General features: G+C 44.0%; 1 protein-coding gene and 1 pseudogene across 2 annotated transcripts; both read left to right on the forward strand.

Moving 5' to 3' along the window:
* Positions 1-5,550: 5,550 nt before the first annotated feature.
* Apob (apolipoprotein B) lies at positions 5,551-45,148 on the forward strand. The gene is made up of 29 exons (NM_019287.2): positions 5,551-5,752; positions 6,092-6,130; positions 7,134-7,249; positions 8,374-8,519; positions 10,531-10,684; positions 11,358-11,513; positions 13,420-13,544; positions 14,225-14,310; positions 15,964-16,183; positions 16,936-17,163; positions 17,396-17,516; positions 17,623-17,769; positions 18,621-18,832; positions 19,062-19,299; positions 19,754-19,930; positions 21,234-21,425; positions 23,138-23,305; positions 23,770-23,981; positions 26,703-26,885; positions 27,478-27,599; positions 29,226-29,436; positions 29,971-30,146; positions 30,271-30,458; positions 31,285-31,430; positions 33,030-33,403; positions 33,920-41,386; positions 41,906-42,020; positions 42,123-42,306; positions 43,178-45,148. Exons 1-29 carry the CDS (start codon positions 5,671-5,673, stop codon positions 44,711-44,713), a joined length of 13,521 nt encoding a protein of 4,506 aa, NP_062160.2. The 5' UTR covers positions 5,551-5,670; the 3' UTR covers positions 44,714-45,148.
* Positions 45,149-52,264: 7,116 nt separating this feature from the next.
* Ccnf-ps2 (cyclin F, pseudogene 2) lies at positions 52,265-56,087 on the forward strand (annotated as a pseudogene). Its single transcript, XR_015622912.1, has one exon. The product of XR_015622912.1 is annotated as a cyclin F, pseudogene 2 (transcript).
* The last annotated feature ends 16,002 nt before the right edge of the window (positions 56,088-72,089 follow it).

Consider the following 72,089-nt stretch of genomic DNA (forward strand, 5'->3'; position numbering starts at 1 on the left):
GAGCCTCCAGCCCAGGGCTCCTGGCCTTCTGTGTGATATACAGTTTTAAAGCCATACACGCCACACTCACTGTTAAGTACATTATGTTCTGTTATAGTAACCTGCAATGAAAGTGATGACTTTAATTAGTCTGGCAGACCTGGCCCTGGCCCAAGCCTGGCATTTTGTGCTCCCTCCACATTCCAGATATCACCTTCCTCAAGGACCCCAATGTGCTGGCAACATCCCAGACTATTGATCCCTTTGAACACATTCCTAACCTGCTGCCATCTTCAGTAACACCACTCACCCAATGACCCGAATCTGGCCCAGTACTCAAGACCCAGCTCAATTTTATCCATTCTGGTCCTGTAGGCTACACTCGTCCTCTTCAGTTCAGTTGTGTTAACACCACACTGTACAAGTTTGGCCTAGACTCAAGATTTTGAGCTTCTCACCTGCAAGCCATCATGGAACAGTGTTTGCGGAAGGGGTTGTTCCCAAAAACCTGACAGAGACTCAGAGGTCATATGAACTAGGCTTACTTGTGTCTCTAACCATCTCTCCCTAGCACAGATCTTACCATTCTGAGCACAGTGCCTTTCTGGCCTTAGTCTTATGAAAATAGAAAGTCATCTCTTTTAATAAAGATGGAGTGATGTAGTTGATTCAGTGCATGTGTGCATGCGCACCCACACACACACATATACACACACAGACAAAAATATTTTTTAAATTATTAATAAAAAGCAATTAACAACACCAAAGTGAATGAGGTCAAGACAGGGATGAAACTTAAATCCAAACTTGAAGAAATTACAGAGGCTATGATTGATGTGTTCTGTTGTCTTATTCCTGGAAAAGCTTGTCTGCTCCTCCCTCAGAAATCTGCTAACCTCTACCTTGTAGGCAGCATGAGTACGATCATCTCAGAATTAGAGAGCCTCTCAGAAACCCATCATGTTCAGGATCCTGAATCCTCAGCCTGAGCTCCTAACCATGACAAAGTTTAGAAACAATATGATCTACGTGTTTATTTCTTAATTCCCCAACTTCCTATGCATTCACAACAGTCAGTTTTAGAAAGAATGGGCTTTGGGGATCATCTTTCCGTCACAGAAAGAAACTGACACCAGTCTCAAAGGCTGCCCCACAATCCATGCTTGCAATTCTTCTTCTCTCAAAGCTTCAAGTTCATCCCACACATCCTAAATCCAGACACAAAACACATGTTGAAGGGTACTTACGAAAACATGCAGAAAAAAACACCTCTCTTAAGGACTGTGGGACATGCAACAACGGTGTTTATCCCTTAGCCATGCTCTTCCTCATCTGGCACAAAGTGCTTGTGGAAGCCAAGGAAAGGATATATAATGTGTGCACCACAGTCCTTGCCTGCCAAGCTTATTTCTCCAGTAAGTAAGATTATATGCAAACAAGTGAAAAAAAATTAAAGAATGTCACAGGCTAAAATACAATTAATCTTGTCAGCACTGGGCCCTATTTATCACATGTGTGTGAAGATCCTTCATGACCCATGTTCCATACTGAAACTGACTGGGAAGAAATTAGGGCTGGAAGCCATGAAATCTACCTGGAATGGTCCCAAGGAAAGACTCCTTTCAGGAACCAGGAAACAGGAAGTGGAAGGATGGTTTAAAGTCAAGATAGAGATAATCCCTACCCAGGGGAGCTCTCTGCACACTGACTCTTGCTGTCCTCTGACCCTTCTCCTTAGTAAAAAACTGCCAGCTGACATTCTGACCTTATCTCTTGGGTAGCAGAATAACAGAATTAAAATGTTTGGTTTGGCTTCCTCGTGGGAGATTAATAATCATTCACCTGTAGAGTCTCCATTTGGCTGACACTGCTCTCCATTAGAGCCTTCCCCCCTGAATCATTCACCAAATGCTCCCCTTTTATCTTGACACGCATGGGTATGTGAGCGTGTGTCTGTTCCTATGCATATATCTCTGTGTGTTGTGTGTGTCACGCATGCTTTGTTATTAGCATGTTCTGAATTGCTGGGCATGGTTCCATCTACAATCTCTATAATTCTTGAAACTTACTTCCTAGCTTCCAGGCATCATTTGCAATTATAATGCTGTCATGAGCAGAAAAAGAGATGGCCTAATTAATCATTGTCCGCGCCAGTCCCTATTTACCACAGGAGTTTTGCTATTGTTTTTGTAACAGCCTGGCTGGGAATAATTTATATCAAAATGTATTTCTTCATTTTATATCACTGAAAATGTTTACTTAGCATCATGGTCACTGTACATAAATTCCCTGGAAGCAATGGGGTATAACTAAATGGCATAGATTCATTTATTATATTCTAGTAAATTACGCCTGAGCAGCTACTCCAGCACCCACACCCCACTGTGTTCAGCATAGCAGGCTGTGGGGGCCTGAAAAGCCTCTGTGATCCCCTGAACATGGTCACCCACAAAAGAAATCAGAATGAAGAGTCTGCTCCAGGGTTTATAACTGTACTATTTAATGTGATCCGGTTCCATGAAATTCCATTGGTCATATGGCTCTCTAATAAAAACTCCAGAGCCCTGTGATTATTCGATTGGTTGTCCAACCAACAGGACTTTGATAAGTCATAGGGACTAGCCGAGATTAGTCTGTGTATGGCGACAGTGACAGCTACCAGCCAGCTTGCTTTAGCAGGTCCTCCATTTTCTTCCAGAAGAGTAGTGATACTAAGCACTCAGAAATCTGAGATGCCAAATGGAGAATGAGTTAGGAACACAGTCCCTCACAGATGCCCTCCCCCACATACCCTTTTCCCTTGGCCTTGAGCCGCCATCTGTGTTCTGTAAACCTCTGCTCCTATCTTGTGATTATGAGTTCAGACAGGTACCCAACAAACATGCACCCACTGTAACATACACATAAGGGGTGGTAACCACTATCCTTTACCAAATGCCTTTTATTTCCCAGACATCTTGTTAGATGGTTTATGTTTCATATCATCTCCCTTAATTTTCAATGAAATTCCTAAAATATAGATACTATTAATCCTGCGACCTCACAGAGACCTAGAAGGCTGATGTCTTACAAACCTCCTGTGAAAGCTGCTCCTCCTGAGCCAAATATCCACAGAGCATGTGGCCTCTCTAGGGACCATGATTTTCTCTGCTCAATGAGTGGCTTATACTCCGGGGTCTCTTGGCTCTTCATTCTATTTGAAGTCTCTCTGCAAACCGACCTTTGAAATTTCCAAGTTGTTCAGTGCAGTGAACTGAGAAGAGCTCTGCTTAAGAGAGATGGATGAAGGCCGGAGTGGTGGTCACGAATACCTCCAGATGGCTTTTAGCCAACCATCTAGGCAGATTTTGTAATTTAAGGAAAGTCGACATGTGGCCCTTTCAGCATTTCTGAGTGTCCTCTGTCAGCTAAGCGCTGTGACATTTGCTGTGTGGTGCCTGTGCACTGGACCCTATCCACAGATAAGAACAGAGGCTGAGCCCCAGCCTAGGGGACACTCTCTAAAGACCACCAAGAGAAGAGAGAAAAAGCTGAACTCGGTATTTCGGAGGCTCGGGCTTTTTCCTGTAGAGATGGTAATGAGCATCCAAGCATCTCAGCATCTTCTCCAAATTCAGATTATTGAATCCATCCTTCATACCCAGTTCGTAGAAATCACATCCCCCATTGATGCTGACAATAGGGCATGGGCTTCCTCTGTCAGCAACAGAGAGAGTCTGGACTTTGTTCATTTACTATAACCCTTCTCCTTCTCATTTCTCGATTTCTAACTATTCTTGCCCAGTTCCCCTGGAGCAAAAATGTGTGGGAGAAGCAGAACCATTTCCCCAAACTAAAGTGTTAGCCCCATGCTCAGAAAAATGAGACTTCAGAGTAAAAACTTTACCTATCCTTTGGTGCTATGGGTCTTGGCTTGCCTTCAGGTGAGACCTCTAAAATGACCACCTTTGGACATAGATGTGCACAGCCCAAAGCAGCAAACCACTAAAGGGAGTTTAGCCACCCATGGGGACTCTGTGGCTACAGACATCTCAGTGAGGACAGATAGGAAGAGTCAGGTGCAGAGAATGACTAAACGTGATGGTGAGTCTCTTCTGAGAAAATGGGAGGGTGTGTATGCTCATGGGGTGGGGAGGGGCTGTGCATGCTCAGTTATGAGTCCATAGCTGACATTCTAGAACCATCAGTCAGACTCATCAGAACATTTGAACGATTCTACAAGAAGCTTGTCACATATGGCCATATCATGAATTAAGTACAACTGGTACACTGTGGGTTCTGGACACAGAGTGCTTGCCCTGTGACCAAGAGGACTTGAGCACAGCACTCTCTGCATGAAGATAGAGACAGCATAGCATACTCTTGGAGCCGCAGGGCTGAGGACTTGCACACAGAATCCAGAGACTTGCTGCAGCTAGTTCTAGTCAAACTAGTCGGCAAGTTCCAGGCTCAGTGGGAGACCCTGTCTCAAAAGCTGAGGTGGAGTGATCTTGAAAAACACTCAAAGTTGGCCCACGGCCTCTGTTTGCATGTAGACATAGGTTGGTCCACATCTACATGTGCATGCCTATGAACCCATACACACACACACACACACACACACACACACACACACACACACACACACACAGGAGAGAGAGAGAGAGAGAGAGAGAGAGAGAGAGAGAGAGAGAGAGAGAGAGAGAGAGAGCGCTGACATACTGTACTGGCTTTTGTCCCTTGACTATGACCTATTTCTACTCCTTCCCAAATACCTCTCCACGGCTCCAAACACCCACACAGATTAATGTTTGCCACACCCTACCTTAACTGCTTGCCTACAGCTTCCTCTCTGTGTGGCTGATTACCCCACCACTAGATTGGAGGTGCTTAGACCACACAGGCCAACTCGGGCATTCATTCACCTTTCCAGACCATCATAGCTCCACCCCACCAGTTTCCTTCCATGACTGACACTGCCCACAGTGGACCCTGGGAGCTGGTCTCCTCTGGGGCCCCCTCTTCACTAGTTTTCTGGCAGACTTGAACACCAAACCCAGCACTCACCAGACTTCCCAGGTTGCCTCTCCCCCTTTCTCTTCCCTCCTCACAGCCACCTGTACTGATTAAATTAGTCAGGACCAGACTTGGTTTATTCAAAAACCAAAGTCCACCAAAATGGAAAGGAACTTAGGAAGAAGAACCTTCCACCAGTACGTTAAGAACAATTTTCTAAAGGGCTCCAGAGTCACAGCAGGAGCAGGGTACAGACTACGAAATGGTCCCTAGGTTTGTGGTCTCCTAAAGAGAGCCAGGGCAGGCTTACAGGATATTAAGTCTACTATCCTGTGCCCCCCCCCCCCGAGACCCCCTGAGAAAAAAACAAAACAAGCTCCTGAAAAAGCCCCAGGTGGCGGTGGCTGAAGCAGCAGTGAGACCCCCATCAGATCCCGTCTTATCCACCTAGAAACAAGCTTGTATGGAAAAGCAAACAGCCCCGGGCCGTGCCCTTTGGACCTTTGGCAATTCTCCTTAAGCCAGCGCCTCCTATAAATGGAGCACTTTTCAAGTGGCCAGGCATTCTCAGTGCCTGCTGTAGATCAAGTCCCTCCCTGAGTGCAGCCTCGGACGATCCGGCAGAGCCAGCAGCGGGGCTAGGCCCGTGCCGTGGCCAGGCCACAGCCAAGAAGCCACCCTACCCATCCATCGGCCATGGGCCCACAGAGGCCTGCCCTGCGGGCACCGCTACTGCTGCTGTTCCTGCTTCTGTTCTTGGACACCAGCGTCTGGGCTCGTAAGTTAGGGTGAAAACCTGGGGGAAATCCGGCGTGGGGACAGAGAGTTAGGTTGTGCTTCAGACCACCAGATACATCAGGGAGTAGAAACTGGTGGCGGCTGACTGTTAGGTAGCCTGGGCAGGTGAGAGGGAAGGCAACCGTAGGGGTCCTAGGGAATGGGGTGATGAGAACTAGCGCTAGCTCCTCCAGGCTCCGGGTGAGGGCACTAGATGGGAGAGTTAGAAAGAAGGCTTTGAATAGTCCTAAAATAATTAAGGTTGTGAGGGGCTCTCCTGTCAGCCCTGGGGACCCACTGGAAAACACAAGAAAACCAAGGTTCTCCTTTTCTCTTACAGAAGATGAAGTCCTAGAAAACTTCATCTTGAACTGTCCAAGTAAGTCATTTCTTCACTGGCCACCTTGGTCACCCCCCACCCTGACTCTCCTCTCCATCCGCTCTCCTCTGCACCTTTTCCTAAGGACTCTCCTTCCCCGTAGTATCCACATGCTCAGATTAGAGGACACTGCTCAGATCCCTGCTAGCAAAGGTTTGGAGCCTGTGCGCACCCAGTCTCCTCCAGCAAAAAAATCTCTGCTCTTTGTTTTCTTGTCTGTTCCAAGACTTTATCCCGAGGTAGGGTAGCGATGAGACTGTGGGCACAGCCGAGAGACATTACTGTCCTGTTTATCACTGACTAATCATTGATTCAGAGTATGTGAGGATGAAGAAATGCCGACTTTAACCTTTGCGCAGAACTCCAGACCCCTCCACCCCTTCCTATCTATTGGACTCTAGGGGTCAGAGGATCAGGCTTTGCCGCAATACCCAGCCTCCTCCCGGCAGCTCTAAGGTTGGCCTCTCCTCTGATGGGGCAGCATCTCCATCTGGTGGTCATATTGCAGTACTACATCCGAGTTCCTAACCAGCTATTTTTCACACAACTACCATAGACTATGGAATCTTCCAGAAGTTTCTTCTTAGGGAGGGGGGTGTCTGAAAGTCAACCAGATACCCTTAACAACTAACTTTGTCTCAGGTACTTCATAGGCTCTAAATAGTCAAACTAAAAAACACAGCTCTGTCCCTTTGATAACTTAATTTTTCAAAGGGCCTTCCCATGGATTTTTGCAGCTCCATAAATCGATGCTTGGCCCTCCATTTCGTGTACTCTAGAGGATCTACTTAAGGAATCCCCAACGATTTAAACACCAGACTCAGCCAAAACAGTGCCGATGTTAAATCTATAAAAGATGAATTACGCGTAGCGCGAAGTCAAGCACAAGTAACTTGTGCTCAGCGACCTTTATCACCTGTGCCACCGTCCCACTCTGCCCAGCAGCAGCTGCCTTGGAGAGGTGGTCCATCTTCAGGGCTGACTTATTTTCTCTTCACTTTAGAAGATGCAACTCGATTCAAGCACCTCCGGAAGTACGTGTACAGCTATGAGGCTGAAAGTTCCAGCGGTGTCCGGGGCACTGCTGACTCCAGAAGCGCCACCAAGATTAACTGCAAGGTACGGAGGGCAAGGGTTGGAGGAACCGGCACCCGAAGCCAGCCTTGTTCCACCAGGGGCCCCTCATAAAACCTTCTAGCCATTCCCAGCACATGCTGGAACCTCTGCTTACAATAAGACACCTGAATGAGAAGACTTCCACAGGAAAAACATTTCCAGCCAAGTTTGTCCTCCTGTTAGCTTCCAAAGAATGATTGGAGGGTATGGTCTAGGTGGCCAGCAGGATTGGCCTGTAGAGATCATCTCTGATCATGAGAGAAATCCAGTGAGTACAGAAAAGAGGGTGGTCCTCTCGGAGAATGCTAGGCATGCAGCCCTTAAGGTGTCAACCATAATGAGAAAATCTTGTTTGTTCAAATGATACGCTACTTCTCAAGAGACTTGTTAGACTCTTGCCTATTCTCATGAAGCACAGCCAACGACTGCTGTTGAGGTCTGTGTGAGGGAGAGAAGTCCATTTTGCTAAATTACCCACTTCCCTCTTGGGCCATAGTGTCGATCTGTACAGTTGAACGCAGTGGGCCTTAGCCACCTCTGTCCGTTTAAGTTGAGTCAATGCAACTCTTAGGCTCACCGGCCATATTTCAATGTAGCCAACCTCCACCGGTGGCTCACGCTGCTGTATTAGGTCAGGCAGCACAAACATGGAGCTTCTCTGTCACGTTCTCTAAGTGGTTCCGGAAAACAGTCAAGGGTCCATTTCGATTCCGCCCACATGTGAAGCTTTCACGGTTTGGGGAAACAATGTCAGGAACACATTCGCTTTCCCTGCTTGCTACTTATTTTTGTTTGTATCATTTTGTTTTCTTAAGTCTTGCTCCACTCTGCATTTCCGCTAAGCAACCACTCTGAATTCTTCACATGTACAGTGAGTTAATTTAAAACCGACACAAGGACATTCTCCTTTCCGCACATAGGGACAGACATAAGAAACAACATAGGGAGAAGGACGCTAAACTGAGGCATATGGATGCATGCGATGTGTTTGGAGCATGCGGTTCTGGACAGTCCATGGCCAGGTTCCCAAATACTTTTCCCTCGATGTCCTGGTTGGAAACTGGGCTGCAGGGATAGCTCCTATTCTGGATGGAGAACCTCAGGGTATGATTACTTTCTGTTTTCAGGTGGAGCTGGAGGTCCCCCAAGTCTGCACTCTCATCATGAGGACCAGCCAGTGTACCCTTAAAGAGGTGTATGGCTTCAACCCTGAGGGCAAAGCCTTGATGAAGAAAACCAAGAACTCTGAAGAGTTTGCATCTGCCATGTCCAGGTAAGGACAGGTTTATGTCTTTAAGCGTCCGATCTTAGTGAAGGTTACATGAGTTGACCGCGGCACGAGCACATATGCACGGGTCCGAGGAGACGTGAGTGTGTGCACACATGTCAGGCGTGCCTTTGAGTGCTAACATTGGCATTCAGTGCCTACCACAGATCAGGATACTGTGAAGTTCTCACATCTATCTAAAAGAGGGAAGTATTATTGACTCTCCTCTACTTAAGTTCCCTTGATTATCATTTAAATTGTTCTTCTAACAGATCTCATGGTTGAAGCACTTTTGAGACTATAAAGCTGAGATGGTTTGTTCAAACAAGCGAGATCTTGTTTATAGAATCGACCGAGGATGATGCCTGGGGGGTCTTCAGGGTGGATCAGCAGCAGTTGCTGCTCTGAGGTCATAAATGCTGCGTGGACCCCTGCGTGTTTCTGAGGTTGTGGCCTCTGTTCAAAACAGGATAAAGGACAAGCGGGACCTTAGCAGTCCCCTGCCCATGACTGCTATGCGGCCACTGTGCACTGGAGATCAGTGCTGCCATTGATAGCTGACGTCTCTCCCAACACATCAGTGACGGTGCAGTACAATCTTCAACACCACCCTTGCCTCACACCACTTAGTTTACGAAGCCTTGAGTGTGTGGGATACAGGCAGATGCAGGGATGTTAACATGGTAGCAGGGGATACCTTCACTTGCCTACTTTCAGATTTGCTAAATGTCAAAACCTAGTCCCTTCCCTGAGAAATAGGCAAAAATGTTCCCGTCCTCCATCGAAACACCTGACTTGATTAGAGACATAGATGAGAGGAGAAAGCTGTGGTGGCAGGAGAGAGTGGCAGTTATTCACCATAGTCCTTTCTCAGCTACAAACACAAGAGACTCCTCCTCTTGACCACAAGGACTTGCCAGGCTTACACTGCTGTGTCTAGAATATTCTAAAAGGTTCAGAGCTATGGGAGATGGACCTGATCTTCTTCCCCTGTGAACTTAACCAGAGCGGGTGCAAACAGGCCCTTGGCAGCTCAAGCAATCCCCAAGGGGAAGGCAGCCCCTAAGATCAAAGGTAACCCGAACCTCCATCTTGGCCTCAGACTGAGTCACAAAGTGAGCGGACGTCTGACCACTGTATGGAGAGAAGCTCAGGTTCACTGGTAGTGGAGAAATGTAAATAATTTGTTACAAGAGGATTTCTCGCTCCACACCCATTGAGCTACAAAAGTTGAGATGGTACTCGTTGCTATGGGGAAACAGAGTGTACTCTCATACACTAGTGGTAGGAATGAAAGTCACGGGGCAATACTGAGTCCAGCTGATAATATTTATACTTTGACATAACAGTTCTCATCTCTGGAACTCTGGCCCATCTAAATAAAAGCAGTCATGCATGAAATAGATGCACATGGGTGTTTATTTCAATAGCATCTGCATGACCACAGAAGAAATCCAAGAAGAGAGAATGTCAATGCTCTCAAATGGCACAATGTTTAAGGAACCATGTATAACCAAAGAACAAAATCCTGTATAAATTTCAGTAAAGACTCTCATGGAGCTACACCACGTGACTCAGATGTTCCCAGAGTATAATTAAACAAAATAAAGATGAGGAAAGTACACATAGTGCAATGCCATTTCTGTGATCTGTGGCAAAATCCCTGTGTTTGCAGCCTCCTGAGTCTGTATGGATTCATATGAAGAGGGGCTGACATTGAAGGATACAGGAGATGTCCACAGAAGGAGAGAGACTGGAGGAAGACATGGGGAACAGAGATGGGGGTGGGGGATGAGCCAAGTCAAAAATTTAAAAAAAAAAAGCAAGGAAAAGAAAAAGAAAAAGACGGAGCCTCATTTGAAGACTTTGGGGGAATGTATGGGGAAAAAGAACATAGGTATAAAGAAAACCCATGCAAAGAACATCTGAGGAGCTTCCCATGACTCTGGCTCCCTCTGTGGGCTCACAGTGGAAGAATGGCCTTTCTGTGAACATGTGACTCCTCTCTCCTGGACAGGTACGAGCTCAAGCTGGCCTTTCCTGAAGGGAAACGAGTTGCTCTTTACCCTGACCTGGGTGAACCTAACTATATCCTGAACATCAAGAGGGGCATCATCTCTGCTCTTCTGGTTCCCCCAGAGACAGAAGAGGACAAACAAGTTTTGTTCCAGGTAAGAATCTTAGAAATTGATGACAGTGGCCTTTTCAACATCCTCTTCACATGTCAGAGGCCAGCCTCACCTTAGATAAAGTCTGTTGATGAGATGTATAGCAGTTACCTGGGGGAACCCTAAATTGGTATGACTACCAGGGATCATAGTTCCCCCTGTCCCCAGAGCTAACGGATAGACTATGTTCAACAATTTGATGGTGTTTGGTCTAATTTTAAGACTTTTCCTGTGACTTTTAACTACTCCACTTGCTACAGTTTGGGATTTTTTTCCTGTGCCCATATCATAACATAGGAAAACCTTGTGTATTGTAGACACTAGAAAAATTAGAATATATTGTATTTCAAGTCAACCTCAGGGAGCATTCAATGTACTTCAAGCACAAGAACATTTCTGAGCTCTGGCTGTGCTCTAAACTCTATTCCACTATGCTTGGACAATAGAGAGACTCATCCTGCCTGGCCCTCCCCTTAGAACCAACCCTCATGGGTCTGCTCCCCCAATACCAGCTAGCCTAGCACAGCAATGATACCCTCTGCCTGGGAGCAAAGAAAATTCCCTCCATCCATATCCCTCCTGCCTCTATACCCAGATGTCTTTCTGAGTCCCTCTCAAGCACCTGGTGGTGTTTTCCCACACTAAGTGTACCTGACCAAATCTTGGGCTCCCACAGGATACAGTCTATGGAAACTGCTCAACTCAGGTTACAGTGAATTCAAGAAAGGGGACCGTGGCGACAGAAATGTCCACAGAGAGAAACCTGCAGCATTGTGATGGCTTCCAGCCCATCAGCACAAGTGTCAGCCCTCTGGCTCTCATCAAAGGCCTGGTGAGTCTCACACCACATCATCATATACACCAATAGCCTTCTCAGGAAAGTTCTGGAATGTTCTAGCTAGTAGGAGTCTCAGAGAAGAGTCTGCCCAGCTTTATCCATTATTTTGACTTCATGAGATCCTGAAAATCAGAAATGAGAAGGACTGACAAGGCTGAAAGGCTATTAGAAATTATCCCTGGACTGGTTTTGGGTTCTGGACTCCTACCGCAGAGCTTGGTCTTTCCTGCTCTCTTTCTATGACAGCATCAACCATTCTCCTGTGTAAACGTGAGATGGTATACCTGTCACTTCTCTTCCCTCATGGTTCTGTCACTTAAGACAAGAGTTGGTTGTCCTGAGACAATGGCCTCTACAGAACTTATGAGGCCTCTGTTCTTTCATTTCCTTCAGGCCATGAAGTGACATGAATGTGTCTGAGCTTCCTGTTCTTTCATCCCAAGTAGAGCTAAGCCCTCTAGGTCCTGCCTAAGCCCCTATTTCACAGCTCCCATGTGCTGCCACACAGGGTCCTACAGTACAATGTTCCCAGAGTTTGCCCAAACCCTGTAACACATCCCAGGACAGGAGTCACAGGTTGTTGTTGTAAAAATATATAAATAGAAAAATATAGTTGTCTTTTACCCCGCTGGGTCTGTACCGCGGTGCCCCAAGATATCTGCTAGATATCTTGGCGGAAACACAGCCCAGCCACACACTTTCCTACACTCGAACCCTCACATAAAAGAACACACAACACAATAATCTTAGATCCAATTGGTAAGATATATTTGCCCACTTAAACATACAAAGCCCGGTACCATCCATCCCTTGAGAACATTAATAACAACCTGTAAATACGCAGAGCAGAATCTTAACATCACCTGCCATCTTGTCCTGCCACGGCCTCTCCCCTCTCTCCTCTCCTCTTCTCTCTCCCCTAGTCTCTTCCTCTTCCTTCAAACTTCTCTCCCACCCATCCTTCCTTCTCCTCCAATGACAGGCCTCCTTCTATCCTGTACCTGCCCCTCACCAGTACTTTACAAATTCAATGGAGGTGGCTCTGGTGAAGTCACCTGAGTTCTGAGTCCTTGACTAGGCAGCTGTCCTCGGGGCAGTGGAATTAGCATCAAAATACAGTAACTTCAGAGCAAACCACAACAACTGGTTGTCTCAGTTAACATGAACTATTGAACAATTCCTGCCGTGCTTGCCAGTCTTACTGGACTTTGTCTTTAAAGCTAGAAAGAGGTGGTCTGGTGAGCATGAGGACCAGAGTTAGACAAGACCAATGCACTGGCTTGGCATCTTTTTTTAGAATCTGCTCTATATTCATCCTTACTGAGGAGAAGGTAGACAGGAGAAGTAGAACTGACGAGAGAGGAAGACAGAGAAGGGAGGAAGAAAGAAAAGAGGGAATTAGATGAACCATGGGCAGCCTCCCCTCAAAGTGCTTCCAGAATAACGTAGCAACAAAGTTTGTACATCTACCAGAAAGGGACATACTATGTAGTTGGTAAAAGCTGCAAAAAAGCAGCCCTAGGCGTGACTAGGAAAGATCAAGCAACTACCATTCACCTATTGCACTAGGCAGAGTCATAGAAGATGTGGAAGAAAGCTGAAAAACTAAAAGGCTTGTATAAATGGAAGCTGTGAGGTGTAGATGTGCATGGGAGATAATGCAGGATGCAAGGTACACATTATACACGATGGACACTCCACTGAAACGGAGTTACATCCTTGAGTGTGCATCTTATATCCCCTTAGTTAATGTCAATTGTTGAGTTCTCTTCCTTTCACTGAGTTCACTAGTGCTGCAGACTTCTATCCTCACTTCCTTGAAGACAATGCCTTATGGCAAAAGAGTCAGCTTGAAATCCCAGGGACTGATCAAAATGCTTTCCTCTGATCCTGTGCACAGGTCCGCCCCTTGTCAACTCTAATCAGCAGCAGCCAATCTTGCCAGTACACTCTGGAGCCCAAGAGGAAGCATGTGTCTGAAGCCATCTGTAATGAACAGCATCTTTTCCTGCCTTTCTCCTACAAGTAGGTCACGTGCTGCTCCCAATACTCACCATTTAATGGGATTGTGAAACTGTACACCTCCTGAGTGTCCAGTTCCAGACTAGGATGGCCTTAGAGGAGGCTGGGGAAGGTACAAGGCAGTGGATATCATCTCTGTCCTGCTTTTAAGATCACAGGGGATTTGCCAGAAAGGTCTCAAGCATGTGGAACAATTTGAGACCAACAAAAGGTATCGAAGACTCAGACTTTAAGGGCTTATAGAATCAGAAAAAAAATGTATGAATTGTTTACTGCATGATGCCCTAGTTAAAAAGAGCTTTATGAAAGATTTGGGCTTTTCCAACAGATTTATATATCCAAATCCATGTTAAAAACTGACATTCAATTAACACACATTAGGTAATTGCTATGTCCTTGAGACTGTGCTGTGAGAGCTACAAAAGAGTTTTGAGGCTGGGCTACAGTCCCAACCCTCTGGAACTTCTAAATTAGTGTAAAGTAAAATAAAGGGTAATTAGTGTGAGCAGGAAGTAAATAGAGGGCACCACCCATTGGAGGGTCAAGATGTATGGATTTCAACATCCTTCGAAAGGTGGGCAGAATGGGGATAGAAGAATAGATGGAGACCTTTCAACTTTAAAAGAATAGCATATTCCCGAGAACTGGCCACCCATGATGCAATGTGCTTCCTGTGTTACTAGGAATAAGTATGGAATCATGACCCATGTTACACAGAAACTGAGTCTTGAAGATACACCTAAGATCAACAGTCGCTTCTTCAGAGGAGGTAAGACTTTATGTCCCATGGCTACCATGAAATCTACCCACAGGGTGTCATTCATGGCTCAGCTCTTCCCTGTTAAATGCCTGCAGTCTGTTAAGTGATGTGGACTCTGGTGGTCTGCTGGTGGAACTACCACTATAGAGAGAGCATGTCAGAGGGTGCTAAGGGATTGCGGAACAAAGAGAAGGGAGACAATATCCAACTGTCTGGTATTTTACGAGTAAGAAACTGAAAGACTGAGTTGAATGTGATCACTCTGGTAACTCTGTCAACACCATACATCTGTAAGGCTCAGATCCATTCCAGATGATGTGAAGCCAGCAGAAAAGGAACTTCAGAGTCAGGCCAGTCAGTAATCTAAGGAATTGATCTTTAGAGCTAAACTTTAGAGAATTTTAGTCTAACCTGAGGCGAGCAATGCTTTGTATGTCAGCCTGTCAACACTTGGACTTGTGCATTATTTTATTGTTTTCTTGGTTGGTAGATCCTGTGAGTTCAGAGGGTGGAGATACATGCTTATATGTCCATCCCATAGACCAGTAGTTCTCAACCTGTGGGTCATTACGCTTTTGGGGTCAAATGTGCCTTTCACAGAAGTCACCTAAGACCCTCAGGAAACCCAGCTATTTATATTATGATTCACAACTAACAAAATTGTAGTTATGAAGTAACAATGAAAATGATTTTTTCTTTTTTCTTTTTTTTTTTTTTTTTTTTTTTTTTTTGGAGCTGGGAACCGAACCCAGGGCCTTGTGCTTGCTAGGCAAGCGCTCTACCACTGAGCTAAATCCCCAACCCATGAAAATGATTTTTATGGTTGAGATTCCCTACAACATGAGGAACTGTTATAGGGTCACAGCATTAGGAAGGGTGAGAACCACTGCCACAGAAGGAAATGACACACAGTAAGGCTTAATGAGGTTGTCTTGGCCATAGAATAAGTACCTACGTCTAGTCAAAATCAACACAATAGCTCATTTCCATGAGCTAATGGGGCTATAGGAAAGTATCCCCTCTCCTTATGCTCCTAGTGGAAGAACTGATAGGTGAGGACCACTGAATTAAACCTTGGTGCTGCATGGCGGGAACAGAGCAACACAGGATGATCTGATACCAGATTCGTGCAAGCTTGGATTCAACCCCAGGTTGACCTCACACACCTAGAGAGTTCTTGGGAGTTCTCAAAGTGATAGGACTGGAGAGATGGCTCATCAGTTAAGGGCACATGCTGCTCTTCCAGGGGACCTGAGTTCAGTTCCTAGAACTCCCACTGGGTGGCTCACAAGTTCCTGAAACTCCAACACCAACGGATCTGACATCCTCTTTCGCCCTTTGTGGGAACATGCACTTATGCACACAAATCCACACAGAGATACACATAAAGAAATGAGATTTTTGGAAGAATAATCAAATTATGTTGCTCACCCTATTTCCCTTCTCCTCTCTTTAAGTTGAAAAACATTCCCTCTCAAAAGGGTGATGAAGAGTGAGTGAAAATAGGCAGCTCAGAGTCTGATGTCCAATAAGAGTTGAGAACATAGTCATTGTCTTTTCTTTTTCCCTGTGCTGAAACCTACGGCATTTCAAGTTTAAAGTCAACAAAGACATTGAGCTACATACAGAAGGAAAACTAACTTGACACCTCTCTTCTTCCAGGTATCAACCAAGTGGGTCTGGCTTTCGAGAGCACCAAGTCCACATCACCCCCAAAGCAGGCTGATGCTGTTTTGAAGACCCTTCAAGAACTGAAAAAATTGTCCATCTCAGAGCAGAATGCTCAGAGAGCAAATCTCTTCCATAAACTGGTTACTGAGCTGAGAGGTCTCAGTGGTGAAGCGATCACATCCCTCTTGCCACAGCTGATCGAAGTGTCCAGGTAGGTCTTTAAAAGTTGCAAATCAAATTCCCAAATGACTGTGGGAGCAGCAGAACCTTTAGCCCAAGAATCTTGGGAACTATTTAATTGTCAACTCACATAACCAGTTAACTAGCTAATAGCTACTGCTTGGAGAACCATCATCTAAGTTGCTTAGAGTTCAGTTGGCAAGACACACAACACTGAAGGTGTACACGTATCTGTGTGCTAGCATACAAGAGTATTGGGTAGCTCTCATATTTTATGGGTATCATCTAATCCTAATTCCATTATGAGCACCATAAGAACCTCCATTGAACCTTTAAGGCTAGCAGAGAACTGAGCTAAACAAAACAGTACCGTTTCTCCACTTGCTGTACAGATAATACTTGTTCTGCAGACTGAGAAGCTTCACAGGAAGCACTGAGGCCAGGAATGGCCCATGCTGGTGCTGACATGGCACAGTCTGTGTCACAACGAAAGGACAGTGATAACAGTCCTCATTGGCTTCAGGTCTAATTGTTTCTGTGGTGGCAACATTATGGAGGAAGTCATCATGATTACTGGGCTCTGAGCTGTAGTGTGAAAGGCAGTTAGCTATGGGTAGTGAAAAAGGTTGTGTAAGTATTCTCCTGGCAGAAGATATGCCAGGATTTGAGGATAGTGGATTTGTCATGAGGATCCTCTGTGTAACACTCTCTCTCTCTCTCTCTCTCTCTCTCTCTCTCTCTCTCTCTCTCTCTCTCTCTCTCTCTCTCTCTCTCTCTCCTCAGCCCCATCACTTTACAAGCCTTGATTCAGTGTGGACAGCCGGAGTGCTATACTCACATCCTCCAGTGGCTGAAAACTGAGAAGGCTCACCCCCTCCTGATTGACATTGTTACCTACCTGATGGCTCTGATCCCAAATCCCTCAGTGCAGAGGCTGCAGGAGATCTTTAATACTGCCAAGGAACTGCAGAGCCGAGCCACCCTGTATGCACTGAGCCATGCGGTTAACAGGTGAGACTCCACCTTGCCTTGCTTCACCTTACATCTCTTGTCCTGAGAGCAAAGGAAGCCTCAAATCTCTGCTTCATGCTAGCACTTTGCCCACCTTCAAATCCCAGTGCTTTCTCCCCTGTTTTTGTATAGCTCATTTTGAGAGAGACAGCTTGAAATAAAAATCAGTAAACATGAGTTTAGATTTTAAGAGAGGTTTAACTTTGCCTCACAATTTTTTTTAACTTGGTAGCTATTATGCTATTATGGACCATTCAAGGAGCCCAGTTCTGGAAGATATTGCTGGTTACCTGATGAAGCAGATTGATAATGAATGCATGGGGGATGAAGACCGCACCTTCTTGATTCTGAGGGTATTTTTCCATATTTTGCATTATATACATCATTTCAAAAATGTCCATCCCGTAAAGCCCTTATTTCTGTACCGTGATGAGCTCTTGTTTTATTTTTTCAATGAAGGTCATTGGTAATATGGGCAGAACCATGGAACGAGTGATGCCAGCACTCAAGTCCTCAGTCCTCAACTGTGTGAGAAGCACAAAACCATCTCTGCAGATTCAGAAAGCTGCTCTCCAGGCCCTGAGGAAGATGGAGATGGGAGATGAGGTAAAGTAAACTGTGCGTTTCTAAAAGTGAAAGTTGATGCTGATCGACAAAGTTCTGTAAGTGTAAAGACCACCCATTGTCTGTTTCACCAACTGGGTTCCCCAATACCATCATCTGTTTGTCAGTTTCAATAAACCCATTGACACCCAAGGACTAGTGGACATGAAAGACACACTATTTTGTAGCCAATCCATGAGATAGAACACATTTTTTGCTACATGTCATGCTACTATCGTCATCTACCGATCATCATCTCATCTTAGAAAAGCATTGGTACTACCCAATCAAGTTCAATGGTGAATTTGATCTTACTTAGGTGGCAAAAACTCCAAAATGTTAGAAACCATCTTGTCCAAACGTAATCATTTTCCATCTTTTTCTTTATTAAAATAATCTTATTTTGACAATAATCTAATTGTCTAATAATTAGACAGAACTAATCTACATTAAGACAAATTCTTAAGGTGCAGGTCTACAAGCAAGTCATAAGTTGGTCATGACATATGTATTGTAATGCAATTAAGCTCAGCACATATTCTATACAAATCTTCTGGGGACCATTCCTTGGGCTGGTCATCCTAGGGGACACTGAAGAAGATAGGTACTAGTATTTGCAACCATCTTAGAAAGAAATTAGACTTCTCATAAATACGCACTGGTAGATATGCCAGCCTCCACCAAGTACACTCTATGCCTTGACCAAAAGAGAGTGGTCCTGGGGTTGAGGATTTAGCTCAGTGGTAGAGCGCTTGCCTAGGAAGCGCAAGGCCCTGGGTTCGGTCCCCAGCTCCGAAAAAAAGAACCAAAAAAAAAAAAAAAGAGAGTGGTCCCAATATTCTCTTCTGCTGCAGGTCCGAACGATCCTTTTTGATACGTTTGTGAATGATGTTGCCCCAGTGGAGAAGAGACTGGCTGCCTATCTCTTGTTGATGAGGAGCCCTTCCTCATCAGATATTAACAAAATTGCCAAGCTTCTCCAATGGGAACAGAGTGAACAGGTGAAGAACTTCGTGGCTTCTCACATTGCCAACATCTTGAACTCAGAAGAACTTTATGTCCAAGAGTAAGTGAGAGTCATATCCCCCATCAGCCACTGAGAATACCCCATTTGGGCACTGCCTGTCCTCAGGGACACTTAAAGTGATGTGCACAGACCTTGAACCAAAGTTTTGGGACATATAAGTCCAGATACTTTAGTTGTGATTATCTTCATATCTGCTTGGGACATGAGATGACAATACACAAGTGACATAGGGTTCTGACTCAAAGTATATTCTTTTTTTTTTATTTAGTCTGAAAAATCTGATCAAAAATGCTCTGGTGAATTCTCGACTTCCAACGATCATGGACTTCAGAAAATTTTCCCGAAACTATCAAATTTCCAAATCTGTTTCTATTCCACTGTTTGACCCAGTCTCAGCCAAAATCGAAGGGAATCTTGTATTTGATCCAAGCAGTTATCTTCCCAAAGAAAGCATGCTGAAAACAACCCTCACGGTCTTTGGAATTGCTTCACTTGATCTCTTTGAGGTATGTGTGACTGAAGGAGCTCAGTGTAGTTTGCCCATTCTGTACAAAACCATCTGTCTCCACTAGGGGTCATCTGAAGCATGAGTCCTTCGACTATGTAGAGCCAAAGATGTCTCAGAGCAGTCCCTAGAGAACCCAAACCCTAGAAAATGCATGAGCTCTCCACTGAGTTACGTACATGATTCCTTTCCCATCAAACCCTGAATCTGCTCCCAACTCTAAGTCCTTAATTATTTATCCTCTCTGATCCTTGGCTGTGACTTCTAGGAAAAGCCAAAAGAGTGCTACCTTTCAAGAGTCTAGTGAGATTTAAGTAAACAACTTCTTTCAAGTGTTTCGCATGTTCATCTGCTGCTTATTTAGTTACATGAGCATAAGTGGCAGGAGGTAGAAAGACAGGAGCCACTGTACACTGTAAGCCTAATGGCGTATTTTGCCTGGTTTTCTTTTTCAGATTGGTTTAGAAGGAAAGGGCTTTGAGCCAACACTGGAAGCTCTTTTTGGTAAGCAAGGATTCTTCCCAGACAGTGTCAACAAGGCTTTGTATTGGGTCAATGGTCAAGTTCCAGATCGTGTCTCCAAGGTCTTGGTAGACCACTTTGGCTACACTAAGGATGACAAACATGAACAGGTAAGTGTGTGTTAAATATCTTTTTTCCCCTTAGGGAAGCTTTGGGTTTCACTGCTAGACATTCATCTCTATGCATAAAAGCCATGAAAGTTCTACCAACCTGAAATGGTCACTGTGGCTATTGTGAGACACTTTTTAAAACTAAGAAAGCACCAGTGTCCTCTGCAGATAACGGCCTCTTGGAAATTTAGTGGAAACAAGGTTGACTAGAGGCACTCCAGTGAATGCTTAAGAGTATGTCACATCAGACAAGAGTTTGGATTCACACTTTACTGTCTCCATGCTGTGTATGTGCCCTTGGGAAATTTGTCTGATATTACATGTAGTTGATCTGTTTCTAGATCAACAAGGTACTAATAACAATCCATATCTCACATCATCACTTAATGAAACACGTTACATGGTCCATGATATTACTACTGATTGTTCAATAAGGAGACAATTATAAATTTTAGGCTAATTATTGACAACTTCTCCACTACTGTCACTCATATCAGTGCACTGGCCAATGAGAACCAACTCCACTTTGAAGCTGACAATGAACCCTTACTTTAAGGAGTGGAAACTAGGTTGGAGTTTCCTATTGCTCTGATTGTTTGAACTCAGAGTGTAGTCTGTGTGATTGACACCATAAAAAACAACTTGTTAGAAAGTTCTACCAAATCATATCCCATTTTAACAAGATTCTAGGGAACATAGATGTATATTCAAGGTTTAGAAGTAGGACCATAGCTTGCTTTCAAGTGTTAGCTTGTGGTTAACTTCTGATTTCTGACCTCCACCTAAAGCTGATCCATTTTGGATCTTCTTCCTGATGCCTTATGTCAGTTCTTGGAGCTGTTTGTTTGCTCCTAATTGTGGTTCTGCGGTCCTGTGTTTTACAAACTTCCGTCTGATTTCTATAATAGCCACCATTTCTCAAGAAATTCCTATCACTCATTCCTAGTAAAGGTATAGAAGGCTAAGCAAGGGGGCAGGGGACAAAAAAACATCCTAACTCTAGGATCCCTAGGGGTCCTGGCATCCTGGAGAGTAGGACTTCCTCTAACTATCCTTCAAGTCAAGCACTGCTTTGGAAACACTCCTATCTCTGAGAAGTCCTTGTGATTCTTCATCTCTGTTTAGAAAAAAGTCTTCTTCACTAAAAGGTGGGACTCAATTCCTGTGCCTGTCCTGTATTTTGATCATGGCTTTCAGTGAAGTCATGAGTGTGAGCACTCATGGGCCAGGCAAGTGGCCAGAGAAATCTGTAGTGTTGGGCAGAACTGGTATCTCATTAGATATTTTGTTCCTAAAATCCTAGGACATGGTGAATGGAATCATGCCCATTGTGGACAAGTTGATCAAAGAACTGAAATCTAAAGAAATTCCTGAAGCCAGGGCCTATCTCCGCATCCTAGGAAAAGAGCTTGGCTTTGTCAGGCTCCAAGACCTCCAAGTCCTGGGAAAGTTACTGCTGAATGGTGCGCAAACTTTTCGGGGAGTGCCCCAGATGGTAAGTGACCCAGGTCTCGTCTGAGCACTCACTGACTAGCCAGGTTCTTCTTAGAGCCCCAACTTCACAAAACTGAGAAAGTTTTTGTACAGCCTTCAAGATACAAGTTGACCCTGAATTTTAGTAAAGAGGGTTTTTGAGGGCTGGGTACATGGCTCAATCAATAAAGTTGAACCTGATCGGAAGACTGACCTGGGTTCAGACCCCAGAAACTAAACTACGTGGTGGTGACATACTCAGATAATTTAGGCAGATCCCTGGGACTTTATGGCAGATTGGCTTAGGCAAATTAGCAAGCTCCAAGTGAAACTGAGAGATCCCATCTCCAAAACCAAGTTGAACAGTGTCCTGAAGAATGACATCAGAGATTGATGTGGTATATACACAGATGCATACACACACGCATGTACATGGATACCCACATACATGGAAACATGCATATACATGTACACACAGTCTTAAAAGGTAAAGTGACTGTGGAAGTGGCTCAGTGGGTAAAGTAGCTGTTATGTATGCATGAGGACCTGAGGTTAAATCGTCAACACTCGTGTAAAAACCAGGCACAACCACTCCCATAATGGTCCAAATGCTGTAAGAGACAGGCAGATTCTGGGATCTCATCAGTCAGCTAGCCTGGCCAAAACAGGGAAGCTTCAGTAAGAGACCTTGCCAAATAACAGAGAATGGTAAAGCAAAATACCCAGCATTAAATTCTGGCTTCACAGTTAAATGCATCTGTATGCATAAGGGCATATATGTGCATGTGTGCAGACGCACATGCGCACACACACACACACACACATCATATATGCACAAAACTCTACTTAAGAAGATGATAATGATTTTTTTTATCTAAAAAGCTGGTACCATTTGGAAACAAAGCCATCATAATAGTTGTATCTTTCAAACATGTTAGTTTGATCTTTTAGAAAACGATTTTCCACATACCTTCCTCGACCTAGGCTAGCAGCTTTCTCAAACATTGAAATGATACAAAAATTATGAAATGAAGTTTTTAGCAAACTTTAACCCACTATTGACATTTGTGTTATATTTATATTATATAAGTTTATCATAAAAAGGGGGAAACATACAAATATGTTTCCTATGATTAGATAAACAATCATGTTGGCTTTAAGAACAGAGCTCTCAAGAGTTGGGGGGTGTAACTCAGAGACACAGAAGTCATCTAGCATTGAAAAGCCTGGGTTCTGTCTCTTGCACTTTGAAAGGAAAAAAGAAAAAGAACTCAAGTCTCAAGTTCTTTTGTGAAAATGTTACACAAAGTAAAGCAAGATTTGATATATATTAACACAGACATTGTCTCATAGTCACCAACTTTCCTAAAGTTGACTTTACCATAATATAATATGCTTCTGGTAAAATCTCATTTGCAATCAAATTTTTACAAGAGGAGAATAATGTCATACATCATACTTAAAGTTCATAAAGCCGTGGGGTTCAGCTAGGGACCACTAAATCAGCAGTTTAAAATGACGTGACATTCAAGCCAGAGAAACTGATTATATCCTATGCGTTGACACCAGTAACCATGAACTTACATTCAATGGGTCCTCCAGATAATCAAAATGCACTAGCTCCCTTCTTTCTAAATAAGGAGGCATGGCCGCGTGGCACTTAGGAGTCCACATTTAACACAACTCACCCACATCCAGCTTGTTGTACATTGTTGTCTCCTGTTGGATTTTCAGATTGTACAGGCCATCAGAGAAGGATCAAAGGATGACTTGTTTCTCCACTACATCTTCATGGAGAATGCCTTTGAGCTCCCCACTGGAGTAGGGCTACAGCTGCAAGTGTCCTCATCTGGAGTCTTCACCCCTGGGATCAAGGCTGGTGTGAGACTGGAGTTAGCCAATGTAAGACTAATGCATTGATTCAATGACTGTTTCTTTTCCTTCAGGGTGGGATCCTTGCACACACGTGTAAGACATGCTTCACTTCAAGGCTAGGTGCATCACGATTACAGTCTTCTTGCTAATTTGTATGAGGAATCTTAGGATTCTACCAGCACATATCGACTCTCAACATCTCTACTTGAGATGTCATAATGGAAAGAGAAGCTAGCTGTTCTCTCGATGAATGAAGATCCTGGTTATCTTTTCATCCAAGAATAAAGTTAGTTCAGGCTCTTCCAAGGCCTAGCAAATGCACCCTGACTCTGGAAAAACTGTTTCAGCTTTTGTTCCTAAAAGCACACTTGTGGTCCCTATGGCGAGAATTAGCAGAGACATTTGCCAGGGTTCAGAAAGAGGGGTGGAGCTGTCTGCTAGAGTGCTGAGGCACCGCATGAAACTGAACAAGTCACCTTTCTGACTTCCAGATTCAGGCAGAGCTAGTGGCAAAGCCCTCTGTGTCTTTGGAGTTTGTGACAAATATGGGCATCATCATCCCAGACTTCGCTAAGAGCGGTGTTCAGATGAATACAAACTTCTTCCACGAGTCAGGCCTGGAGGCTCGAGTGGCCCTGAAGGCTGGGCAGCTGAAGGTCATCATTCCTTCTCCGAAGAGGCCGGTCAAGCTGTTCAGTGGCAGGTAATTCTGTCACCGAGGTCTATCTGGCCTGTTTGAAAGAGAGAATTGGGTGTGGATGCACAGAATTTAGACAGGCTAGACCACAATTGGGTAACCCAGGTTCCCGGGAAACAGGAGAAGATTGTCTTTGCCTCTATTTTTGCACATTTCACTAAGGGTTTTTGTGCCTCTCTGCATTACAGTTAGCATCTGCTGGTTAGTCAGTAGTTAGGTGGTTATGGAATTCTGTTTGATTGCATAGTCCCATGATTATGGGATCCAGCCTTACACATTAAGAGTTCTACTTTGAATGGTATCCTCAACACATTCCTTTCCTTACTCAGAAATAACATTTAATTGCCTAGTTTGTATCAATCTTGTTGAAAGATATTCACAAGGACCCTGATCACCTAGATTTTAACTCTACAAAGAAGGCATGCACTTAAAGGAAGAGCAGTAAGGAGTCACCGGCTGGCTGAAAGAAAAAGTAGTATAATGTGAAATCATCGATCAGGAAGCCTTTGGAAGTCAGAAAGCTATGTCAGGGTGACTCAAGCAAAGGAGAAAGGAGTGTGTGTCCATGCAAGGAGTAAGGTATCTATAATGGCCTCGAAGATGAAGAAAATGGCTGGAAGAGTTAAACAAGTTGACTTAGTAAAGTACACAGGAAGCATAAGGAAGCTATAGTGGGAAAGGGTAGTCCACCTTGGACCATGACTAGCCTCCTAAGTCCCTGGAAAGAGTGTAGACCCTTCTGAAGCCAAGGGAATTGAGGAGTATAATTAAGATGAGCTAGTGTTTCTGGGGAGCAAAAAAGGTAAAAGGGAAAAATAGAAGGAGATCTGTTAGAAGTTAGGGTTGAAAGGAGATGGGGGCTTGTGTTAGAGGACTATTTAGGAGTAGAGAGAAGTTAAGAAGCTCTAGGAATTGTCAGAAAATAGAAAAGTGAGTGTTTGACAATTAACAGGTCATGGTTTAAAGAGAAAGAAGAAAGGTAAGTGATGGGGCCTTCATTGAAATAGAAAACAGAGACAGAGGAGGAGAGAGAGAAAGAGGGGGAGGGAGAGAGAGAGAAGACAGGAGAGAGAGGAGGAGGAGAGAATTATAGCTTGGAGTGAGATAGTGCATTGCTACTCTGAAACCACTCATTTAAACCACCTAGTCAGCAAATAGACCTATGGATGTGAGCCCAGTAATGATATAGACACGGTATCTGGGTACAGAGAGCACAGGGTCAGCTCCAGGTGCAGGTGGACTATAGGGGAATGTCAGGGCAGGGAGTCAGGAAGGGCGGGTGGGTGGGGGAACACCCTCATAGAAGCAGAAAGAGGGGGATGGGATAGGGGGTTTATGGACGGGAAACTGGGAAAGGAGGTAACATTTGAAATGTAAATAAAAACTCCAATAAAAAAAGAAAAAATTTAAAAGAGATAGACGCAGGAAAGCAAGAGCAAACAACGGTTTGTGTAGGACAAGAATAGAGAAACTAGGGCCAGAGCACAAATAATATAAACAAGTGAATGGAGGGGGTGTTAAATAAGAAACAGTGCTAGGGGGTGCAAGGTAAACATGCCCTAAAGAGATTGTCACTGGCCCATCAGGAAAGCTTGGGGTAAGACATCACCAAAAGCAGGGATGGTGGCCTTGTAAAAAGCCCGTATTCCAAAGAAGAAACTAGGGCTTGGGTAGAATTGGTTCTATTTTCTCATTTTTAAAGTACATCTCTAAAGTGTCACAAAGTTTAAAAAGGTTAAACTCTAGTATCTCAATCTGGATATGAGTGAGCATCTCTATAAAACACTTCCTCTCTCTCTCTCTCTCTCTCTCTCTCTCTCTCTGTGTGTGTGTGTGTGTGTGTGTGTGTGTGTGTGTATGTGTGTGTGTGTGTGTGTGTGCGTAGAATAATTTACATTTGGTTACTTCTAAAGAATCATCTAGGAGTGAGATCCAGTTATAGGCTAAACTGATACAAAATGCTAATTGTTGGTTTCCATAATCTATGTTCCTTACATCCTTTACAAGTTGTTTTATTTAGTAGAATAACAATATATACATGGTAGAATCATAATAACCACAATTTTAAGTGTTTGGATATGTATTGCAAGAGATTGTTGAGGGGTAAAGGGATAAAGAAATTTAAAGAACACACACACACACACAGAGAGTGTCATTGGATTGCAGAGCAAGGGAGAGACTGGCAAATATTTACAGGGAAATAAGGAGGGGGAGTCAGTGTAAGGCATTAAGGTCTTTGGAGAGAACACTGAAAGGAGGAAAAACTCTTGATTGTGGAGGAGACAAAAGAGGGCTTAGAAGGAAGGAGAGGGATGCAGTGTTTGGTGCACAGGTGACAACACGTGAGCATTTTTGTGCTAGTAGAAAGAACTCAGAATGTAAGAAACCTTACATGCGAAAGAGGCAGAGTTCCCACTTGTCCACCTGCATCTGACCCCTATCCTCCAAGCTTCTCTTTCCCATGTAAACTGGGAATCCCATGCTTGCAGTGGAGGGATGAAAGGTAATGCAGGCAAAGAAGCCAGTGTGACGTCTGAAACCTGAGAGTCCTTATAATCATTTTGGTTGATGCTCTTCGGACTTATATCTGCTTCTCAGTGAGCCAAAAATGTGAGGTTGGTTTGAAGAGAGGGATAGAGGATGAATATGTGCATGGTGGGATTCAGCAATAAGCATTTCAGTTTATGACGCAAAGACAACTAACTCCACCTTTTCATTCTTCACCAGCAACACGCTGCACCTGGTCTCTACCACCAAAACGGAAGTGATCCCACCTTTGATTGAGAACAGGAAGTCCTGGTCAACTTGCAAGCCTTTCTTCACCGGCATGAACTACTGTACCACAGGGGCTTACTCCAATGCCAGCTCCACAGAGTCTGCCTCTTACTACCCACTGACAGGAGACACAAGGTAAGAGATACTCAGTGTTCATCCAGCATCTGATTACCAGTTACCTGGAGGGGTAAAGAGAAAAACGCCAAGGATTGTAGGTCCATGTTACCAACCTTAAGCGCTCATATCATCTTTTGGGAACTTCAAACAGTGGTCCTTTGGACACCATTTTGTGTACCTCCTTGATATTCTTCATGCACTGGATGAGGTAGTCACAGCAGATTCCAGTCTGCCCATTCCTTTTCAGGATCTCTAGAACTATTGTATAAGCTTTGTGAAGCTGACCAGTGTGCTCAAAGACATCACAATGCTTTGGGGTTCATCCTCATCCCCCTCACCCATTCTCACTACTTGCTGTTACCATGACAGGCACATATCAACATTTCAACTCATCAAAAAGCACCAAGCATCCCAGGAGCTTTCCTTGCTCAAAGGCTTTTGTGGGAGATTACATAGAACCATCAGGATCATCACTAGCCAAGACCATGAGATGACGTTAAAAATCATACATGTATTTTTTGTTGTATGTGAGGCTGGATTGTTGGAGGGATGTTATTATCATCTTTAAAAGAGCTAACACTATGCACTGAATGTGATGTGACATCGCTAGGTATGAGCTGGAGTTGAAGCCCACAGGAGAGGTGGAGCAGTATTCCGCCAGTGCAACCTATGAGCTCCTAAAAGAGGACAAGTCTTTGGTTGACACACTGAAGTTCCTAGTGCAAGCAGAAGGTGGGTATCCAAACTGAGGCTGCTGTATTTCTGCCTTGTTTTGGGTTCTAGACAAAGGGGACATCTTTGTGATGATGCATTAAACAAATATTTCCTGAGTTCCCAGTAAGTGTCAGGCCTTTCTTAGAACTGAGGCTAGAAATGAAGTCGTCACCTTCATGAAAGATATAGTAAACAACCAAACAAACACTCAAGATGTCAAAAACAGTGGTGAGGGGAGAAAACAGAGTATAGAAGGCTCTAGTGCAATGGTTCTCAATCTTCCTAATGCTTACAACCCTTTAATACAATTCCTAATTTTGTGGTGACCCCCAATCATAAAATTATTTTTGCTGCTACCCCATAACTGTAATTCTTCTACTACTAGGAATCCTAACGTAAATATCTGAATTGTGAACCCTATCCAAAGGGGTCATGATGTACAGGTTGAGAACCTCTGCTCTATGGAATAGTATATGTGGTAGGGAGAAAGGAGGATGGTGGAAACAGCGAAGAGAATGATAGGGGAATTTTTACTGGTAGGTAACATGAAATGTTCACTCATTTGTTCGTTTGTTTATTGTATTCTGTTTTGTTTTGTTTTTGTTTTGTGAGACAGGGTTTCCCTGTATAGCTCTGGCTGTCCTGGAACTCAATATATAGACCATGCTGACCTCAAACTCAGAAATCCACCTGTCTCTGCCTCCCAAGTGCTGAAATTAAAGGCATGTGACACCCACTCAAACTTCATTTTAAAAAGAGGGGAAAATGTGATAGGATGGAGAGGAGAAAAGAAACAGGGAAAAGAGTTGCAGGCTAAGGGATCAGTTTGTGCAAATACTCTGAGGTTGGAATATGTTGAGGAAAGATGGGAAGGAGGCAGAACTGAGAATCTAATGTGTGAGTGATTTCAGTAATCCAGTCAAGAAGACAAGGTGTCTGAATTTGAGTAAATTTCCAAGATATTAGACCAGGAGTGGGGAAAGAAGGCAGCAGAGACAGGCCCAGAATGTGATGAGTGGCTGTAGAAAGAGTGTTGGGAAGGCAGTAAGGCAAGAATCATAAGCAATGACGGAGATGTGAAAAGTCATCATAGTCTTGCTATATTTTTAAGAATGAGAGCTTGCATTCCCTGAACATCTGAGCATTGCCCACCTCAGATCTTTGCCCACTTGACCCCCAACCAGAACTCAGCATGGCTTATTAGTCCACTGTGGCCTTGCCCATATACCACTTACCATACCACATACCACAACAGGAAGACATTCTATGGCCATCATATAGGAAATAGCCCCTCTTCTGTTCCTCTCTACCTTTTGTTCTCATGGCCCATGTCTTTATGATATTTACTGCCATCTAACACAGGTAACTGATTTGCTTCCTGACTGCAGACCCCACTAAACAACTAGAAGATGAACCACACAAGGGCTGGTTACACCAATGCCAAGAACAGTCCCTGGCTCATGAGAAGCCACCAGTAAATATTTGAAAATTAAGTTAATGGATAATACATAGCCAATGGGAAAATCTTAACCAGTGTCATTGAAATCCACAATAATTGGGATTCTGTGGCTTACTCCTCTGCCTCTTTTTTCTTTGCATAGCCTCACAGTACACATCTCTTAACTCTCTCATACACTCTTTCAGGAGTCCAGCAGTCTGAAGCTACTGCAATGTTCAAATATAATCGGCGAAGCAGGACCTTATCTAGTGAAGTCCTAATACCAGGGTTTGATGTCAACTTTGGAACAATCCTCAGAGTTAATGATGAATCTTCTAAGGACAAAAACACTTACAAACTCATCCTGGACATTCAGAACAAGAAAATCACTGAGGTTTCTGTCGTGGGCCACGTGAGGTAAGGAAAGGTTTAGGAGACCACGCTGAGCTGGATGCTGTGGAAGCTCTTCGCTTTCTTCTTCAAACTTTACATCCCCCCACCCCAGGGACACCTGTGCTATACAGTCTACCTGAAAATATAGTTCTCAACATTTTTACCATTTGCACATATATGGTTGGACATTTCTATTATTCAACAAGCATTTGTTATCTATCAAGTATTTGCTAGATGAATTAAAAATTGTTTCAGTCCCATGTCCCTATTTGTTGACAAATACATGATAGCTTGGAGTGGTCTAATTGCTTGTCCAAGGCTAGAGAGAAAGATGAAAATAGTTTTTTACAAAATTTATCTACCTCTCTGCAAGCTCCACACTCTGTTCTGAATATTGGCTTTATAAGTTAATGGGTTTGGTCTATGTATGGTTAGATCTCTGATTGGTTTGTATGTGTGGTTTTCATGAATGAAACTTCTAATTATTAAATCCTATTACCTACATCCTTGGAATGGACAAGAAAATCATTGATGGCCAACTTGATTCTTTTTCAATAGTTATGACAAAAAGGGAGATGGCAAGGTCAAAGGTGTTGTTTCCATACCACGTTTGCAAGCAGAAGCCAGGAGTGAGGTTCATACCCACTGGTCCCCCACCAAACTGCTCTTCCAAATGGACTCATCTGCTACAGCTTACGGCTCAACAATTTCCAAGAGAGTTGCATGGCGTTATGGTATGTGTCTCTTCCGTCATGTGAGCCCTTCCCAGAGCACTGTGTGCTTAAGAGTAGCTGCTGAGAGCAATAGACATGAACTTATCTAACACCATTGACAGTCGTCTTGCATGTGCATTTTCAGATAATGAGAAAATCGAATTTGATTGGAACACGGGCACCAATGTGGATACCAAAAAGGTGGCCTCCAATTTCCCTGTGGATCTTTCCCGTTATCCTAGAATGGTGCATGAGTATGCCAATGGTCTCCTGGATCACAGAGTCCCTCAGACAGATATGACTTTCCGACACATGGGTTCCAAACTAATTGTTGTAAGTATGATGATGCAGCACACGTGACTGTAGATGCTAATTAAATCACCAATTGATCTGGGTGCAGAAGTATTCACAGATTCATACACAAAGCTTGAATGTGGGAAAGTAGCCACTTTCCCAGTCACATTAAGCTGCATGGGACAAATACCCAATGGAAGCCACTAAGCAGAAGAGGTTTTTGTATTAAAAGACACTTCCAAACACTGGTTAGGATGGTTAAATATGTTACATTATGCATACACACACACACACACACACACACACACACACACACACGGGATGGAAGGAGAAGAGGATGGCTCAGTCAGTAAAGTGTTCGCTGTAACAAGCATGGATATCTGTGTTTGATCCCTATCACTCTCATGAGAAGACAGACAAGTGGTATACTCTTGTAATCCCACCATGAGGTAGTTAGAGACAGATGAATCTCTGAGACTCGCTGTCCTGATGAGCCTCAGATCCCAGTGAGAGAACTTAGCTCAAAAGAACAAGCTAGGTAAACATCCTTAAGGAAGGAAGGATGCCTGAGGTTGACCTTTGGTTCCATGAACTCCTCTAAACACATTCACATGTATGCACATGGACACACGACCCCCCCCCACACACACACACACACATACAAATAAACTAGTAAAAAAATAATTACAGGGAAATAAGAGACTAAAATTCATACTTTCCTGTAGTGTATTTTTAACTTTCAATGTATCACCCTGCTCCTGCTTGAAAATTGGTCTGAAAGCATGAACTGTCAGCTTATGCTAGTTCTACCTGGAGATCCATCCAGATCCATTTCTTGCTCTAAAACTGTCCTGTCATCTTGTAGGCAACAAACACATGGCTTCAGATGGCAACCAGGGGTCTTCCTTACCCCCAATCTCTACAGGATCACCTCAATGGCCTCTCAGAGTTGAACCTCCCAAAAGTGGGATTGCCAGACTTCCATATCCCAGACAACCTCTTCCTAAAAACGTAAGAGGGGAACTAAAGAGTATTAACTTTTTACTGGACAAGGAAATGGGAAAGTTTTACCTAACCAGATTTAGTCTTTTTTGTTGAAAACTTTCAGAGGAGTTATTTAAGCACTTGGAGATGATGAACAGCTACAGAGTAAACACTGGTGTTTTTGCATCATTAAAAATGAGGTCCCAGTGTGAGCACCAGCCCAGTATGGAGAACTTAAGAAAATGATTAAAGATTCTGAAAATCGTGCATGGTACAGGTATATCTGTAATAGTCATGAGTTTGCAAGGCATTCAAACTCTGCTATGGAGGGTCAGAACAGTCATTGAGCATTGAATGAAGGTACTTATTTCAAGAGATGGTTAGTCACACACCTTAATCCTAATAGGAAATTCAGAAGCGCACTGCTCACTCCATTTCTGTGTTAACAAAAATGTGCATAATACTTTATTTCATGAAAAAATAGTGGAGCATGAGATAAAAAGACAATGTTTTCTAAGTCAATGATCTTGGTATAATCCTCACAATTTAGGAAAAAAAAGTCCTGTGGCATGTGGCCCCACAGTATGTTGCAGCTAAGGAGCACAATTGAACATGCCTTATTACTATGGTAAGGCTGAACTCTTCCCAAGCTCCAAACAGACCAAATTGCTTAAGATAAAATGTATTCTTTACTACTGGAATTTCAATGTGTGGGAATAGAACAGGACTTTGGTAGTAATCATTCATCCATCTGCTGGATGTGAGGGTCAGAACAGGTAGCATGTCAGATGAAAAAGATTGAAAATCTTCTCTGATACCTTAAAATGATTTCTGGGATTCAGCAGAAAGGGTGCTACTATCCAGATAACATCTCTAAGACCCAGAGAGGCTAATCCTAACATCCCCAATTAGTGGGAGCTAAAACTCTTTTAAAACCCGCTCTTTTTTTTTTCTTTATTAACTTGAGTATTTCTTATTTACATTTCAATTGTTATTCCCTTTCCTGGTTTCCAGGCCAACATCCCCCTAGCCCCTCCCCTACCCTCTATATGGGTGTTCCCCTCCCCATCCTCCCCCCCCCCCGTTACCACCCCCCCCAACAATCACGTCATCACCCGTTCTTTTGACTCTTACATCTCTGTTCTTTTATATGTCAATGTGCTTCTATTCGGCTTCCTAAATACTTAGCAAGTATAAAAAATAGTAGAGTAGAAACAATAAGAAGACAGAAATGGGTATGGTTTTATCGTTTCTTCCAGGAAGACCTTGCAGACACCAACAAATGACTCAACAAAGAACTGTATAAACAGAGTTAGGATGCGCTCTTTAAGGCTGGCATAAGGGGCCATAATGATTTAAAGGTGGCTCTTGGAAGGGTTTTGGAAGGGTTAAGTAGGTAAAGGGAAAAGGAAAGAGCTCTAAAAACAATGAAAGAGATCCAAGCGTAAGAAATATCCTGGTGAAAAGAACATAGTGGGCTTGGGGGAGACAAGGGGTCTCCAAGTGCTTAAATAACTCCATTCCAAAAGGATGGAGTTATTCCAAAAACGTAATATTGCTAGAGGAGTCAGAGGGTCTTGAGTTCTTAATGTCTGACTGTGGGGACACTGTCTTGGTTCATTTCAGTGATGGCCGAGTCAAATACACACTAAACAAGAACAGAATAGAGATTGACATTCCTTTGCCTTTGGGTGGCAAGTCTTCAAAAGACCTCAAGGTGCCAGAAAGTGTGAGGACACCAGCCCTCAACTTCAAGTCTGTGGGGTTCCATCTGCCGTCTCAAGAGGTCCAGATTCCCACTTTTACAATCCCCAAGACACATCAGCTGCAAGTGCCTCTCTTGGGCATTCTGGACCTTTCCACAAATGTCTACAGCAACTTGTACAACTGGTCAGTCTCCTACACTGGTGGCAACACCAGCAGGGATCACTTCAGCCTTCAGGCTCAGTACCGCATGAAGGCTGACTCTGTGGTTGACCTGTTTTCCTACAGTGTGCAAGGTGAGGCCTGCTCAGGTACTGGGTTCATAAGACTAATGTATTACACATTCTGATGGGAAAGCTCTAGGAGGAAAGGATTTGGGCTTTCCTATAGATGCTTTTTGTTGTTTTTGGTTTGTTTGTTTTGCTATTTGGAAGTCATTTCATTCATTCAACTAATAAAAAATATTTATTAAGCATATGTTAAGTAATAATCTGTTAGGCCATAATAAAAGCAGCCATATACCTAGTAATTATAATTTGGCCTAAGAAACACTCTGATACAGTATATACTATACAGTATGAGGTGCAGTAGAAGCATTTGATGAGGGAACTCGACGCAGTCTGCAGCAACCAAGGGTAACTGGAAGAATGCCTTTGACATCAAATTTTGTGGGTATAATATAAATGTCACCATTACACAATTGCTCCAGCTATGTATAAGGTTCCTACTGAAAGACTTTCAACGTAAAGGTTGTTCTGGAAATTTATTGCTTAATTTAACCAATATCTTTGATTGTTTTTTTTTCCTGTTAGGATCTGGAGAAACAACATACGACAGCAAGAGCACATTCACTTTATCGTGTGATGGGTCTCTACATCATAAATTTCTAGATTCCAAATTCAAAGTCAGCCACGTAGAAAAATTTGGAAACAACCCAGTCTCGAAAGGTTTATTAACATTTGAAACATCTAGTGCCTTGGGACCACAGATGTCTGCTACAGTTCAGCTGGACTCAAAAAAGAAACAACATCTGTATGTCAAAGACATCAAGGTTGACGGACAGTTCAGAGTATTTTCATTGTACGCTCAAGGTGAATATGGCCTGTCTTATGAGAGAGATTCTATGACTGGCCAGATGAGCGGAGAATCCAACATGAAATTTAACTCCACCTACTTCCAGGGCACCAACCAGATAGTGGGAATGTACCAGGATGGAATGCTGTCTGTCACTTCCACCTCTGACCTGCAAGATGGCATATTCAAGAACACAGCTTCCCTAAAATATGAAAACTATGAGTTGACTCTGAAATCCGACAGCAGTGGGCAGTATGAGAACTTTGCTGCTTCCAACAAGCTGGACATGACCTTCTCTAAGCAAAGCGCACTGCTGCGTTCTGAACACCAGGCCAACTACAAGTCCCTGAGACTTGTCACCCTTCTTTCTGGATCCCTCACTTCCCAGGGTGTAGAATTAAATGCTGACATCTTGGGCACCGACAAAATTAATACTGGTGCTCACAAGTCAACGCTAAAGATTGCACAAGATGGAGTATCTACCAGTGCAACCACCAACTTAAAGTACAGCCCGCTGCTGCTGGAGAATGAGTTGAACGCAGAGCTTGGGCTCTCTGGGGCATCCATGAAATTGTCAACAAGTGGCCGCTTCAAAGAACACCATGCAAAATTCAGTCTTGATGGGAGAGCTGCCCTCACAGAGGTATCACTGGGAAGCATTTACCAGGCCATGATTCTGGGTGCAGACAGCAAAAATGTCTTCAACTTCAAACTCAGCCGAGAAGGACTGAAGCTATCCAATGACATGATGGGCTCCTACGCTGAAATGAAACTCGACCACACACACAGTCTGAGAATTTCAGGTCTCTCCCTGGACTTCTTCTCAAAAATGGACAATATTTACAGTGGAGACAAGTTTTATAAGCAGAATTTTAACTTACAGCTACAGCCCTATTCTTTTGGAATTACTTTAAGCAATGATCTGAAATATGATGCTCTAGTTTTGACCAACAATGGAAGGTTACGGCTGGAACCACTGAAGCTGAATGTGGGTGGCAACTTTAAGGGAACCTACCAAAATAATGAGCTGAAACACATCTATACCATCTCTTATACTGACCTGGTAGTAGCAAGTTACAGAGCAGACACTGTAGCTACGGTTCAGGGTGTGGAGTTCAGCCATAGGCTAAATGCAGACATCGAAGGGCTGGCTTCCTCCGTTGATGTCACTACCAGCTACAGTTCAGATCCACTGCATTTTAACAATGTTTTCCGCTTTGTTCTGGCACCGTTTACCTTGGGCGTCGACACACATACAAGTGGTGATGGGAAAATGTCCCTCTGGGGAGAACACACTGGGCAGATGTACAGTAAATTTCTGTTGAAAGCAGAACCTCTGGCACTTACCTTCTCTCATGACTACAAAGGATCCACGAGCCACAATCTCCTGTACAAGAACAGCGTCAGTACAGCTCTTGAGCACACACTCAGTGCCTTGCTGACTCCAGCTGAACAGACAAGCAGCTGGAAATTCAAGACCAGCCTGAATGACAAAGTATACAGCCAGGAATTTGAAGCCTACAACACTAAAGACAAAATTGGTATCGAGCTTAGTGGACGGGCTGACCTCTCTGGGCTGTACTCTCCAATTAAAGTGCCGTTTTTCTACAGTGAGCCTGTCAATGTTCTTAATAGCTTGGAGATAAATGATGCCTTTGACGAGCCCCGAGAATTCACAATTGATGCTGTGGTGAAATACGATAAGAACCAAGATGTCCACACTATCAGCCTCCCATTCTTCCAAAGCCTGCCAGATTATTTGGAGAGAAATCGAAGAGGAATTATAAGTCTACTGGAAGCCATGAAGGGGGAATTACAACGCCTCAGTGTTGATCAGTTTGTGAGGAAATATAGAGTGGCCCTGAGCAGGCTTCCTCAGCAGATTCATGATTATCTGAATGCATCTGACTGGGAGAGACAAGTAGCTGGTGCCAAGGAAAAATTAACTTCTTTCATGGAAAACTATAGAATTACAGATAATGATGTACTAATTGCCTTAGATAGTGCCAAAATCAACTTGAATGAAAAACTCTCTCAACTTGAGACATACGCGATACAATTTGATCAGTATATTAGAGATAATTATGATGCACAGGACTTAAAAAGAACTATTGCTCAGATTATTGATAGAATCATTGAAAAGCTAAAAATGCTTGACGAACAGTATCATATCCGTGTAAATCTAGCAAAATCAATCCATAATCTCTATTTATTTGTTGAAAATGTTGATCTTAACCAAATCAGTAGTAGTGGTGCGTCTTGGATCCAAAATGTGGATACCAAATATCAAATCAGAATCCAGATACAAGAAAAACTCCAGCATCTCAGAACACAGATTCATAATATAGACATTCAACAGCTTGCTGCAGAGTTAAAACAACAGATTGAAGCTCTTGATGTCCCAATGCATTTAGATCAACTGAGAACTGCAATTCTATTCCAAAGAATAAGTGTCATTATTGAGCGTGTCAAATACTTTGTTATGAATCTTATTGAAGATTTTAAAGTAACTGAGAAAATCAATACTTTTAGAGTTATAGTCCGTGAGTTAATTGAGAAATATGAAGTAGACCGACAAATCCAGGTTTTAATGGATAAATCAATAGAGTTGGCCCACAGATACAGCCTGAGTGAGCCTCTTCAGAAACTAAGTAATGTGCTACAGCAAATTGAGATAAAAGACTACTATGATAAATTGGTTGGTTTTATTGATGACACTGTCGAGTGGATTAAAGCAGTGTCTTTCAAAAATATCATTGAAGAACTGAATAGATTGATTGACATGTCGGTGAAAAAGTTGAAAGCCTTTGATTATCACCAGTTTGTAGACAAAACCAACAGCAAAATCCGTGAGATGACTCAGAGAATCAATGCTGAAATCCAAGCTCTCGAACTCCCACAGAAAACTGAAGCATTAAAACTGTGGGTAGAAGACTTCAAAACCACGGTCTCCAACTCCCTGGAAAAACTCAAGGACACCAAAGTAACTGTGGTCGTTGATTGGCTGCAGGATGGTTTGGCTCAAATAAAAGCCCAATTCCAAGATGCTTTAGAAGATGTACGAGACCGAATTTATCAAATGGACATTCAGGGGGAACTGGAGCGCTGCTTGTCTCTGGTAAGCCAAGTTTACAGCACAGTGGTCACCTACATTTCTGACTGGTGGACTCTGACTGCTAAAAACATAACAGACTTTGCAGAGCAATATTCCACCCAAAAGTGGGCTGAGAGTGTGAAAGCACTGGTGGAACAAGGATTCATTGTTCCTGAAATCCAAACATTTCTGGGGACCATGCCTGCATTTGAGGTCAGTCTCCACGCTCTCCAAGAAGCTAACTTTCAGACTCCTGACTTTATAGTCCCCTTGACAGATTTGAGGATTCCATCAATTTGGATAAACTTCAAAATGTTAAAGAATGTAAAAATCCCATTGAGATTTTCCACTCCAGAATTCACTCTCCTCAACACCTTCCGTGTCCGTTCCTTTACAATTGACTTGCTGGAAATAAAAGCAAAGATCATTCGAACTATCGACCAAATGCTGAGCAGTGAGCTACAGTGGCCTCTTCCAGAAGTGTATTTGAGAGACCTGGAGATGGTGAACATTTCTCTTGCAAGACTCTCTCTGCCAGACTTCCATGTACCAGAAATCACAATTCCAGAATTCACAATCCCAAATGTCAATCTCAAAGATTTACAGGTTCCTGATCTTCACATACCAGAATTCCAGCTTCCTCACCTCTCATGCACAACTGAAATACCTGCTTTCGGCAAACTACATAGCGTCCTGAAAATCCAATCTCCCCTCTTTATATTAGATGCTAGTGCCAACATACAGAACATAACTACTTCAGAGAACAAAGCAGAGATTGTGGCTTCTGTCACTGCCAGAGGAGAGTCCAAATTTGAAGCTCTCAATTTTGATTTTCAAGCACAAGCTCAGTTCCTGGAGTTAAATGCTAATCCTCTGGTACTGAAGGAATCCGTGAACTTCTCCAGTAAACATGTGAGAATGGAGCATGAGGGTAAGATATTAGTTTCTGGAAAAGCCCTTGAGGGAAAATCAGACACGGTTGCAAGATTACACACAGAGAAAAATACAGTGGAGTTTAATAATGGTATTGTTGTCAAGATAAACAATCAATTCACCCTTGACAGTCAAACAAAGTACTTCCACAAGTTGAGTGTCCCCAGGCTGGACTTCTCCAGTAAGGCTTCTCTCAACAATGAAATCAAGACACTATTAGAAGCTGGACATATGGCATGGACTTCTTCAGGGACAGGGTCATGGAACTGGGCCTGTCCCAACTTCTCAGATGAAGGCATACATTCATCCAAAATTAGCTTCATTGTGGATGGCCCCATTGCTTCTTTTGGATTGTCCAATAACATAAATGGCAAACACCTAAGGGTTGTCCAAAAACTGACTTCTGAATCTGGCTTCCTCAACTATTCTAGGTTTGAAGTTGAGTCAAAAGTTGAATCTCAGCACGTGGGCTCCAGCATTCTAACTGCCGAGGGTCGGGCACTGCTTGGGGATGCAAAGGCAGAAATGACTGGTGAGCACAATGCCAACTTAAATGGAAAAGTTATTGGAACGTTGAAAAATTCTCTTTTCTTTTCGGCACAACCATTTGAGATTACTGCATCCACAAATAATGAAGGGAATTTGAAAGTTAGTTTTCCACTAAAGTTGACTGGGAAAATAGACTTCCTAAATAACTATGCACTGTTTCTGAGCCCCCATGCCCAACAAGCAAGCTGGCAATTGAGTACTAGATTCAATCAGTACAAATACAATCAAAATTTTTCGGCTATAAACAATGAGCACAACATGGAAGCCAGTATAGTAATGAATGGAGATGCCAACCTTGATTTCTTAAACATACCTTTAACAATTCCTGAAATTAATCTACCTTACACAAGGTTCACAACTCCCTTACTGAAGGATTTCTCCATATGGGAAGAAACGGGCTTGAAAGAATTTTTGAAGACAACAAAGCAGTCATTTGACTTGAGTATAAAGGCTCAATATAAAAAGAACAGAGACAAGCATTCTGTTGTTATCCCTCTGAAAATGTTTTATGAGTTTATGCTCAACAATGTCAATTCTTGGGACAGAAAATTTGAGAAAGTCAGAGACAATGCATTACATTTTCTTACCGCATCCTATAATGAAACAAAAATTAAGTTTGATAAGTACAAAACTGAAAATTCCCTCAATCAGCCTTCCAGGACCTTTCAAAATCGTGGACACACTATCCCAGTTCTCAACATTGAAGTGTCTCCATTTGCTGTAGAGACACTGGCTTCCAGCCATGTGATCCCGAAAGCAATCCGCACCCCAAGCGTCACAATTCCAGGTCCTAACATCATTGTGCCTTCATACAGGTTAGTGCTGCCGTCTCTACAGTTGCCAGTTTTCCATATCCCTAGGACTCTATTCAAGTTTTCCCTCCCAGATTTCAAGAAATTAAGCACTATTGACAATATTTATATTCCAGCCATGGGCAATTTCACCTATGACTTTTCTTTTAAATCAAGTGTCATCACACTGAATACCAATGCTGGACTTTATAACCAATCAGATCTCGTTGCTCGTTTTCTTTCTTCCTCTTCATTTGTCACGGATGCCCTGCAGTACAAACTAGAGGGTACATCACGTCTGATGCGGAAAAAAGTATTGAAGTTAGCCACCGCTGTCTCTCTAACTAACAAATTTTTAAAGGGAAGTCATGACAGCACCATTAGCTTAACCAAGAAAAACATGGAAGCTTCAGTGAAAACAACTGCCAACCTCCACGCTCCCATTTTCACAATGAACTTCAAGCAGGAACTTAACGGAAACACCAAGTCAAAGCCCACTGTCTCATCCTCCATTGAACTAAACTATGACTTCAATTCCTCAAAGCTGCACTCTGCAGCAAAAGGAGGTGTTGATCACAAGTTCAGCTTAGAAAGTCTCACTTCCTACCTTTCCATTGAGTCATTCACCAAAGGAAATATCAAGGGTTCGTTCCTTTCACAGGAATATTCAGGAAGTGTCGCCAATGAGGCGAATGTGTACCTGAATTCTAAGGGTACTCGGTCTTCAGTAAGGTTACAAGGAGCCTCTAATTTTGCTGGGATCTGGAACTTTGAAGTAGGAGAAAATTTTGCTGGAGAAGCTACTCTCCGACGCATCTATGGCACATGGGAACACAATATGATAAACCATTTACAGGTATTCAGCTACTTTGACACAAAAGGAAAACAAACATGCAGAGCCACCCTAGAGCTCTCCCCATGGACCATGTCAACCCTTCTACAGGTTCATGTGAGTCAACCCAGTCCCCTCTTTGATCTCCATCACTTTGACCAGGAAGTGATCCTGAAAGCTAGCACTAAGAACCAGAAGGTCAGCTGGAAAAGTGAGGTCCAGGTTGAATCACAGGTTCTTCAGCACAATGCACACTTCTCCAATGACCAAGAAGAAGTACGCCTTGACATTGCTGGATCCTTAGAAGGACAGCTGTGGGACCTTGAAAATTTCTTTCTACCGGCATTTGGCAAGAGCTTGAGGGAACTCCTACAGATAGACGGAAAGCGTCAGTATCTTCAAGCTTCGACTTCTCTTCACTATACCAAAAACCCGAATGGCTATCTCCTCTCACTCCCTGTGCAAGAACTGACTGATAGATTCATTATACCAGGGCTGAAACTAAATGACTTCAGTGGAATCAAAATCTATAAGAAATTAAGTACTTCACCATTTGCCCTCAACCTAACAATGCTCCCCAAAGTAAAATTCCCTGGGGTTGATCTGTTAACACAATACTCTAAACCAGAGGGCTCCTCTGTCCCTACCTTTGAGACAACTATACCTGAAATTCAATTAACTGTGTCCCAGTTTACACTTCCAAAGAGCTTTCCCGTTGGCAACACTGTCTTTGATCTGAATAAGCTAACCAACCTAATTGCAGATGTTGATCTGCCTAGTATCACCCTGCCAGAGCAGACCATTGAGATCCCATCCCTTGAGTTCTCTGTACCTGCTGGGATTTTTATTCCGTTCTTTGGAGAACTGACTGCACACGTTGGGATGGCCTCTCCCCTGTATAATGTCACGTGGAGCACTGGTTGGAAAAACAAAGCAGACCATGTTGAAACATTCCTGGATTCCACATGCAGTTCAACCTTGCAGTTTCTGGAGTATGCTCTAAAAGGTAAGGAAATGTTCTTCCTCCTCTCCTGGATTCTGTGTGTTTTCAACTGAGTTCTGAGTAAATCATTGTGTACTTAATTAACATCAAATTCACAACTGTTATCTGTAGCAAAATGTAGAACTTGTATGTACCGCCATATATTCTTAAAACTAGAAAACCTACTGACATCGAAGGACGTTCTTTTAAATAGTTTTTGTCTGTTATAATTTAAAGACCAATAATACCACCAATTTATTTAAAAGAAAAAAATCATAGGGATTTGGAGTATTTTTCTGTGGAACAGAACATTGTTAGCATATATGAGGTCCTGGGTTCAAACCCCAGTACTACCACAAAATAATAATAATGATGATGATTATGATGATGATGATGATAAATTTTTAAAACAATCTACGAATTGCACATGGTATGTTTAAAACTTTTAAGTTAAGTATTTGATTTAGATATCTATCCAAGTTTTCACCACATATACACACATAAAATGATGTACCAATGACATATAAATTCTCTCCTATACAGTTGTGGGAACACACAGGATTGAAAATGATAAGTTCATCTATAAAATCAAAGGAACACTTCAACACTGTGACTTCAATGTGAAGTATAACGAAGATGGTATATTTGAAGGACTTTGGTATGAAAGTTTTACTGACATTTGGTGTCTTTTCAAAACTTGCTATGGTATTGGCATCTCTGGACCCCTTCCATTATGACCCCTCTGCTTTTCTGCTTTCAGGGACTTGGAGGGAGAGGCTCATCTGGACATCACCAGCCCAGCACTGACTGACTTCCATCTGCACTACAAAGAAGACAAGACAAGTGTGTCTGCCTCAGCAGCCTCCCCAGCCATAGGCACTGTGAGTCTGGATGCAAGCACAGATGACCAGAGTGTGAGGCTGAATGTCTACTTCCGCCCTCAGGTGGGTCCCAGCATGAGTGTCACGTCCTCAAAAGGAAGTAGAGCTCCAGAGACAATGCATTTCATTCTAGACAGTCTCTGAGAGCTCGCTCAAAATAGATGAAAGGCAAGTGGTGAGCCGGCCAAACGTCTTCATTGAGAAACTACTGTCCTGAAAACATTACAGCCAATCCTTGCTCAGCTTAATTATTAGACACACCCACGATACCCAATTAGTACTATTATTTTATGACTTCCCAGGCAAAGAGGAGGGCCAGACCTCATCTTCCTAAGACATGCACAAATTGCCACATGGACTTTTTTTTCTAATTGTGCTTTCTAGATTTTATTTTTGAGGCTTCATAATTCTTCCCTATAGTAAGATTGTTTGATTGAGGCACATCAAATACATATCATGTCATTTATAACCTCTGCTGGGATCAAATCAAAGATGGCATTGCTAAAAGGAAAGGCATCAACCTAAAGCCTGTCACAAGCTTGGCAAATGAATGCTGAAGTTGTGATAGCTGGCTGGACTTTCCCTTCTTCTTTATTCCAGAATATGTTCTTTCCTAACTCTTCCCTCCCTCCTCTTCCTCCTTCCCATTCTCCATTTAAGAAGGACTAAGTAGATACCACACATATTTTTTTAATCCTTCCTGGAGCATGTGACAAAGAGAAACTAACAACAGTGGGCCTGTTTAACCATAACCCATAAACCATGTTAGTTCCCATGAACTAACATGAAAAAGATACATTCCCCTTCAGAATATGGATGATCCTCTCCTCATCTTTACTTTTAAGTGCCGATGAAGTTTTAACGTAGTATGTTATATAATCAGAGTCATTGAAAATGTGTTTTCTTCTCATCTGCTTTGTTTTTCTCATTTTAGTCCCCTCCAGATAATAAACTCAGCATATTCAAAATGGAGTGGAGGGACAAGGAGTCTGATGGTGAAACATACATCAAAATTAACTGGGAAGAAGAAGCAGCTTTCAGATTGCTAGACTCCCTAAAAAGCAATGTGCCCAAGGCTTCTGAGGCTGTTTATGATTATGTCAAGAAGTACCACCTGGGACATGCTTCTTCAGAGCTAAGAAAAAGTCTTCAGAATGATGCTGAACACGCCATAAGGATGGTTGATGAGATGAACGTGAATGCCCAGAGGGTAACCCGTGATACCTACCAGAGTCTATATAAGAAGATGTTGGCTCAGGAGAGCCAGAGTATCCCTGAGAAACTCAAGAAAATGGTGTTAGGCAGTCTAGTACGTATTACTCAGAAGTACCACATGGCAGTCACATGGCTGATGGACTCAGTCATTCATTTCCTGAAGTTCAATAGAGTCCAGTTCCCAGGGAATGCTGGAACATATACTGTGGACGAACTTTACACTATAGCCATGAGGGAAACCAAGAAGTTACTCTCTCAGCTGTTTAATGGGTTAGGACACCTGTTTTCCTATGTTCAAGACCAAGTAGAGAAATCAAGAGTAATCAATGACATAACATTTAAATGTCCCTTTTCCCCAACACCTTGTAAACTAAAAGATGTCCTATTGATTTTCAGGGAGGACTTAAACATTTTATCCAACTTAGGCCAACAGGATATCAATTTTACAACAATACTAAGTGACTTTCAGAGCTTTTTGGAGAGACTTTTAGACATCATAGAAGAAAAAATTGAATGCCTAAAGAACAATGAATCTACTTGTGTCCCTGATCATATCAACATGTTCTTCAAAACACATATCCCATTTGCATTTAAATCCCTGAGAGAAAACATATACTCTGTCTTCAGTGAGTTCAATGACTTTGTTCAATCCATACTTCAAGAGGGGTCCTATAAGCTACAGCAGGTCCATCAGTATATGAAGGCCTTTCGTGAAGAGTATTTTGATCCGAGTGTGGTTGGCTGGACAGTAAAATATTATGAAATAGAAGAAAAGATGGTTGACCTTATCAAGACCCTTTTGGCTCCTCTGAGGGATTTCTACTCTGAATACAGTGTGACAGCTGCTGATTTTGCTTCCAAAATGTCAACTCAGGTTGAGCAATTTGTGTCCAGGGATATCAGAGAGTATCTTAGCATGCTTGCTGACATAAATGGAAAGGGGAGGGAAAAGGTTGCAGAGCTTTCTATTGTGGTAAAGGAAAGAATAAAAAGCTGGTCCACTGCGGTGGCAGAAATAACGTCTGATTACCTCCGGCAGCTCCATTCCAAACTGCAGGATTTTTCAGACCAGCTCTCTGGCTACTATGAAAAATTCGTTGCTGAGTCCACAAGACTGATTGACCTGTCCATTCAAAACTACCACATGTTTCTCAGATACATCGCTGAGTTACTGAAAAAGCTGCAGGTGGCCACAGCCAATAATGTGAGCCCCTACCTAAGGTTTGCTCAAGGAGAACTGATTATCACCTTCTGATTCGTTCATTGATGCATTCAAATTAAACCTCCACATAGTAGGAGACTTTTTCAACTATTATAAAAACCATCCTGAGCCAGACCTGCAGTCAACAGCAAGAGCAGGAAGCGCATAGGAACTACACCTGCAACCAAGCTGGCACAAAGACCAAGAATTCTGAAGCAGCCCAAACTCAAGATGACATATTTTTACAAGTTAGAGAAAAATCAAGATCTGAGTTATCTTGACAAACTCGGGATGGAAAGTAGGAGGGAGGGGAAAGCAAATAAATACTTCCTTATTGTGTAGCATACCCCTCAACTTGGCTCATTTGTATTGTAACATATTAGATCGCGAGCAATCTGGCTTTCCTAACCCTGGTTCAGAAAAAAAAATAGGGATAATACCTATATAGGATTGTTCATGAAAATTAATTAAAGTAATAGGTATGGGAAACTTTTGCCATTTTAATGCTGTGTGTAACCAAAGGGCTATTGTTATGAGGCGATTGGTTAAGGTATGCTATGTTAAAGAAAGAAAGGAGGTACAGAGATTGATCCTGCTCTGGGAAATCATTCATTCAGTACATCTTCTTCAGTAGTGAGGTAGATTAGTAGATAATCTGTCTACTAATCTTGTCTATCTAGCTGAAGTGGAGGAGGAGGAGGAGGAGGAGGAGGATGAGTCAGATGGGTGTCAGCAAATAGTAGTGGAGATTGTAAAAAGAATGGGCTAAGGAGCAGAAAGCTGTTGTGGGAAAGGTTGGGATAGACCTTAGCGAGATATGAATGAAAGAGAAAGGTCAGTTCAAAGAGAGGGCAATGGGAAAGGATACGTGGGAGTGTGGTGTGAACACTGGACTCCCTATTCAGAGAGGACAGGGAGTGTAAAAGGAAGAGTAAATTGGAAGGCATGACTTCAGAGTATGCAAACGTTGGAGTGAAAGGTGATCTCACCTCTCACTGTTGAAGAAGGGCATCCAGTGAAACATTTTGACCAGTGCTTAGAGAACTCAGCGTGGTAACATATGCACGACTTACAATGGGATAGACCTGGGCTGTAAAGCTGTGCCCGAGTCCCTCTGAAAGATTGATGTGAGAAGTCATGAATGGTGAGGAGGATTCTAGTAAAGGCAGATGCGAATGCAGAAGCTGAAAGGATCAAGTGACTCGTTGTTCATAAGCAAAGGCGATGAGAAATAAAGCGGACTTAGAGTTCAGGGTCAGAAATTGAAGGAAAGGTGAGAGAGATTGAAGAGCAGGGGAAAAACTGGGTAAGTGATCAGGACTGGGGAGGTGGGCGGGAACCTCAGTTTTTCATGGTTCTGGAAGACAGGAAACACACATGCATGGCACCAGTAATATCTGCTGAGAGCTTTTCTATCAGGTCATTGTCTTAATCAGGGTTCTTATTGCTATGATGAAATACTATAACCAAAAGCAATCTGAGAAGGACTTATTTTGTTTATATTTTCATACCACAGTCTATTGCTGAAGGCAACTGGGTTAATAATTCAAACAGAGCAGGAACCCGGAGTCCAGAGGCCATGGAGGGGTGATGCTTACTGGCTGCTCCTGGCTTGCTCAGCCTGATTTCTTTTTTTCTCCAATTCCCCTTGCTCCTCTCCTCCCACTCCCGCTCTTGCAAATTCCACCCCCCATTATCCCTTCTCCTCCTCAGAGAAGAGGAAACCCTTCTTGGATACCACACAACCCTGGAACCTTCAGTCCCAGCAGGAAGGAGAGGTAGGAGAAGGAGATCCAATGGCAGGGAACAGAGACTGAGACAGCCCCCGCTCCAACTGTTAGGGGACCCATATGAAGACCAAGCTGCACATCATCTACAAATGTGTGGGGGGCCAAAGTCCAGCCCTTGCATGTCTTTGGTTGGTGGTTCAGTCTCTGTGAGCCCCCATGAGCCCAACTTAGTTGACTCTGTAGGTCTCCTAGTGGTGTCCTTGACCCACTCACCTCACTCAACTATATCCCCTACTCACCCACAAGACTCCCCCAAATTTGGCCTGATGTTTGTCTCTGCATCTGTTTCCATCAGCTGCTGGGTGAGGCCTTTCAAGGGACAGTCATGCTAGGTTCCTGTCTGCAAGCATAGCAGAGCATCATTAGCAGTGTCAGGGGTTGGGTATCTCCCATGGGACGGATCTCAAGTTGGGCAGTCATTGGTTGACTGGTGCCCCAGTCTCTGCTCCATCTTTACTCCTGCACTTCCTGTAAGCAGGACAAATTTGGGGTTGAAGTTTTCTGGAAGTCCTGCCTGGCTATAGGAGGTGACCACTTCAGTCTCTATATTCCCTGCTGGTAGGAATCTCAGCTAGGATCACTCCCATAGCTTCCCCAGTCCCAGACCCCAGCTCATCCCAGAGATGCCACCCACCAATTTCCATTCTCACTCCGTCTTCTCCCACACGTCCCACACCTGATCATCACCTCCATATCCTTCCCTACTTCCTCTCTTATCCAGTTCTCTCTTTGTCCACCTCTGATGACTATTTTGTTTCCCCTTCTGAGTGAGATTCACACATCTTCCCTTGGGCCCTCCTTATTACCCAGTTTCTTTGGGTCTGTGGGGTGTAGCACGGTACCTGTATTTCAAGTGGCTAATATCCACTTAAAAGTGAGTACAAACTATGCATGTCTTTTGGGATCTGGATTATATCGCTCAGGACAATATTCTCAAGTTCCATCCATTTGCCTGAAAAATCTATGTCTTTATTTTTAATAATTGAATAGTATTTCATTGTGTAAATGAACCACATTTTCTTTATTCATTCTTTGGTTGAGGGACATCTGGGTTTCTGGCTACTGTGACTAAAGCTGCTATGAACATAGTTGAGCAAGTGGCCCTGTGGTATAGTGGGGCATCTTTTGGGTTTATGCCCAGGAATGATATAGCTGTGTCCTAGGATATAACTGTTCCCATTTTTCCTGAGGAAGTGCCAAATTGATTTTGAAAGCGGTTGTACGGGTTTGCATTCCCACCAGCAATGGAGGAGCATTCCCCTTTGTTCCACATCCTTGCTATCGTGACTTGAGGCTTTTGACCTTAGCCATCCTGACAGGTATAAGATGAAATCTCAGAGTTGTTTTGATTTGCATTTCCCAGACGACCGAGGATGTTGAACAATCCATTACGTGCTTCTTGGCCATTGGAGATTCCTCTGTTGAGAATTCTCTGTTTAGCTCTGTACCCTGTTTTTAATAATTTTTTATTGCTTATTCATTCATTCACTTTACATCCTATCACTTTATATACATTCATGTTACATTGCTGCCCTCTCCCAGTCCTCACCTCACACAGTCCTTCAACCCATACTCCCTTCTCCTGACACATCAAGTCTCTGCAGAACTAGGTTCATCCTCTCCCACTGAGGCCAGACAAGTCAGTTCAGTTCGGGGACAGGCAACAGCTTAAAGGATAGTCCCTGCTCCTTTTGCACAGAACCCACATAAAGACTGGGCTGCACATCTCCTGCATTTATGTGAGAGGTGTAGGACCAGCCCAGCCTGTATATGCTCCTTGGTTGGTGGTTCAGTCTCTGAGAGCCCCCAAGAGTCCAGGTTAGTTGAGCCTATTGGTCTTCCTGTTGAGTTCCTATCCCCTTTGGGGCACTTTTTTTTATTATAATGCAGATTTTTTATTGGATTTTTTTATTTACATTTTAAATGTTATCCCTTTTCCCAGTTTCCCCTCCAGAAACTCACTAACCCCCACCCTCACCCTCTGATTCCATGAGGGTGCTCCCTCACCCACCCACCTACTTCCTCCCACCTCCCCGCCCTGACATTCCCCTACACTGGGGCATCAAGCAGGGCTCTCAATTCTTCCCCCAACTCTTCTATAAGAGTCTCTGAGCTCCATCCAATGTTTGGGTGTAGATTTCTGCATCTGTCTCAGTCAACTGATAGGTGGAGCCTCTCAGAGGACAGTCATGCTAGGACTCCTGTCTGCAAGCATAACAGAAATCATTAATAATGCTGGGAATAGGTGCTCACCCATGGGATGGGTCTCAAGCTGGAATGGTTATTGGTTGGTCATTCCCTCAGTCTCTACTCCATCCCCCTGTCCCTGTATTCCTTGTGTACAGAATAAATTTTGGGCCAAAAGTTTTGAGGGTGGGTTGATGTCCCTATCACTCCACTGGAGTTTCTGCCTGGCTACAGGAGGTAGACTTTTCAAGTTCTATAACCCCACTGCTTTGAGCCTCAGCTAAGGTCATCCCCATAGATTCCTGGGAGCTTCCCTGCTCCCAGGTCTCTGAAATGTCCCAGAGATGTCCCCACCCCACCCCCACCAGCTGCAGATTACTATTCATTCTCCTGGCCCTCTGACCCTCTCTCCTTGTCCCTCCCCACACCTGATCCTGAACCTCCCCACTCCACTCCCCATCTCCTCTCCCACTCAGGTCCCTCCCTCCCATGACTATTTTATTTCCCCTTCTAAGTGAGATTCAAGCCTCCTCACTTGGGCCTTCCTTCTTGTTTAGCTTCTTTGGGTCTGTGGAGTGTAGCGTTGATAGCTAACTTCTTGAATCCTTTATATATTTTGGATATTTGTCATCTATTGGATGTAGGGTTGGTGAAGATCTTTGCCCATTTTGTAGGCTGCCATTTTGCCCTGTTGATTGTGACCTTAGCCTTGCAAAAGCTTTTCAGTTTCATGAGGTCCCATTTGGTGTTCTGTTCAGCAATTTGTGTGTCCTGTGCCAATGCATTCAAGGCAGTTCCCACGACAGAACCCAGAACCACCAGCCCAGAGATGGCAACACCTACCTGGACCCTCCAACATCTATTACTAGTTAAGAAAGTGTATCACTTTCTTGCCTTCAAATAGATATTATGCAAGCACTTTCTCAATTAAGGTTCCCTCTTCTCAGATGACTCTAGCATGTGTCAAAATGACATAAAAACTAGCCAGCACAGTCATGGCATGGCAGAAGGAAAAGCAGAGTCAAGGAAAGAGCAAGAGAGAGAGGAGAAAGAAGGAAGGAGGGAACCCAAGAACAAAGAATGAAGGAAATTGGATAGAATTCCCTTTTTATAATTAACCAACTCCCTTAATAACAGGATTCATCTATTTATAAGGTTTGTACCCTTACATAATACTGTTAGTTTGGAGATCTAGGACAAGAACTCTAGGGCTACCTCAAGCCACAGCAATAATCAAGGCAGACCTCAGAGTTAAGACATTTTGAACCTGTGTAACCTGTAGAAGTAGAACCAGAAAGAGTGTTGATGAGAGGAAGATTACAGGAGCAGGTGACGGACTCAGACAGAGACTGTCACAGCCATGCAGTGCCTGTGGGAGCACACAGTAGGCTCCAATTGTACTGCTGTGCTCAAGTGGAAATTTCCTACTGGGATAAGATAGAGATGCACGCTGGAGAACAACAGCCAACAGAATGGGGACAACTTAACGCTGATCATGCATAGCTTTAGAAAATTAACAAGAAAACACAGTGTTTTCTCATTGTATAATTAACTGGCCAATTGTACAGCAAGTGACTCAACTTGTACATCTCCTGAGGACATACTGTGAGGTGATGTGGTAAGTCCTCCTATAACCACAGATTTTCCTCTTATAAAACAAACATCCAAGGTTTAAATCAAAGGAGGAATCAAAGAATGGCACCCTGCCCAGGTCCCCGGAGCTTTGTTTGCATGACCACAAGCCATGTGCTGACTTGACTCCCAGGCCCAGCTCAAGCCCATCGCATTGTACCCAGCATAGACCCTGTATTGAATGGATCCATTTGGACTGAGCCCACCAGGTACCTTTGTGTGGTCTCCATTTTCTCTGTCTCGTCGTTTGAAGACTCAGCAGATGAAGACCTCAAGTCTACCTTCCTTGGTGAGAAGACTAAAAGCCCCCTCTCGCAACCCATTCTAGGGCCCCCTTCTGGTTCTGATTTATGACTTAGTCCCCATTCAGTCAGGGAAGGGGCCAAAACAGACTTCAAGTGGGGCCTACAATATGGGAGCCAGAGTGGACAAACAGATGTTCCCTCTAAAAGTGTCTAATAACCAGAGATAAATGTGCAGAAACAGACCCTTCCTCTTAGCTCATCTCTTTGTAGGCTGTCTCACATTAAGAGGTCACTACAACTCCCTTTGGGGTGCTCCATTTGTTGGTGGGATGGCTGGGTGGTCACCAACAAATAACATTCCAGAGCCTCATAAAACATTGGTGGGGCAGGTACATGTGTCTCCTTAGGCTGAGAGCCCTGCTCTTATCCTCCAAACTGGTTCCTGCTTCCCTGGATCTGAGAAGAGCTTCACTGGACTCAAAGCAATGGGCACTAAGCTCTGGTCCTTGTCCAGTCCCCATTGGCACTATCTAGTTCAGTGTTAGAGTAGAGGAATCATAGGAACCATTCAAACCTCGGGGATGACCAGGCATCTGAGCTACAGGCCTGTGGCCCTACCTTTGTGAGCTTAAACTTGGGGCATCAGCTATACAACAAGAATAGCCCAGGAGCTACCAGAGTGGAGACACTAAAACAGACACTGACCTGAAGGGAGAGTAGCTCCATGAAGAACCCAGTCCACAAATATTCCACAACATCCCCCGCAAAGGGCCTTTTTGCTTCATGCCTTTCTCCTCCAGTTAAGTTTGGTACCCATCTAGAAGGGCACCAAGGTCCTCACAGAGTACTAGATTGGCTTAAGCAGGCCTGCATCACTAGGATGTTGGTGTGTGCATTAGACGCTTACAGAAGAATCTGTGGAGGGAGGGCTCAGTGCCACCCCATTGTTATGCTGAGCATATATTAAAAAAAAAAGACCCAAAAAGGCAGTACACCCCCCCACTTGCTCAGGAAAAAGATCAAATGACAAATTCAAGTGTCACCTCATCCATGAATTATCTAACTTACTTTTGCTAACCTCATTGCAAAATAGATTTCCCAGGAAATGAAGGTGGTTCCCTTTTGTTAGAGTTCTTGGGAAGATGGAATTAGATAAGAAATGTCAACTCTGGTACACAGAACAGAGATAAATGGATCATGTCCCAGTAGCGACGATCAAAATTAATGATGTGTAAGTTCAATTACAGTGATGCAGAGAAGTCGTACCAATATGATACAGAATAAAATGGCAAGTCTCAGAAGACAGAATAAAGTTAAAACTCAGTGAAAACCAAAGACTTTTAAAGTCCAGTTTTAAAACCAGAGAACAAAAAACTGAAGATTCAGGATGGGTTACAGGAGAAAGAACAGGGAAGATACACAGCTGGATGGGAGATCTGCTGTGGCTTCATTTTGGTACTGAGGCGGGTGCCTTGAGTGGTTATCATGATACTAGCTAAATTATATTAATGGATAGGCTAATTTATACAAAAGAAAGAATAGGAAAAAATCTTTAAGTGCCTGGCATACATTAATCACAAACTACCTCATGTTGTCTTTTCTTCCCTGGGACACCTGGATTGTTGGACAGACAAACTCCCCACTTCGAGGGGAAATTATTTCATTTCTTTGGTTGCATTTAGCAAATCTATTTTCTGGGCCAGGCATTATCCTAGGCTTTCAGGTTTAAAATGAAAACGTGTGGCTCGGTGATGGGGAGCGGCGGTGTGATCCATTGTAGGTGTGCCAAGTGTTTCTGTTACCCTACTAAGCGACGACTCAAAAGAAGACCCAGGAACTAAACCATCTTGAGTCTCCCAGAAGACATACTCTTTCATATCCTGAAATAGCTTTCTGTTGGGGACGTCCCTGCTGTCCGAGCTGTCCACTCCCACCTCAGGTACCTGGTGGACAACCATGCCAGTGTGTGGGCATCTGCCAGCTTCCCAGAGCTGTGGCCTTCTCCACAGAACCTAAAGCTCTTTGAAGGGGCTGCTGAAAAGGGGGGATTTTGAAGCTGCTGTGAAGTTGGGGATCGCCTGCCTCTACAATGAAGGCTTGTCTGTGTCGGACGAGGCCTACGCGGAAGTGAATGGCCTGAAGGCCTCTCGCTTCTTCAGCATGGACGAGAGATTGAATATGGGTTCAGACCCCTTCATCTGGCTCTCCATCTGCCCACCATGGTCAGTGTCTGGAAGCTGTTGCAAGGCCATGGTCCATGACAGCCTCAGGGCCGAGTGTCAATTACAAAGAAGTCATAAAAAGCTTCCCTACTACATTGCTTGGGAAGAGTGCTAAATCTTTTTGAGGACGAAGAGAAAAGGAAGCAGGCTCATAACCTTTTTGAAGCGTCTGCTCATCAGGGATGCCTGGCCAGCTCATACCCCCTTTGAGAAAGTGACAGAAAGGTGGATATGTCTGATCCTGAATGATGACTCCACAGCTTCCGGAAACTCAGGGACTTCGCTGGCAAAGGCTGCTGGGAAGCACAGCCGGCTTTGGCCAAAGACTGTGCAGGTGGAAGCCAGCTTGGACTAGAAGGGAAGGCCTTCAGTGAGTCGGTCTGTCAGCTCTTCCAAGCCTCCCAGGCCGTCAACAAGCAGCAGATATTCTCTGTGCAGAAGGGGCTCAGTGACACCGTGAGGTACATTCTAATCGGCTGGTTGGTGGAAGTTGCCCCGATGAAGGACTTCACAAGCCTGTGTCTTCACCTGACAGTGGAGTGTGTAGGCCGGTACTTGCAGAGGAAACTGGTCCCCAGATACAAGCTCCAGCTTCTGGGCATTGCCTGCATGGTCATCTGTACCTGGTTCATCAGCAAAGAGATCCTGACCATTAGAGAGGCTGTGCGGCTCACAGACAACACGTATAAATACAAGGACTTGGTACGCGTGAAGAGGGAGATCATCTCCGCCCTGGAAGGGAAGATTCGGATCCCTACGGTGGTTGACTATAAAGAGGTCCTGCTGACACTGGTCCCTGTCACACCCAGAACCCAATACCTGTGCAGCTTCCTCTGTGAGCTCACCCTGTCTGTCTACACCCCAGCCCACCTGGCCTCTGCCGCCCTGCTCCTGGCCAGACTGATGCATGGACAGACACAGCCCTGAACCACTCAGCTGTGGGACCTCACTGGGTTCTCCTACAGTGACCCCACGCCCTGCGTCTTGAGCCTTCATAAGAAGTGTTTCCATGATGATGTACCCAAAGGCTACAGACAAGTCTCTCTGACGGCCGTGAAACAGCGGTTTCAGGAAAAGTGCTATGAGGAGATCAGCCAGAAGGAGCTATGCTGAATTGTGCAGTACATTAGAAGTGAAACAGAAGAGCCCAGAGACTCCATCTTTCCCTAGCTCAGGGGAGATCCACACCTTCCTCAGCTCACCCTCTGGGAGGAGAAGCAAACGGAAGTGAGAGAACAGCCTTCAGGAGGACGGGGCAGCTTTGTCACCACGCCCACCACAGAACTATGGAACTAGGAGGAGACATTGCTAGGCAACCTTCTGGACTGGAGCCTGGACTGCTGCTTTGGCTATGAGGGAGACCAGGAGAGCGAAGGTGAGAAGGAGAGGGGTGTTACAGCTTCCAGTGGACTCCTTGATGTCACTGTGGTCTACTTGAACCCAGAAGAACACTGCTGCCAGGAGTCCAGTGATAAGAAGGTTTGGCCAGAGGACAAGATCCACCCAGCACCAGGCACCCAGACACCTCCAGCCTCAGCTCCCTGGCCCCTTCCCTGCAACAGGGGAGATCCAGGCAAGGACATCACGACCTCAGGCTACTCTTCTGTCAGCAGCTCAAGTCCCATAAGCCCCCTGGATGGTGGCATGGGGGGCTCTCCCCAATCTACCTCAGTGCTCTCTGTGGGAAGCCACTCAAGCACAAAGCCTTGCCACCATCAGGCCAAGAAGTCATGTTTACAGTGTCCTCCCCCAAATCTCCCAGAAAGCGGTGCTCACCAGCAACTGGTAAAGCGCCAAAACCTATTGGTGCACAGTGACGAGGACACGAACCTGGGTTTCCTGAAGCTCTGAGTGTGCTAGCCTTCGCCACGCTGAATGTTTACTGAGGGAGGGCCGCTGTTTCACTAGGACACTGCCGATGGATGCTGTGTAGATCCAGAAGGGCAGCAGATTCCTTAGGGGAGTTCAGTGCAAACTTTCAGAACATGGAGCTCGGTGAAAAGCTCTTCATGCTGGATAGCAGCCTCCCAGCAGTCATGGCACACCTGTGAAACCCATCCCTCTCTACCCTTCTGTGTCCTGCTGTCTCCAGGAGCATGAGGCTCAGTGAAGAATACTAGCCTGGGTAACCTAACACAGTTCAAACCCCTGCAGTCAAGTCTTGTTTTAGACCAGTGGGGAGCTCTCACCTGAACACAGCACTGTCCCCCTCACCCCTTCAGCCTAGGGAGCCTGTGTCCCTGCATATCAGAGTTGATTTTCACCTAATGGTGAGGTGTGAGGCCCTTGAAGCTGGGGTTGCAGGAGTCTGTCCCTCCCTCTGGCACTTTGAGCTCACTTTCAAAATCTGCCCTCTGCTTTGTCTGTGTCCCATCGTATCCATGTGACCGTGTTTCTGCACTGAATTTCTAAGCCATTCTTTGTCCGTCTTTATTTCTACATTTCTTCTAATGGGGAGGGAAAAAAGGAAGCTATTAAAATAGAGGGTATTAGATAAAAAGATAACAGATCCCCAATTTAAAAAAAAAATGAAAATGTGTAAGGCCTTCCATGGGAGACTGGAGGTTACTCTCAAACTTTGAGAGATCCAGATGAGGACTCACAGCAATTCAGGGATCAGTGTGATCAATGGATCAAGAAGTGGATCGCCCCTAAGAGGGAGACTTGGCTGTGATGTCTGAGTTTGCCACCTAATTAGCTGAAGTGCCCCGGGAGACCCTTGTCACCCTTTTGATCCTCAGGAACTTCATTTGCAAAATGGTGATTCAAAGAATAATAATGTGTTCCAGATGATCTGGCCAGACCTGAGTTCTCTAAAGTCTTACACTTCCTTACTGGCTCCTTTCTGTGCCTTGGGGAAAATCCTACAGGACTCCCAGAAAGCATCTTTTGGTCCTTACACCACCTCTGATCACTTGCACACCCAACTACATTAATCTCTGTCATCCTGACTCACGTTGCTGCACAAGCCAAACTGTGTCTCTACCAGACAATCCCCAGGGCTCCCTCTAGGATGTTATTGGATGTCTCCAGTGTTTTACCTGACTGGACAGTTAGGGCTTACGGTTGCAGGTTCCCTACATATACTGAAACAATCAATTCCTTCTATGGATGCCTCCAAGATATTTCACTCAGCTCCAGTATGTACTGTCTGACCACTGAAAGATTAACCACTGGGGAAGAGGGTGTGCCTAATCCTGTAGAGACCTGATGCCCCAGGGAAGGGGGATGCCTGGGAGTGGGTGAAGTGGGGAGCACCCTCTGAGAGCTGAAGGAGAGGGGTCATGGAGTGAAGAACTCTGGGAGGGAGGGGGCAACATTTGGGATGTAAATAAATAAAATAATTATTTTTTAAAAATTGAGCCTTATTTTTCAATTGCTAGAACTACTATTGATTCTTGTACTAATTAACAAATTCCCCCCCCTAGTTAAAAAAATGATTAACCATTCCATGAAATTGCTACAGCTTATAGTTTCCTCTCAAGTGTGTGTTTGGGGCAGTGGGGAGTTCTATGAGGCTAACTTGGTCCCAAGGAGAGTTTATCTCTGTCCTGTGAGGAAGCCAGGCTGGTAGTGGTTGTTTAAAAAAAAAAAGCCTTCTTTCCTTTCTTCCAACTCCAAGTCCTAGAGCTATCCCCACCAGCCCTTCCTTGTCCCTACCTTCCCAGGTCACAGCCTTGGCAACCTCTATTTCCTTTGTCCTAAAGTGACACCTAGGTATGGAGTTTGGTTTTATTCACCTCTTGGAGTTTTTCTCACTACTCCCCCTTTCTCTGAAGTCTTTGAGCAGTGGTTCCCAACCCTCCTCCAAATGCTACAACCCTTTAATACAGTTCCTCATGTTGTAGTGATCCCCAACCATACAATTATTTCTATTGCTACTTCATAACTATAATTTTGCCATTGTTATGAATAATACTATAAATATCTGATATGCAGGATATCTGGATATTCAACCCCTGTGAAAGCATTGTTTGACCCCCCCAAATGGGTCACAACCCACGAGTTGAGAACCACTGTCAGTTTGCTTGAGGAGCTTAAGTCCATGGTGTTTGATAATACCATGCTTCCCTGACTGTCTAAAACTAGCACCTTTGAGCAAATATTTTCCATGACAACTGCTTCTTGCTGCCATGTCAGACTGCATATTGACTTTGCCCTACTTTGTCCCGTGCATATGCCCAGCAGCCTTGACCCACTAACTCCTTTACTCTGACAGGAAAAGAAATGAAGTAAGGGTATAAGATCTCCCCTTAGTCCTGAGTATAGCAAAGACACAAGTCTACGACAGAGTCTACACATACCCACAACTCCCCAGTAACACCGTGCCAATAAGACAATATGAACATAGGACTTTCTTTTTTAATTTAATTTTATGTTTTACTTATTCACTTTACATCCCACTCACTGTCCCCTGAGTAATCCCCTCACCCTGGCACTTCAAGTCTCTGTGAGGTTAGGCGCTCCCTCTCCCGCTGAGGCCAAACAAGAGATCAGAAGATGGAAAAATCTCCCATGCTCGTGGGATAGCTAGTATTAACATAGTGAAAATGGCCATCTTAACAAAATCAATCTACAGATTCAATGCAATCCCTATCAAATTTTCAACACAAATTTTTATAGACCCTTAAAGATATTCTCAGCTTCATATGGGAAAAAAACAGGATAACCAAAACAATCTTGAACCATAAAAGAACTTGAGAGGAATCATCTTCCCTGACCTCAGACTGTACTACAGAGCAATAGTGATTTAAAAAATAAAGTGCATGATACAGAGACAGGCAGGTTGTTCAATGGAACTGAATTGAAGACCCAGAAATACCTATGGGCACTTGATTTTTTTTTTTATAAAGAAGCCAAAAACCATACAATGGAAAAAGAAAGAAAACATCTTCAACAAATGGTGCTGGTCTAACTGGGTGTCTACATGAAGAAGGATGCAAATGGATCCATATTTATCACCCTGAACAAAACTCAAGTCCAGGTGGATCAGGACCTCAACGGGAAATTGGATACACTAAATCTCGTAGAAGAGAAAGCAGGTAAACGCCTTGAATGCACTCATACAGCAGACAATTTCCTGAACAGAAAAGCAGTGACTCAGCCTCTAAGATCAGCAACTGATAAATGGGACCTCATGAGACTGCAAAGCCTCTGTAAGGCAAAGGACACTGTCGATGGGACAAAACAGCAGCCTACAGATTGGAAAAGGATCTTCACCAACCCTACATCTGACAGAGGGCTAATATCCAAAATTCATAAAGAACTCAAGAAGTTAGGCACCAACAACCCAAATAACCTAATTTTAAAAATGGGGTTCAGAAGGAATCAGAGAATGAACTGGAAGAGCTTGAAGGGGCTCGAGACGCCATATGTACAACAATGCCAAGCAACCAGAGATTCCAGGGACTAAGCCACTACCTAAAGACTATACATGGACTGACCCTGGACTCTGACCCCATAGGTAGCATTGAATATCCTAGTAAGAGCACCAGTGGAAGGGGAAGCCCTGTGTCCTGCTAAGACTGAACCCCCAGTGAACTAGATTGTTGGGGGGAGGGCGGCAATGGGGGGAGGATGGGGAGGGGAACACCCATAAGGAAGGGGAGGGGGGAGGGGGATGTTTGCCCGGAAACCAGGAAAGGGAATAAAAAAAATAAAAAAAAAGAAAGAAAGAACACAAGGAAACAACCCTGGATATAGAAAACCAAAAGAAGAGACAAGGAGCTGTAGATACAAGCTTCACCAACAGAATACAGGATATGGAAGAGAGAATCTCAGGAGTAGAAGATTCCATAGAAATCATTGACTCAACTGTCAAAGATAATGTAAAGCGGAAAAAGCTACTGGTCCAAAACATACAGGAAATCCAGGACTCAATGAGAAGATCAAACCTAAGGATAATAGGTATAGAAGAGAGTGAAGACTCCCAGCTCAAAGGACCAGTAAATATCTTCAACAAAATCATAGAAGAAAACTTCCCTAACCTAAAAAAAGAGATACCCATAGGCATACAAGAAGCCTACAGAACTCCAAATAGATTGGACCAGAAAAGAAACACCTCCCGTCACATAATAGTCAAAACACCAAACGCACAAAATAAAGAAAGAATATTAAAAGCAGTAAGGGAAAAAGGTCAAGTAACATATAAAGGCAGACCTATCAGAATCACACAAGACTTCTCGCCAGAAACTATGAAGGCCAGAAGATCCTGGACTGATGTCATACAGACCCTAAGAGAACACAAATGCCAGCCCAGGTTACTGTATCCTGCAAAACTCTCAATTAACATACATGGAGAAACCAAGATGTTCCATGACAAAACCAAATTTACACAATATCTTTCTACAAATCCAGCACTACAAAGGATAATAAATGGTAAAGCCCAACATAAGGAGGCAAGCTATACCCTAGACGAAGCAAGAAACTAATCGTCTTGGCAACAAAACAAAGAGAATGAAAGCACACAAACATAACCTCACATCCAAATATGAATATAATGGGAAGCAATAATCACTATTCCTTAATATCTCTCAACATCAATGGCCTCAACTCCCCAATAAAAAGACATAGATTAACAAACTGGATACGCAACGAGGACCCTGCATTCTGCTGCCTACAGGAAACACACCTCAGAGACAAAGACAGACATTACCTCAGAGTGAAAGGCTGGAAAACAACTTTCCAAGCAAATGGTCAGAAGAAGCAAGCTGGAGTAGCCATTCTAATATCAAATAAAATCAATTTTCAATTAAAAGTCATCAAAAAAGATAAGGAAGGATACTTCATATTCATCAAAGGAAAAATCCACCAAGATGAACTCTCAATCCTAAATATCTATGCCCCAAATGCAAGGGCACCTACATACGTAAAAGAAACCTTACTAAAGCTCAAAACACACATTGCAACTCACACAATAATAGTGGGAGATTACAACACCCCACTCTCATCAATGGACAGATCATGGAAACAGAAATTAAACAGAGATGTAGACAGACTAAGAGAAGTCATGAGCCAAATGGACTTAACGGATATTTATAGAACATTCTATCCTAAAGCAAAAGGATATACCTTCTTCTCAGCTCCTCATGGTACTTTCTCCAAAATTGACCATATAATTGGTCAAAAAACGGGCCTCAACAGGTACAGAAAGATAGAAATAATCCCATGCGTGCTATCGGACCACCACGGCCTAAAACTGGTCTTCAATAACAATCAAGGAAGAATGCCCACATATACTTGGAAATTGAACAATGCTCTACTCAATGATAACCTGGTCAAGGAAGAAATAAAGAAAGAAATTAAAAACTTTTTAGAATTTAATGAAAATGAAGGTACAACATACCCAAACTTATGGGACACAATGAAAGCTGTGCTAAGAGGAAAACTCATAGCGCTGAGTGCCTGCAGAAAGAAACAGGAAAGAGCATATGTCAGCAGCTTGACAGCACACCTAAAAGCTCTAGAACAAGAAGAAGCAAATACACCCAGGAGGAGTAGAAGGCAGGAAACAATCAAACTCAGAGCAGAAATCAACCAAGTACAAACAAAAAGGACCATAGAAAGAATCAACAGAACCAAAAGTTGGTTCTTTGAGAAAATCAACAAGATAGATAAACCCTTAGCCAGACTAACGAGAGGACACAGAGAATGCGTCCAAATTAACAAAATCAGAAATGAAAAGGGAGACATAACAACAGATTCAGAGGAAATTCAAAAAATCATCAGATCTTACTATAAAAACCTATATTCAACAAAACTTGAAAATCTTCAGGAAATGGACAATTTCCTAGACAGATACCAGGTACCGAAGTTAAATCAGGAACAGATAAACCAGTTAAACAACCCCATAACTCCTAAGGAAATAGAAGCAGTCATTAAAGGTCTCCCAACCAAAAAGAGCCCAGGTCCAGACGGGTTTAGTGCAGAATTCTATCAAACCTTCATAGAAGACCTCATACCAATATTATCCAAACTATTCCACAAAATTGAAACAGATGGATCACTACCGAATACCTTCTACGAAGCCACAATTACTCTTATACCTAAACTACACAAAGACACAACAAAGAAAGAGAACTTCAGACCAATTTCCCTTATGAATATCGACGCAAAAATACTCAATAAAATTCTGGCAAACCGAATCCAAGAGCACATCAAAACAATCATCCACCATGACCAAGTAGGCTTCATCCCAGGCATGCAGGGATGGTTTAATATACGGAAAACCATCAACGTGATCCATTATATAAACAAACTGAAAGAACAAAACCACATGATCACTTCATTAGACGCTGAGAAAGCATTTGACAAAATTCAACACCCCTTCATGATAAAAGTCCTGGAAAGAATAGGAATTCAAGGCCCATACCTGAACATAGTAAAAGCCATATACAGCAAACCAGTTGCTAACATTAAACTAAATGGAGAGAAACTTGAAGCAATCCCACTAAAATCAGGGACTAGACAAGGCTGCCCACTCTCTCCCTACTTATTCAATATAGTTCTTGAAGTTCTAGCCAGAGCAATCAGACAACAAAAGGAGGTCAAGGGGATACAGATCGGAAAAGAAGAAGTCAAAATATCACTATTTGCAGATGATATGATAGTATATTTAAGTGATCCCAAAAGTTCCACCAGAGAACTACTAAAGCTGATAAACAACTTCAGCAAAGTGGCTGGGTATAAAATTAACTCAAATAAATCAGTTGCCTTCCTCTATACAAAAGAGAAACAAGCCGAGAAAGAAATTAGGGAAACGACACCCTTCATAATAGACCCAAATAATATAAAGTACCTCGGTGTGACTTTAACAAAGCAAGTAAAAGATCTGTACAATAAGAACTTTAAGACACTGAAGAAGGAAATTGAAGAAGACCTCAGAAGATGGAAAGATCTCCCATGCTCATGGATTGGCAGGATTAATATAGTAAAAATGGCCATTTTACCAAAAGCAATCTACAGATTCAATGCAATCCCCATCAAAATACCAATCCAATTCTTCAAAGAGTTAGACAGAACAATTTGCAAATTCATCTGGAATAACAAAAAACCCAGGATAGCTAAAGCTATCCTCAACAATAAAAGGACTTCAGGGGGAATCACTATCCCTGAACTCAAGCAGTATTACAGAGCAATAGTGATAAAAACTGCATGGTATTGGTACAGAGACAGACAGATAGACCAATGGAATAGAATTGAAGACCCAGAAATGAACCCACACACCTATGGTCACTTGATTTTTGACAAAGGAGCCAAAACCATCCAATGGAAAAAAGATAGCATTTTCAGCAAATGGTGCTGGTTCAACTGGAGGTCAACATGTAGAAGAATGAAGATCGATCCATGCTTATCACCCTGTACAAAGCTTAAGTCCAAGTGGATCAAGGACCTCCACATCAAAGCAGACACACTCAAACTAATAGAAGAAAAACTAGGGAAGCATCTGGAACACATGGTCACTGGAAAAAATTTCCTGAACAAAACACCAATGGCTTACGCTCTAAGATCAAGAATCGACAAATGGGATCTCATAAAACTGCAAAGCTTCTGTAAGGCAAAGGACACTGTGGTTAGGACAAAACGGCAACCAACAGATTGGGAAAAGATCTTTACCAATCCTACAACAGATAGAGGCCTTATATCCAAAATATACAAAGAACTCAAGAAGTTAGACCGCAGGGAAACAAATAACCCTATTAAAAAATGGGGTTCAGAGCTAAACAAAGAATTCACAGCTGAGGAATGCCGAATGGCTGAGAAACACCTAAAGAAATGTTCAACATCTTTAGTCATAAGGGAAATGCAAATCAAAACAACCCTGAGATTTCACCTCACACCAGTGAGAATGGCTAAGATCAAAAACTCAGGGGACAACAGATGCTGGCGAGGATGTGGAGAAAGAGGAACACTCCTCCATTGTTGGTGGGATTGCAGACTGGTAAAACCATTCTGGAAATCAGTCTGGAGGATCCTCAGAAAATTGGACATTGAACTGCCTGAGGATCCAGCTATACCTCTCTTGGGCATATACCCAAAAGATGCCTCAACATATAAAAAAGACACGTGCTCCACTATGTTCATTGCAGCCTTATTTATAATAGCCAGAAGCTGGAAAGAACCCAGATGCCCTTCAACAGAGGAATGGATACAGAAAATGTGGTACATCTACACAATGGAATATTACTCAGCTATCAAAAACAACGAGTTTATGAAATTCGTAGGCAAATGGTTGGAACTGGAAAATATCATCCTGAGTGAGCTAACCCAATCACAGAAAGACATACATGGTATGCACTCATTGATAAGTGGCTATTAGCCCAAATGCTTGAATTACCCTAGATGCCTAGAACAAATGAAACTAAAGACGGATGATCAAAATGTGAATGCTTCACTCCTTCTTTAAAAGGGGAACAAGAATACCCTTGGCAGGGAAGAGAGAGGCAAAGATTAAAACAGAGACTGAAGGAACACCCATTCAGAGCCTGCCCCACATGTGGCCCATACATATACAGCCACCCAATTAGACAAGATGGATGAAGCAAAGAAGTGCAGACCGACAGGAGCCGGATGTAGATCACTCCTGAGAGACACAGCCAGAATACAGCAAATACAGAGGTGAATGCCAGCAGCAAACCACTGAACTGAGAATAGGTCCCCCGTTGAAGGAATCAGAGAAAGAACTGGAAGAGCTTGAAGGGGCTCGAGACCCCAAAAGTACAACAATGCCAAGCAACCAGAGCTTCCAGGGACTAAGCCACTACCCAAAGACTATACATGGACTGACCCTGGACTCTGACCTCATAGGTAGCAATGAATATCCTAGTAAGAGCACCAGTGGAAGGGGAAGCCCTGGGTCCTGCTAAGACTGAACCCCCAGTGAACTAGACTGGTGGGGGGAGGGCGGCAATGGGGGGAGGGTTGGGAGGGGGACACCCATAAGGAAGGGGAGGGGGGAGGGGGATGTTTGCCCGGATACCGGGAAAGGGAATAACACTTGAAATGTATATAAGAAATACTCAAGTTAATTAAAAAAAAAAAAGAAATACTCAAGTTAATAAAAAAAATGGGGTTCAGAGCTAAACAGAGGATCCTCAACAGAGGAATCTTGAATGACCAGGAAGTACTTAAAAGAAATGTTCAGGGGTTGGGGATTTGGCTCAGTGGTAGAGCGCTTGCCTAGCAAGCGCAAGGCCCTGGGTTCGATCCCCAGCTCCGAAAAAAAAAGAAAAGAAATGTTCAAAGCCCTTAGTGATCAGGGAAACGCAAATCAAAACAACTGTACAGTTCCATTTTATATCAGTCAGATTGGCTAGAGTAAAACAACTCAAGAGATAGCACATGTTGGTGAGGATGTAGAACAAGAAAAACACTCTTTCGTTGCTTGTAGAAGGGCAAACATGTATAACCACATTGGAAATCAATTTGGTGGTTTCTCAGAAAACTGGGAATAGTGCTACCTCAAGACCAGCTATACCACTCCTTGGCGTATACGCAAAAGATGCTCCACCACACCACAAAGACACTTACTCAACTAAGTTCATAGTAGCGTTATTCGTAATGGCAGAAAGTGGAAACAACCTAGATGTCCCTCAACTGAAGAATGGATAAAGACGATGTGGTACATCTATACAATGCAGTACTATTCATTTATTAAAAACAAAGACATCATAGATTTTGCAGGTAAATGGATGGAACTTGAGACTATCATCCTGAGTGAGGTAGCCCAGGCCCAAAAGGATACAGGACTTTCTAACCTTTAACTTCCCCCTTTTCCAGGATTTCTCATCTCCTCTAGGTTTCTCATACATATCCTAGGTCCTGAGAGAGAAAGCCCTGAGGAAATTTGACCTCCTGGAAGCTAAAATCCTAAGCTCATAGAGTCTTTTTATAACAGGTTTTTCTACCAGAAGCAGGTCTGTAGGCTGCTACAACAGGCTGTGTGACCTCTGACAAGTCACACAACTTCTAGGTCAGCATCCTTATGATCTGACATCCTGGGCCCTGAGTTATACAACAGTGTGCCTGCGTTAAGCAAGTCCGAAGAACAGGGCATTACAAGCCCAGAAGTTGCTGTCCCTAAATGCTGGCCGCCTGAGTCTGTAGAGTTGTCCAGCCATGCCCTCTTTAACATCTGGATGGACCCATTAAGCCTCATCCCACACACCCTGAAGTTTTCTGGACATTCCTACAACATGCCTGTCCCTGTGAACCATCTGTTCCCATCTCTATATCTCTTTCTCTCTATTGTCTTTCAACTGACCCCCACCTCTGCAGATCCAGTCTCCCCTACAATGTATGAGAAGCCTTCATTGCTGTAGGATGATTTAAAATCTGTGGGCCCAGCACCCTCATGTGGGTTGTGCATGGGGTGTTGGTAGAGCATTCACATTACAGCTGTAACCCTTCAGAAAAACCGAAGCGGTCCTCAAATGTGTAAACATCTGCCTTCCCTTTAAGCTAACCAGTTCTAACTACAGCCAGCATTAAAAACAATTCTCCCTCATCCTACAAATAAAACGGAGACAATGGTTCCTCCTACCATGATTTTTACAGACCCTATTTAACAAGATTTTCAAGTTATTTTAATGGGACAGGTGGATGAGTGAAGAGCGATCCTGAACACTTGTCTTCTCTCAAAAGCAGAGATGGGAGTCTTGCACAGAGAGAGACTGATAAGGCCTGTGACTCTTCAGGAGAGGGACCTTGTGGATTCTAAGTTCCTGAAAGAACATTCTCTACTTGTCCTCTCCCTCTCTGCCTAGCAGGTGTGTCTAACCTGTGCTCCACATGTAAGACCAAGGATAGCTATGAATTTGGCTCAATGCAAACCCACACACTTTCATAAAACATTATGCGATTTTCATTTCATAACTCAATTGTGCAGTTCTCGAGCATACACTTAGAAGTTGACAACCTACAAAGTCAAAACTTTAGACACTCCTGGGCCCTAAGGGAAGGAGTGAGGTAAGACTCCTGGTGAACAGAAGTTTACAGACGATCTCTACATTGTAACCAAATTTGATTTCTGCTTCACCCTGAGTTCTCTAGAGCCTGGAAAACAGGGGTCAGTGTTCACTTGGAGAAATCAGGGAGTATTTAAAACTTACAAATATAAGACAACTTGATGGAAATTTTTTTTTAATTTGGACATTTGTTCAACATCTCCAAGTTAATTTGGTCAGGTTCAAGTTTTCTAATATGCCCTGGTGATCTTCTGTAGACCACAAGGAGGAGAAAGGATGTCAGTCCAAGGCTGAGGAGAAGGCCTCTCAAGAACCCTGGGCAGGAGGGAAGCTGGGATAGCCAGAGCCTGTGCTCTAGTTTTTCCGATGGATAGGAAATATTCTTGTAAGTGTCCTCTTGTCCTATGAACTACGCTGGACAAGTCTAGTGTGCAGATTTCAGAGGTTTAGTGAGTTTTTATAAAGCTTGGTATCAGGTCTTCTGAGACAGTGTGCTGTCAGTATACTGGGAAGAAATACTTTGATATTTCTTGTTGTCACAAAAATACCTCTAGTCCAAGAATAACCCAAAAACCTCAGCAAATTACTCCATTTGTGTACACAGTTTACTTTCCTCACTGTGCCCCAGAAATGGAAACAGGAGCTCTCTCTCTCTCTCTCTCTCTCTCTCTCTCTCTCTCTCTCTCTCTCTCTCTCTCTCTCCCTCCCTCCCTCCCCCTCCCTCCCTTCCTTCCCTTTCCTTCCCTCCCTCTCTCCTTCTCTCCCTGTCTCTGTCTCTCTCTGTGTCTCTCTGTCTCTCTGTGTCTCTCTCTGTCTCCCTCTCTCTCTCTCTCTCTCTCTCTCTCTCTCTCTCTCTCTCTCTCTCTCTCTCTCTCCCCACTCCCATCACTGGCCCATGCCTAAGGTAGCGCATCCCTGAGGCGTCAGTTCATGAGCCTGGTTCCACCCTTTTCTCCTGGGCCAAGTTCTCTTGTCCCTTAGTCACATACCCTCTCTGCTACTCCATCTACCCTCTCTGCTACTCCATCTCATAGTTCACTCCTTCCCATCCCCTGCCAGGCTCTCTCACAGCCCACCTCCTCCAGGAAGTCTTCCCAAGAACCTCCAAGCCTCTCCTGAGCTTGCTCGCTCGGCTTTGACTATTTGCCCAATGGTTGATCTCCCCTGTTGTCTCCTACCTGTTCCAGGTATACCCAAGCATCCCAGCAGGAATGGGTTCCTGGATCATCTGGTATACAAGACTCAGTATGGACACAAGTGTCCTAGACCATATCCAAACTGCTGGGTAAACATGCACACAGGACTTACTGTTTTCTCTCAGCAAGGGCATACTCCACCCCTAGAGATTATACCTGCAGTCTCAGTTAAATGCCCTCATGAGTGCCTTTAGGAGTGGCCATGCTGGAAAGGGAAATCAGGTTATAAAGAACCTGAACTTAGCAGGTAAGAGGTCAGGAGGTTGAGGCAATTGTCTCGGGTGCTAATCCCAATGTACCTGTCACATTATCAGCTGACAGTCTTGTATGTCTATGGCCTCACACACTTCCTGGCTCATTGCAGGTGCTCAGAGAAGGTCTGAGTGTGTGGATAGTGGTGGGCCATCCAAACTCATCAAAGCCAGATGGTTTATGGCCCCACACAGACCTTGCCTGGTGGAGCTCTGCACCCAGGAACCACCAGCCTTGCTGCTCAGCCAGCACTTGTGTGATGCAGTCCAGCTCCCTCCACACGTCCTTATTCCTTCTTGCAGAAACTTTCCCCTGCTGAACAGAACACACACTTCCTGTCAGCTCTTGTTTTTGTGATGGCTTGCTTACGAGCGGGGCATTCTGTTCTTGGTATTTCTTGTTAAAATATTTCACTTAATTAAGTTTTTACAACCAGCTCTGCTTTCTGTCTGTTAGAAGGTAGGGGCCAGTGTAGCGCTAGCCTCTGCTCTCACAGAGGCCAAGTCACTGAGACTCTGAGAGATCCAAACCCAGGCCCCTCAAGGCTACATTCCAAGGCTTCCGGCCTTCCACCTCAAAAGGGCTGGGTGTGTCAGAGGCTGGATCTCCATCACAGACCCCACTGGAGACCAGAGGGCCACCAGAGATGTTGCCTAATACCATCTGTTGGGACTCTTTCCCTGCCTGGGTCTAAATCCCAAACTTCATCCAGAGAAAGTGTGCTACGAACAACCGCAGGTGTCAAGAAGCCCACAGCAACTTCGTTCTCTCCCACCCCTTGCCCCACTCTTTCCTAAGCTGCTTCCTAACCCTATTGTTCTGACTATTCCCACCCTCCTACCCTTAGAGCCCCTCTCAGCTCCACGGGCAGGATACCACATTCATTCTCTATCTTCCACATGTGAATATGACCCTTGTCAAGCCCCATTCCCCAACTTCATCCTCCAAACACTCCTGGGTCCCAGAGGAGCTCTACTGCCCCGTCACAGGCTGGAGGGCCCTCTGAGCTATTGAATGGGATAAACGTGACTGTCTTTTCCCTAAGCAAGGGAATGGCCCCAGGCGAGGTAGTTTTCAAAGGTGATCTCCGCAGGGATGGGGAGCTGCTCTCATGGCTCAACCCAAAAATCTCCAAGGACTTCTTTGTAGCACAAACCACCCAGGCTCCCCTCTCTCTGTCCTACAGCCCCACTGCAAAGCCCAGAGTGGGGATAACTCAAGATGAACAAAAGCCAGGCAGCCCCTACTCTCTTACCAGTTTGCAGCCTAGCTGTAGCTGTCACGAGGTTGCAGTGGGGACTGACCTCTGCTTTTCTGGGCTCCTTCATCCAAGGCAGGTGGCTCCCTGACCCCACCCAATACCTGGCCTTAGGGAAGCATGAGATAATTCTGGGCTCCCTATGACAGTTGCTAAGATGCCAGCTGCCACCTGTCAGGAATGTGCAGTCAGGGGTGTAGCAGAACGTGCTGTTTTCCCACACTTGTATCCCAAAAGGTTACAGGCCGTGGGTGCCTAATAGGCAGAACATTAGATCACTTGTCTCATTTAGAACAATAATCCGTTTTGCTCGGGGTCAGCTTGACACAAAGAGTCTGTCCAGACCGGGTCCCTTGATGCGACTTAGCCCTCCCCTCAAACTAATGAAATTTTCAACTCGTGGGTACTTGAGTTAATAAAGTGTGCCACACATCTGCTCGGGCCACTGGCAGAAAAAAAGCCCTGAGGTTCAATTTTGAGATCACTGACATAGTGTTTGAGTGGTCCCCCACTGGCACCTGGCGGGACACCAAATTAAGGAAAGCCGCACAATGAATGTGTGAGAGAGGGAAAGAAACCAACGAGTGTATACACACAGAGGCCAAGGACCCCCTAGGGGGAGGGTGAGAGAGGGGAGGCCTCAGAATTATAGGAGGGAGGATTGATGGGGTGCTACTGCTGGGATTTCACGCCAGTGGCCTACAGGTAATGAATTATTTTAAAAGGAAATTGGCACCAACATGATCTCAGGTCGAAAAGTACAAGGGGCGTGTTTTCTATCTGACCCATGCTGAATTAACTGAGTATGTTAATGTGAGTGTCTGTGAACCAAACATAAAGCTGGAGGTGGCAGGCCTCCAGAGAGGTGAGTTCCAAGCCTCATAGACCCAAGAATCCAGCTCTTCCCCCTTCCCTGTTGCCACTGCTCACCTCCCCATTGAGGGCATTGCGTTGGCCTCAGGCTTGCTCAGGGAACAGAAGGATCCCATTGCCTGCTGGGAGATGAACTAGTCACCAGGTAGGGAACAAATTCAAATTTCTTTCGCCTGGGTAAAGTCTGATGCGCTTCCTCTCCTAGACATTGGGAAGACACTGAGAGTTGAGGAAAGAGAATGGACCTGAACATATTGCCTTCTTCCCAAGAGGAAGAAATGAGGCCCTCCTAATACCCAAGGCCTGTCTCCCAGGAAATGCTGTGGTGTTGCGTTAGTTTGCTTTAAGACCATGCCGCAGATGTCCCATCTCTGGAAGCTAAAACAGGCCTTAGCTAAGGCTGTGCCTTCCTCCTAGCTCATCAAGCCCCTCCCTCGGCTATACATTAGGAGAGAGTGTGTAAGAAGGGCTGCAGGTGGGATCCTAAAGAAAAGAGCAGATGCTCACACTATGGCACCATAAAATAGCCCCCAATGTGATTTTAGCCATCAAGCATAGCGGTGAGAAGGGTTAGGGAAAGGCCACACCACCTCCAAAGAGCTTGGCTGGCCCTTCTCCTGAAGTGGGCTCAGCTGGGATACTCCAGGAGGGTAGAAGACTTACTTGTCCTTAGTTTTCCTGTTACCACCATCCATTTACCTCAGGCATCCCTACTCTATAGTGCACATGAAGGAACTGAGAGAAAACACATAGGGATAGATAAACCAGGCAAACTCTGTTCATGTCCATATGAGGAGACTCGCTGACCAATGCTCCATCACTGTATCACCAGTACATCACCAGTACTACTGAGATGTAAGGACACAAGCTCACAAATGTGGCTGACAGGGCTTTGCCAGTGGCTTTCAACCACTTACTTACCCTCCATGGTGGCATGTTTTTAATCCTACAAATCTCCTGGAGTTATTGTCCTCTGGCAAGCCTTCTCTCACCTACCTCCCCTACCAGGAGCCTTTCCTTAGCTGTGAGCCCTCTTTCCTTCTGCTGGCCTGCCGGGAAAAACTCCCACAGCCAGACCTTGGTTTCACAAGCTTTGACCCCTCTGCAGTCATTGATGGGAGCCCGGCTATTAGCGTAGCTAAGCAAAGCCTTATCAGTCAAACTGGGCAAAGCTGGTCCCAGCCACAGATCCTCTATGATTTCAAAAGCCTGTCCTCTACAGTCCCCCAGAAGTGCTTTCCTTATGGGATCCCTTTATCCTGGAGAATTCTAGAAGTAAAAGGAGAGAGGCAGGGCAAAGTAGAATCAGTCCCCACAAGGTTCCCCATGATTAATGATGCTCCCAACATTCCCCTGAGGTTCTCTAAGCAACTGTGCATGGCTGCCTTGGAATGTGGCATCAGCTGCCCTTTGGGAGCTCTAGCCCCTCCTCAAAGCTCTGGAGCCCCCATCTGCCTACATCAGAGCTGTTTCTCTCACTTTCCCAGTGTTCTGCCTAAATCTCACCAAAGGGGTAGAAGTATTGCATTCTATAGTCCAGCTCAGGCTCAGAAAGAACATGCCCCAAACCCTGCCTCTAAGTTCTAATTCCTCTCCTCCCTGTACAGGACATGGCCTGGAAGTGAGGGAATATTTGTACCCTCATTTTTTCATAGATAAAATTATGGATATCGTTGTACTTGCTTGGCTCATAGTCTTCTTGTGAAGATTGTTGAAAGTTAACATGTGTCATCCGCTCAGGTATCTGACAGAATGCAAACGCCCTGGAAGTGTTGTTACTGTCTCTGGCTCCTTTCCCAAAAAACCACTCTGCAGAGTAGCAATCAAATACCTCACCAGCACCCAGCCTTTAGCTCTCCCATCATCTCCAAAAGCAGCAACCAGCTTCTATAGTATTTGGTGCCTCGTCTTAGATTCTGCTCCTAAAAGACACCACCAACACAGGCCGGCCTTATGATGTGAAGAGAAGGTTCATGGGTAATGGCACCAGCTCACCTGGTGCACCAAGGTAAGCCCACCAAGCCAGCCATCAAACAGGGAAGACAGAGATATGGCGTCTCACTTCTCTCTCTAAAGTTACTAGGAGCCTGTAGGCCATGAAGAGTGTCTATTACTACAGCCAATGCATGAAACATGAGACCAAGTTATCCATGGAAACCAAAGTCCAAGTTTATTGTGAGTAATATAAATTTTATCTAGTGCAAGCATCTCACATGGACCCACCTTCAGCGGTGAAGCCTGACACTCAGCAGAGTGCGCAAAGCCATACCCAGATGCAAGCTCCTTATGGCTCAGTCAACATCCTTGGGTCACAGGCCCAAAAAGCCTGAGGTCAGTTCCCTGTCACACCTCTCCAGGCCACAGTAATCCCTTCCATGAAATGACAGATTCGGCTCAATGATCTATAAAGGCTCTCAGGTTCCAGCAGACTACAGAGGGCCCCAATATACCAGTGTCATCAAAAGGTCAGTAACAGGACTCATGTATAGATCACCTGGTATGCCCAGTGTTCATGATGCCTACCTTAGCCAGAACAAACTTTCCTAATGACTCACCCAAGTTTATCTGTGGTAATTTCAGAATCGCTGTTTAGTACAAAATATTGCTATCAAAATATTGAGATATTTTAACTGCTGCTCAGATTGCCTAAAACTGACCGCTTCCATGGACCTTACAGGCTACCTATGACTCCAATGATGCTGGGTTACTCACAGTGTCTGCTTTGATTGGTAGGTGAGGGTAATTGTTAAATATCCTAAGTATCGCCTCTTGCCATGATAACCAAAGCAGAAACATGGGCATGGAGGTAT

Source organism: Rattus norvegicus, chromosome 6, assembly GCF_021556685.1.
Source record: "Rattus norvegicus strain SHRSP/BbbUtx chromosome 6, alternate assembly SHRSP_T2T, whole genome shotgun sequence".
Classification (NCBI taxonomy): Eukaryota; Metazoa; Chordata; class Mammalia; order Rodentia; family Muridae; genus Rattus; species Rattus norvegicus.

Coding starts and splice junctions, on each gene's coding strand:
- Apob (NM_019287.2), top strand. CDS start 5,671: ATGGGCCCACAGAGGCCTGCCCTGCGGGCACCGCTACTGCTGCTGTTC. Junction 17,770..18,620: donor AGATGGAGATGGGAGATGAG/GTAAAGTAAACT, acceptor CTTCTGCTGCAG/GTCCGAACGATCCTTTTTGA. Junction 31,431..33,029: donor GACAACCTCTTCCTAAAAAC/GTAAGAGGGGAA, acceptor GGTTCATTTCAG/TGATGGCCGAGTCAAATACA.